Source organism: Dermacentor andersoni, chromosome 1 (assembly GCF_023375885.2).
Source record: "Dermacentor andersoni chromosome 1, qqDerAnde1_hic_scaffold, whole genome shotgun sequence".
Classification (NCBI taxonomy): domain Eukaryota; kingdom Metazoa; phylum Arthropoda; class Arachnida; order Ixodida; family Ixodidae; genus Dermacentor; species Dermacentor andersoni.
The window spans coordinates 375,772,738-375,844,826 of NC_092814.1; the positions used below are offsets into that span (position 1 = coordinate 375,772,738).

The 72,089-nt window shown below is 45.8% G+C and overlaps 1 protein-coding gene across 1 annotated transcript; it reads left to right on the top strand.

The window, feature by feature from the left end:
- Positions 1-1,332: 1,332 nt before the first annotated feature.
- Ttc30 (tetratricopeptide repeat domain 30) lies at positions 1,333-55,064 on the top strand. The gene is made up of 8 exons (XM_072285867.1): positions 1,333-1,542; positions 13,738-13,944; positions 22,395-22,541; positions 24,384-24,545; positions 25,043-25,279; positions 28,481-28,584; positions 47,760-47,958; positions 54,086-55,064. The coding sequence occupies exons 1-8, from the start codon at positions 1,363-1,365 to the stop codon at positions 54,806-54,808; spliced, it is 1,959 nt and encodes a 652-aa protein (XP_072141968.1). The 5' UTR covers positions 1,333-1,362; the 3' UTR covers positions 54,809-55,064.
- The last annotated feature ends 17,025 nt before the right edge of the window (positions 55,065-72,089 follow it).

Genomic DNA, 72,089 nt, shown 5'->3' on the forward strand with positions numbered 1-72,089 from the left:
CTAGTTAGAACACATCGGCGACATTGGTTTGGACGCCACCCAAACATACTACGGAGAAACAGAGCGAACGCTGGCTAGCTGCGACCGCCTTCGCTAACTGCAGAAAAATGAATATATCATAGCTTACATGCGAGATATGTGAAATGGATGCCATCAGAGAAAAATTAACCCTAAAGACAAAGTGTGAGAATGAGCGTCTAAAACTTGTGCGGAACGGGACACATGATATGTACGCATGAGAGCGCGGCGTGCGGTTCGCGGAAAGAAGCTTCACGGGACACGCACACAAAAAAGAAGGAAAAGAAAAAAACTTCAAATGTTTGCCGCCTCTATGATTGTGGCTGATCGCCTCTGTATGCTTAATTGTGCGTTAGAATGTAACACTATAACGCTAGGATAGTGAACACCGAAGGTGACCGTAGCCAGTTGGCTGAACGAGGGAAATGTCATCAAGCCCCCTCATGAGTCAAGTCTCTACATAGATGGCGGCGAGCACTAATCGACTCCATTGCGTCACCTGCTAGACAGAGACCAGCCGGACTCCGCCAGACCAACATCTCTCCTGGCTAGTTCTGGCAGCTCGTGGGTGGCTAGAACCATCCAGCCTGAGAAAAACGAACGTGCGGTGGGCAGAACAACCCGAGAAAAGCTATTGAGCTCTGGCTCGCTCTGGCAGCTCGCGGGCAGCCAGAAGGGAAAAATCGAAAAGGTCTGTAGTCTCTTACGCAGCAGCGGAAGCGCAGCCACTGCAGAGCAACACTGCGCTGCATGCCACAGGCTTCGGTGTGCAAACAGTTCATTACGTTGAATAGTCTCTCATTGGCGCGTTGCTACTTTGACAAGACGACTGCACCATGGTTTGTGGAGGTAACGTGTGGCCTTACAGATGACATGAGGTGGTGTAGACTGCCTCATGAAGTCGTCTCAATATCTGGCATTTGTCGCAATTTTTCGACTTGTTTTGAGCATAATGACTTTGATTCATGAAAATTGTGTGGATATTGGTCCACTTCTCTAATTTCTACCTGTATATATCAATGTGGTTCCTAGATGTGGAGCAATATCTCAGTAAACAGCCAAGTTCGAACGACCCAGATAGAAATACTGCCGCAGCGAGCGTGAACGCAATTCATTACTCAGCACTCAGTCCCGAAACACACGGCCTCTAGGCGCACCTACGAAGGCGATTAGCCAAATTTTTGTCTTCTTCCTGATAAAAATTAGTTGTAGTAACTTCACACTGAGTGCGGTGCTAAGGTCAGCGCGCCCATGTAAAACGGCGAGTAATATTTTCATTGGAAGTACTTAGCTCTGTTTCCCCTCGCCAGATTTCTCACCTACAGGTGGACTTCAGATGCGCACATGGCATCGTGGATGCGTCCCATCCGTGACGGCGAGTACACGAGCGTCATCTACGGCCTCATCCGCGAAGGTCGATTTACCGAAGCTGCCTCGGCGCTGGCGGATTGCAGTCGCCGACAGGGGGCACTGGGCAGCCGAGCTGCGATCTCCCTGCTCGCGTTCTGTCACTACCAAGCGCAAGTATGGAATTTCTTTGTGCGGATTATTAACTTGCAATTCGTAGGGCTGTCAGCGATCAGGTCCTTATACGGAAGTCGTAGTTTGCGTGCAGGGAAAAAGAAAGATAAGAAACTTGTACTTTCTGATTTTCCTATTAAATATGTGGCCGGTAGGCGCTTAGGGGAATGTTGCAGAGCATGGAAAATCATGAGCGTAAGTCTGGGAGATCTTTCTCAAACACTTCACATTCACTGACCAGGAAAAAGCGAACACAGGTTGCGCTGTTCTGAAGGACCTGATATGACAAAGAGGGCGAGACAATTGGGGTTGACATGGAAGAAATACAAGGTCGTGGGCGCAATATTTTGCCATGTGGTTTGTTTAGAATGCACTACCTACTGGATCATCCCACATTTTTAGACGGCCCTATCTCTGGAATTGGCTATATTCATAATAAATTGCAGTTTAAAAAAAAACGTCCGCGGCCTAATAGGTATAGCGTTGGGCTGCTATGCTTGGGAACGTGGGTTCGAAATAAAATAAAGGGAAAAGTAACCATTTTTTAATTGAGCTATAGCTTTTACTCGACAAGACAGACGGCGACGACTTAAACATACGAGCGTGAATGTGGGGAAGTCGGCAAACAATTTTGCAGATCGCATACACTATTGGAACCGGTGTACGCTAAGCTTCCATGAGCCAGCAAGGTAAAATTCCCCATTACGACTAGAGGCGCGCTGCATATTTTAATGACGAAAGAGTCCTCAGCCACCATGACCGGAGCCTTCAGAGCAAGCAAGCGCTTTTTTCTGCATTAAAATGCTGTTGAATCACAAGATACAACGTGCTCGACCTTGTAGAAACGCTCCACGACACCCCAGTGCAATGACAGGCGAGCAGCAAATTTCGTGAACGAATGCGTCCCGTAACTTATAACTATCGTCACCTAGAAGGTGTGCGCGCTTACTTCATATTATGAAATTGTTGCTATGCGATGCGGACAACATGCCAAGTGCCTCGAAGTGCTGGCTTGCACGAGAGAAATTGGTAAGGTTGTTCTATTCCGAGATTTCAGGCGTATGTCTCAGTGGTTGTGCTTCTCTAAGCAATCAGGCTCATTGCGCCCTGCTCGCTTTCCTACAACAAACTTGCTTGCCTTCCTGCTCGTGAGGAACATTGCAAAGAAGAAAATCTTTTTGCTGCTTTTGTTTTTCTTTTTTTTTCATATTCTTTTGTGATTTGGTGATTCTTTTGTGCAACTTGCGTGTTTTTGTTCTGCTTCAGCATGTTTGTTCTGTTCCTGCTGGCACACTCTGTCGTACTCAGTCATCGCTTCGCTTTAGTCTTTGTGGCTTGTCGTCATGTCTCTTTCATCTTGCTTCCCTTCTTCCTAGCTTCAATATATTTTTTCTATCCCCTCCTTCCTGAAGCGTACGCAGGCATTGTGCCCCTCTCGATGGCAAGTGCCAGCCTGTTACCTGCATGTATATATGTGCTTATATATGGAAGAATAATCATGTGTTCGTGGCCTAAAGGGTAGATCACCATGGTCCTGTACTTGCGAAACTGGGTGCGCAAGCGCCCATCAAATATCTCGTATATATATATATATATATATATATATATATATATATATATAAGGGTCCTCCGTTTTCGGGCTTTACAGTTGTTGGAATTTGATGAATAAATCCGGTGGTATTTTGAGGAGGCAACCAGGAGAAAAATCGCGGATTTTGTTATCAGGTCAGGATTGATCAGGATTTTTTCTGTGACGTTTGCAAACGATTCGCAACAAGCAATGGTCTCGTTCTGGACACAAATGTTTAATTTAAACAAGCAAAATCACTTATAGATTCATGTAATGACAAAGAGAGTGCTGTCATATCATGTGCCTAACTAAACTTTGCAAATTCTCGTTGTAAGGCATTATCATTACACTAAAGGAAAATATTAGGTTGAGTTTATGCAATTCTTATCTGTCTAGAAGTCTATCATCATTTTCTGGGCCCCAATATACGACGTTTTCTGCGTGCAATACTACCAGCGAACCTTCTACTCCCGTTAATCATCGCATTTTGATTCAATCGCGCCAAAACTGCGGCCACGGCGTAATCTCCACGTTACCATTTCTGCCACTGTCTGCAAATCAGCCAATCCTCTCTCAACCCGCATAGGCGGCGTTCATTAAGCTGCCCGCCTCCTGCTACCCTGTCTCCCGGTTAGCGGGCGTTGCGAGCCGCCCGGTGTCCTGACGTCACGCGATGCGTCACAGGACAGGTACCATACTCCTCGACAGGGGGCACCACTCTAATTTTTCATTTGCGTCATTTTCTCGTTGCAAATGCCTAATTCATTAGAACAGATTATTGTTTCAATCTAGCTCGACCTAATATTTCCTGTAGTGCCCCTTTAAGGTAGTGCACACGGGCATGCTTCAACGGAGGTGTCGTGCTTTTGCTGATCTCACAAGCACTGTGTTAACATACTGTATGATATGCCTTGGGAGCATTTCTGTGTCTATCCTAAATCTGCTGAGTATTGCGTCCTTGTCTCTTGCCATCCCGTTTCACTGGCTTCCAATACAACGTCTCGCAACAAAAATGAATGGAATAACAACTACACAAATCCACACAAAGTGGCACTTGACATTTCTTGCACTCATAGTTCGTTCCAGTTTCTTTCTTGCTAGTGGAGCACCATCTGCATCTCTTTCTTGATGAGCTTCCCTAGAGGTGATGTTTGGGCCTGGAAACCTCGCTTCATCCGGAACGCCCACGATTTTTTGACCGTTCGATTTTTCTTTTTTTTTCGGAATAGCCTAGCAACCGTTACTTACTTTATTTATTCAGAGCCTACTGATAATACTGCAGCGTCATAAAGGTATTACTGCAAGGGGAAAACATGGGGCATAATATGTTTGACCCCCACAACAACAAGTACACAAAAAATCAGCAACGCAAATCGGAAAAAAATGGAGAGCAGCTAAATGGCAGTGGGGAATACAACCGCCTACCATGCCCTCATAATCACAATCTCGAACAGATTTTGACAAATTGTTTCACGTAGAGATGGCGTGTAGGAAGAAGGAGTATTAAAGCACATTGTTGCGGCACTGTGTCGTATTTTCCCAGCGTGGTCGTGGCGGCGAGACTAAAAATGAGGAAGCAGTACGTATTGGTCTCTGCTACTTAAAGTATATCTTACACATAATAATCAAATTTTCCCACAGTCGCCGTTCTCGTAGAGTGTTGCAGTTTAATACAGTTCTTATAGATGTAACACTTTGACAGGTAGGATAATTTGAAACAAATCTGGCCGCTCTATTTTGTACACATCCCAGCAAAACACACAGATTTGCGAATTGAGAGTCCCAGACCTTGCAGGCGTATTTCACAAGAGACCTAACGTTTGTGTGATCGAACGATTCCTTTACGTTAGGTGGTGCTTTGTTAATGTAACGCTTAATGAGATTAGGCAACCTACTCTCCTTTTTTAGAAGCGTACTTGATATGCCTGTTCTACGTAAGGTCAGCAGAAAGATACACACCCAAACATCTATAATAACACCTTTCCAAGCAGCACTCCATGTAAACTAAAAGGAGCCAAAAATATGCTACGCCTGCGCCTGGGTGATTTGTATTGACACTTCGAGGAATTCAAACACACGCTCCAATTTTCGCACTGAAAATAAATGTGGTTCCAGTCGACCTGCAGGTGGTGTGCGTCACAATGGGTATTTATTCGGCGGTCGGTCACACATTTGTCAGCATAAAAACGTATTTTCCTTCTTATACAGGGTGACCATTTTTAAGATTTGTTGAAATTTTTTAACATTCCCCTGCGGCAGACAGCACAATTCTTCTCCTTGAGCCGGATTATTTATTGAGGCGGACAATACTAGCACGAGAAATCGAAATACATATTGAACTAATCAACAAACTGCATCTGGTGTCTGCCCAATGCTCCGTTACGTCGAAAGCAGTCCTTGTATCGTCGGAGAAGAGTTCTGAGCGGTTGCTCCTTACTCAAGGGGAGACTCGGATTACGTCGAAGGCTGGTTCGGGAACTACGACCGTTGAGAGAGATGCGGCAGACTACGAGAGGACAAAAGCATTCCTTGTTTCCTCTATTTCCCCGATGTATGGGATCGTCGCGCCTTTGCTGATGTGTTTGAACTCGTGGCTGAAGTTTGTCAACACCACTTCCGTTTTTCCTACGTGCAGTCGTGCCGTCCCTCTTGCGACGTAAATATCACGGTTGAGCAGTAGACGTCGGTCGTTTCAGTGCCGATGAAAATGACGATCCTGGAACGAGGTGGGATGCCGACTTGGTCCTCAAGTACACTCAAGGCACACTTACTGGAACCCTTTTTTGGTAGTATCGCTTGGTCTGTGGACAGCGTTATCAACTTCGACCTCAGGTCGATTATTGCGCCGTGTTGACTGAGGAAGTCCCAGCCGAGAATTACGTCTCGAGGGCACTGCTTCAAAGCAAAGAAAGTCGCGGGGTAGGTCCTGTCATGAACTGTAATTATTGTGGTGCAGATTCCAGTCGGCGTTGTCAGGTTTCCTCCCGCTGTCCGCATTTGAGGGTAGTCCCTGCAATGTTGACTTTTTTCAACTTGGCGGCGAATAATCCACTGATGACGGAGTAATCGGCTCCAGTGTCTACAAGCGCAGCGACTTTGTGGCCGTCAAGAAGCACGCCGAGCACGGCTGTTCTTTGGCTTGCATTACAGTTTGGTCTTGGAGTCGGATCACGGCTGCGTCGCGTTGACTTGTCGGTAGTACGTCGCGTTGTCAGGTCTTCTTTGATCGGCATGTTCTTTTCTTCCAGGCTTGGTTTCCGGCGCGTCGTTGCTGCGTCGTCGAGATAGATCTTGAAGCGGTGTCGTTGGCGGTGGAGGATCTTCGGTATTTCGATGTACAGCAACCGTACCTCCTTGAGTCGCTGCTTCTGGTTTTCCTGATATGGGCTGACGGACCGGCCCGGCGCTGGGCCAGTGTATGGTTGGGGCTGCGGCGACAGGTAGCGTCCTGGTGACGGCGAACGCGAAAGCCGTCGGGGCCTACACTGCGTTGCGGGTATGTAGTCAACGATGTCACGTGGCCGCTCGCCAAGCTGTGGACGTGGCGCGTTCACAGCGAACTCTCGTAGGCCCATATCGCGGCATGGGCGTCGGCGGTAGACGTGGCCCGCGTCTCCAGGCGGCCGATGCCTAGGGGCGTGGCCGCTCAATTCGCCACGGTCCGCGCTTGTTTTTTTCGCACGAAACGCGGTTGAGAGCTCTGCAATACAATAGCGCATTAGCGCAGTAAAGTGGTTCATATTACTAGGGCTTTCTTTGAAAGGCCGGAAAAAATCACCACGAAGCATGTACATTGCTACAAAAAATTGGATGGATCGTTTTCCAATGCCGTCTACAACCTAACGAAGCACACTTGGCCCTGAAGTGAACATTAAAAAATACCATAATTGATCTTAGTTAATTAACTAATTAAGCGCAATATAGAAGATATTAATAAGGAGCGACACATATGTCCTTTCTTTTATTCAGTTGTGGTTAACTACTTTTTTTATTCCTTGCTTGAAATTACGTGAAACATCCTTGACAAGGTGCCCCATACAGTGGACTTCTGTTAGGGCGATCTCGAGGGACCGTGAAAATTTGTTCGTTCACCAGAAGTGATTAACGATTTTGGGAAATTCTCAAACAGTAGCTATTATTGTAGCCAGATGTCTACAACGTGAAATAATACATAAATTGGCATTAAAACCAAAACGCAGGTTCAAGAACACATTTATGGAATTTTAATTAAACAAATTATTACTAATTATGTACTCTTGTTTAAGCTGTCAAGGAATTCTTGCTTGCTCGCGCTGTGTGAACATGCGTGCTGCCGCAAAAGTCGATATTCCACCTAGCTTGATGAAAAATTCTATAGTGCTCTGATGTAAAAAAAGACGCACCAAATATTCAAGGCACTATGGGCTGCATCGTGGGTGAATATTGCTGGTTTCTCTAGCTGCTGTGTATTGCCATCAACATATTTAAGAACCGTCTCCACGACGTCCTAAAAGTAATGCTTCCATTGTGACAGCGCTACAGGTATCCACGTCATTGTAGATGCTTGCATAACTGTTAAGTCCACAGAAGTAGTGCAGGTATAGCAGCAACGCCTTCTTCATATCTGGCTCTCTCGCTGAGCCTGGGAATAGGCGTCAATGGCGGCTGTAGAATTTCTGCTGAAACTAATTACCTGTTCAGGATAATAGGATTGAGTTTGTATTGTGTGAATGGGAAACGAACGAAACGCTCATACAGTGTTCCTCATATCCGTATGTTTGGCTATACCGGGTTCGTCTTTACGGGAGCCTACAGTGTGTCTATTGCTGCTCACACCTTACACAAATTCGATAGAAAAACGAACAGAAGGAAGTACCTTAAACTTTGATTTAGTTTACATCCATAACATTCAGCTATGCCTCCGCTACATTAAACATAGAGTACGTTGCGGCTGCAATATTAAGAGGTGATAGGACAATTTGGAAAGAAGAAACGGTCCCAGCGTTAACATTTGCAAACCCCGTACTATGCTTGATGAATCTTGTGAGGATTGAAAGTTCACCAAAAATGGTGGGCCGATTGGCGGTGGGTGCCAAAGGTATAACCACGAATAAGGGAGAACAAAATTACACTGGTTGGATGTCTTTTCATTTAATGAAGCATGGAGCACAATATGTTTTTTTTAGGAATGGCTCGGTGACATGGATGATAAGCGTGCCCAAATATTTGTACCTCTAAAGAGTGAACAAAGTATGAAATAAGACGCCAGAAAGCTCACGACCAAGTGCAAGATGGTTGGAAATACAAGTGGGGCAAGTGTGACAAATTATGTTGGGAAATAGAAACGGCAAAGTGGCTGCAAAAGATGGCAACAAAACAAGCGTGTAGGCATAGGTGGAAAGTTTTCATGTTCCCGGGGGGGGGGGGGGGGGGGTGGAGCTGGGGCCTGACTAACATTCCGAATGCCATACATACATATATATATATATAGTCATATCATAAGAAGCCAACAAACATTGACACCAAGGACAACATAGGGGAAGTTACTTGTGCTTAATAAATGAAATGAAGAAATGATAAATTAATGGAAATTAAAGTGGACGAAAAAAAGTTTCATCCACTTTAATTTCCATTAATTTATCGTTTCTTCATTTGATTTGTTAAGCACAAGTAAATTCCCCTATGTTGTCCTTGGTGTCGATGTTTGTTGGCTTCTTATGATATGACTAATAAAAATCGGGCCCCTCGGTTAACCCCCTTTCATCTCGTTATATATATATATGTATATATATATGTATATATATATATATATATATATATATATATATATATATATATATATATATATATATATATATATATATATCTTTGTCACCTTTCGCACAGTATGAGAATTTACGAGACCTCATAGTAGGCGACAGTTCAGTTTCAGAGGCTGAGTCTTCTCGCACCACCAAGAATCTGGCACCTCTTGGTGTTGTAATCATCCTTCGTGTAATTGTCGCACACATATCCTTGGCTATCACTAACACTGTTTCGACTTTGCGGCCAAACTGCAGCCTCTATCTGTCCTTTTTTTTTTTCTGTGAGTCCGAGTACAGGTGCTGCTACGCATGACTGCTGTTGATTCTGATTACGAGTGAATCCAGCTTGGCCTCTTTTCAGTTACTGAGTGAATTATACAGGGTGCTCCAACTATGACGCACCAAGATTGAAAAAAAGACCAGCAGCGTTACTCCAACCGCCAGTAATTTTTTGTTACTGAGACTTATTTCGGTAATTTCAATTAACTATCTAACTTGAGCAGTACCGTTAGAATTATGAAAGTGCCAATGGGACATTAATAGGCAACCCCAAATGAATTCTAACTGCGGAGTTTTCAGCAACGCATGAATTGTGTAAATTTATTTTCCGACTGGCAAAGAAACCTCACGAAATATGAAAAAATACCACGTTACTGGGCTCCGGCTCGCATCATAAAGCAGCGCCTTCAGATAAGCTGGCTGAAAGCAACTGCATTGCCTGTCGCAAGCCCGAAGAGACAGCGCATCACCTTGATAATGGTACGGAAGGAGCACCAACAGCAGGTTTCGCGTTTCGCAGATGTTCCTTCCTCTCATTTCTACAGCACACTTACTATCCGTCTCTCAAGGCCGACTGATCACGTTGATAACAAGAGTCCCTCGATAGCGCGACCCAAGCGCCGCTCTGACTACGCACAAAACACAAAAAGCAATGGAATAGGCATGGGATGTTTCGAAATCCTGGCTCTGTTCGCACGGCATGAAAAGAGTGAGCGCGATATTTCGCGCCAGATACTTGCTTCGGACTGAAGCCAAATTAAAGTGACAGTATTATTTTTCGTGAAAGTGTTTGCGTGCTGCAAAAACAGGTTCATGGCAAAAAATAAAAGCGAAAAAAAAAAGAAACAGACCGAGGAGCGACCTACGTGTAGAGAAAGGGCAAAACCGATGCATTCAAGAAAGAAAATATACCACTTCTAGATGAACCGAATTGGCAATCGGGATACCTGCAAAAAAACAAAACAAAAAAAACATAAGTTTTCAGTGTGGCCTTATTCGTAAGCCCCGTTTAACACCACCTGCTGCCTAGAGGGCGTGTTTGAATAGGTCTCCTTCTGCAGTGACGCATTACTGCATGAGTCAGCTTTATTACACCTTCAGTGGCTTTCTTGATGACCAACGCATGAATTCTACGGCAGGCATCTGTTATCCTTGCATTGAGCTTATGTGAAGTCCGTCTTGATCATCTAAGTACAATCTTACACATAACTCTAAAGAAAGAAATCGAGTGGATAGAGGTTAGGTGGCCTAGCCGGCCCGTTTACAGGCCCGTGCCTTCCAAACTGTTGCACATGAAAAGTCGCATCCAGCCCCTTTCGTGCTCCGCTGCTGCTGTGTGCTGGTGGAATACGTGACAGCGGGACTTCGCTTAGAAACCCATCCACTACTCCTTCAAGGGTTTCGTCCACGTAACGCTGTCCAGTCAGTGTGTGATTGATGAAGATGGGACCGATTATAGCACCGGCGTAAATTCCGAACCACACATTGAGCGACCACTGGTACTGGTGCTGATTGCGCTTTACCCAGTGTGGATTAGAGTCACTTGAATAGTGCGCATAATGGAAATTTACCTGGGCGTTTCTGCGAAAATTGGCTTCATCTGTGCACATGATGCTGCTCAAAATGTCCGGTGACGCATGGGCTTTTGTGAGGACCCAATTCGAGAAATCTAGGTGATTCTACAGGTCCCTATCTTCCAAGCATTGGTGCTGGTTAAGGTGGTACGCCTGAAAGGTCGTCATTTAGAATCCACCAAACTGATGACTTCGAAATTGGTACCTGGACGGCAACGTCCCTCACGCTAGCATGAGCGTTTGAGGCCATAAATGGTAAAACATCCGTACGTTGGCTAGGACTCAAAGATGGATTCATACGCCACTGTTTCTTGAAGGTACTGGTTTGTCTCAAGTTTTCATAATTTCTCATGATAGCCGATGGGTTTGGTACACCACCACACTTCCATGACCGATATATATTTGCGGCCTTCCTCTTGTCGCCATTTGCATCTCCCAAGGCAAGGATCATGTTTACCTTCTGCTCATTAGAGAAAGTAATGGCGACTGGTACGAAACAAAACGTACCTTTGTACAGTTGCACTAACATTGTCAATTAGCTTTCGTGGTGATAGGTCTTGTGGCAAAAAGAAAAACAAACCATCCGTGCACTTTATTAACACTAAGACAAATGCTATCACCGCCTTGTTTCCAATACCAAACGCCACGTGTTGCTTCGGCAGGGGTGCGGCAAATAAGGTATGTCGATGTTTTTCTTTATTTCGTTTATTTGGTCCTGGCTAACTCAGAGGAAGCATGTTCGAGGGCGTTGCTTTATAATGCAGGTCGCGTGATATTCCCCATATTTCGCAGGGTTTATTTATCAATCGTAAAAAATTACTACGCAATTAGTACGACACTGAAAATACCGCAGATAGAGGTCTCTTAGCTGTGCCTACAAATGCCTCTATAAAAGATTGACAGTTAGGATAGTACGTCTGGAGTTAGATAATTAATTACAATAACCTAGTTAAGTCTCAGTAACAAAAAGATTACTGGCAGCTACTCCACTGTACTGGAAACAATATACTCTATATTTTTTGCGGGTGACGCAATGCTCTTTTTTTATATCTTGGTGAATGATAGTTCCTTGGAACACCCTGCCTATATTTATGATCTCTCCGTGAAGTGACGATGTTTCCCCATCTCTAATAAATGTTATAAATTATGATAAATAATCTTTCAGGACTCGTTAGCGTTGTTTACTGGAAAGAGAAGCAATACTTTGGCACATATTATTCACGGGCATTTGACATCCGTTGATAAAAGACTCGGCCGAAGGAATCACTCAAGTCTAGATTTTTTTCAGCGTCAGAAAAGCACGCAAAGAAATTTCAACCGATGTGAACATACTGCAAAATATTCATTCTCTAGGCATAGCCTATTAGTACCTTTAGAAATAATTCTTAATTGGCTACCTCCTTCTCTTGCAAAAATATAATATTTCTCCTGTGTACATATTTAAATATATTGCGTATGTGCCCAGTGTTTACAGTGTAAATTTAAAACAAGGTTGAAGTGAGAAAATACAGATATGACAGCGGGTGCTGGTGCTTCTAATGCGCTTGTCCTCCTACTGTCAGGATTAGCAGAAATAAAGCGAAAGTATGAATTACAACCCGTGCACGTCCGCGTCAACAATGATGTATTAAGCTATTAGCCACAATAAAATTTTAAGTGAGGAGGTCGAGGCAACTCAAAAGAAACTTCAAATGATGTAGGTGACAAAACTCTGGCCATAACCCTCCCCCCCCCCCCCGGCAAACTCAGGAGGGGTTCGGACCCCGGAGCCCCTTCGTAGTTGGCGCCTATGTATGTAAGCTTTCAAAGGATGGCAAATGTAAAATTGCGAGAGATAATTTGTACGACCTCATAATGGCGGGCGGGGGAGGGGCAATAGTGCCGAGCTTTCTAAAGCCCGTGCTTGATGACATGTAAGACAGACATAGAGCAGCAAACAATCGTGACAGGGGTAGATATGTGCTTGCTTTAAAATTTAGAGGGGACTCAGCACGTTCTAGTGTAAGGTGAACAGTATCCAGCCGGTTAGGAGCAGAAAGAATGGCTGGGGCTGGCTTCTCTCTGTGTTTCGGTTCAAAACTGTTGAGAGCATGAAGAGGAAGGTTTAGCTGGGGAGCCTATATCTAAATCAATGGGAACGTAGAAATGGTTTTTGTGCGCAACATCTGCACCGATCTTGGTGAAAAGTGCTGCATTTAATAGAAAAATGTTAAAATCTGTTAAATGTAGGAAGTCGACTTTGGGTTTGTCAAATGTTTCCTAAAAATGTTAATATAAAAAATCATGCATCAATCTGCAACGCCACGCCTCAGCAATAAAGAAAACGTTATTACATTTCTCTAAAATGCACCTAATATTACACCTAAAGCTGACAAAATTGGTGTATCATACAACCATCTGAAGTACTATGCCACTAATTGGTGAGTACAACTCTCAAGAATCTCGTAAAAATTGCAAAAATTTTGCCGGAACTATGTGTAGATATATAACATTTATCCACTATAAAGATTCTCTGACAGATGCAGTTGAACTAATTCGATATCTGTTTCTAGGGCAGAGCTATAGGTTTGGAAACTTTGTTGTTCTATATTTTTATACGTGGTGCTTTTCAGTAATGTTTTATAGAAAAGTCGAGTTCTTTATACAAAAACTTCGCCACATAGAGTCCCTAGAATTTAACTTTTTCCCTCAAATATAGTAAGTTTCCTTACACTCATGCTAGCGGTTTTTTGGGTATGGACATTTATTTGACCAAGGAAATCGGAGTTAGCCCAGAGCTAAAGTTTTCTCTTAGCTGGTCGGCGGCGTAAATTTACAAGAACCGATTGCGATCTTGGCGGGGATAAAGTTGGGAAGAAATAGGGACAAGATCGCAGGCAGAGGTAACCTTGCGAAATTCAGGTTGCACCCGAACACTATGTCACGTCACGTGTTGAGCACAAGATTTACGGGTACGTCTATAGCGTGCTCTATGCTTTGTGTTACATCGCAGGAGTTCGAGCAGGCTGCGTCCTGCTACGAGCAACTATGCACCCTCTGTCCAGATGAGCCTCGTTACGCCTTAAGCCGCGCCCAAGCACTATACCAGAGCGGCAGCGCCTACGACGAGGCCCTCCAGGTTGCCGCGGCTTTGGCCGAAGACAAGCCCGAGATGGCACCGGCTGCGAGACAGCTGCAAGCGGCCATCCGCTACGCCCAGGTAGGCAGTTCCTTCTCCGGAGGCGTCATAACAGCGACAGCTGCTATATGGAAGGTCCCTCCGCATGCTGTGCTGGTGTGTCGGAGCCTTGCAAGTTAGCAGGTGAGTCGCCACTAAAGAACCACATTACTATGCCGAGCATGTCTAGAACACCCTGGACGCCTGACATCATTTGAAAACACGTGGAATCGTACGAGAGGAACGACATACCACGTTGCGTCACTCACCATAAAAAATAGCGGCGGCGTTTTGAATGCTCATAAGTGCTGGATGTCGAACCCGTGCACTTCTGTGACGTTCATTGTAGTGACAGTCGATAACATGCCGTTAGACTGGCGAAACAAGAAATGTGAAAAACAGCGAGGGCGGCACGATTAGGAAATGAGCTTCGTCGACAACTAGTTGTTCCGAGTGGCATTGGCTGCAATGACCTGTGCATATCAATCAATTCGTTCATTCTGCACACGCACTCATTCCGTAAAGCACATCTTAATTTTCTTATTCGGATTATCAAAATTCGGTTTTCTGTAAATATAACAATTATGTATAGTGTATGAGATGGTCTACTCTTCGAAGCGGAAATTATTCACCAAACACACAGTGTATATATCAAAATTAAAAAAAAAACCTTAATCCCTATATTTTAACTAATCTATTTAAGTCCAACCATGCAATTCATTACTAAAAGCCGGACAGTTCACAAGACAAGTCCACTAGAAAGAAATTTTGAAGCTAGAACCAATTTCCAGATAAGCGGCCTCACACTTGGAGCATCAAGCACTGTTGTTCCACCTAGAATGTGCTTCTTTATTGATTTTTATTTATTTAACAGGAACAGCAAAGTATATTTCGTGGCCCGTTCAAGAACGGACATTTCCAAACTGGTGGAAGCTCCAATCTTCCTTCTAGTTTCATATCCTTAACGAACCCTCAGGTTCCCTATGATAAATTTAGTGTGTTTCCTAAATAACTTATTTGAAAGTGAATGAGTGCGGAAGGACATTCAGTTGTGATTTGAGACATGACGATCTGCTTTTGTGCTGACAATGTGCACTGTGGTAATGCTGTTTCCAATGTTACTGCGCAGGAACTGCAGCTGGGGCGCCATAACGTAACAATATTCCAAACTTTTCTATTCCAATTCTGCAATCCGCCCACCGAGATTGGTCAAAAACTTTTTGGACACCCCCACTTCACCTGTCGGTCCCGCGACGTCGCGAAAACCGCCATAGCTCCCCATCTGATATGACGTGTACACTGATTATGCACAATTTGACCGAATAAAACAAGAATAGTTATTTCTGATTCGACGCCTTTTGCCATTAGCCCCGCGACTATTGGTCAAAAGTTTTCGGGCTGCACCCTATTCACTTGCCTGTCACGCGACGTCACAAAAACACAAAAACTCACCGCGTCAAAGTGACGTGTACGCGTTAAAGATGCATTAATATGCCGAACAAAACTGAATTTTCTTCTGAATAGCCGCAGGCTGCCCCGCTCCGAAAGGAATAAAAGATGGCTGCCGCCGATTGCTCCGACACTCGCTACTCGCCCCTGCCGGAGAGCATGGGTTTATTTGCGTGTAATAAAAGATTTTGCTTGGCCGTTTAGCGTTTTCGAGAAATTTTGGCACGTTTACGACCTCGTTCTGCCAACTCTTCTTTGCTGAGGATCCCTTTAAGCGTCATTCTTAAGCTTCCGTTGCATGCCGCCGCGATTGTCGACGAGCCACCGCAAGCTAAGTAAGAGAAAGCGGACCAATCGCAGACGGCCGCACCACCCTCTTCATCCGGTTATTGATATTTAGTGAAGTGGCTCGGCCCCATCAAATCCTTCTCCACTTGAGCATGCTCCTCGCCTCTTGTGAGCCAATTAGATCAGACAAGCCGCTCAGTGCAGGCAAAGTTATTCGTTTTTCAAGCAAACAAAAGTGACCTCCTATGAACGAGGGAAGCATTTGATTGGTTTGTTCAGACAACCCTGCGGGTGACCCCCCGATGCTTGCGTCGGCGGTTACGCAAATTTGACGTCAGCAGATTGGAATAAAAACAAATTGGAATAGTTTTACGTTATACGGCCCGTGTATAGTATTTTTTTCTGCAGTAAAGCTCAGTTCAAGTATGGGCGATAACTCTGTGCATTCTTTCTGTGTCTCAGCCTCAAAACGCGCCGTTATAACCTGGTTACATCAAGCCAGCGACCAACTAGCGCATCTAAGCCTCTTATCCTAAATGACCTATTTTCGGTCTTCTACGTGGCAGATGAAGCCAACCTAAAAATTATAATTTGCTGGGTGCTTGGCCATCAAGGCATACAAGGTATTATAGAGGCGGACAGGAATGCGCTAGTGCCTGCTCTTGAATGTTTTAGAACAGTTCCCTCCCCTTCCATATGTTGAGCTCAACGCATACATGCGTAGAAACTGAGGGAAATGTAGGAGCGGGACTGGGACAAGGAGACCGAGAATAAACTGCACACTGTACAGCCGCAATAAAAAAAACATACTGCATGAAAAGCGAATGAGGTGGCTTGAGGTTGGATTGTGCAGATGGCGACTCGGTCACACATATGGCACTCACTCATACTTGCTCGTGGGTGGTGAACCGCCAACATGTACAGGGTGTAACGAAACACTTAATTTCATGCATGCCTTTTCGGAATGTACAGAAGCAGAATGTATAAGGTGCGAACACTTTTCTCCGTCAGATCAAAGAAATCCTCCTCTATGTCCCGCACTCTTCCTTAGTACAGAACCGCTGTTTAGCACTAAGGCACGTTTTACATCTTTAAAAAATGCAGGTATACCTGTTATCTGTCCAAGAAAATAAGTCGTAGTACTGCTTCATTGAAGGTGTAGCTGCAATAGCTAAACTAAACTGCACGGGCATCCAATCTCTTTTCCGCAAAGGAAGTGTGGAGACTGCGGTGCTCCTGAAAGTTATTTTACAATGTCACCAAATGAAAACGCAACTTACGCACCTTTTCGCCTTCATGTTACTTATCACCGACACATCACTGCATAAAACTTGTCACAGGGAACTCCACACCTTTATATGAATATAGCTTTTAGGCATTTTTGCAGTCAATGAATTTCAGGCCCTTTAAAACCATGTCACATATTCGCACTTGAAAAATCTATATATGTCCATCGTCCAATTAGTAATCTTTTCGTTTTATGAAACATCTTCGCGCTCTCTGACCATACCAGGCATCATCATCATCATCATCAGCCTGGTTACGCCCACTGCAGGGCAAAGGCCTCTCCCATACTTCCCCAACAACCACGGTCATGTACTAATTGTGGCCATGTCATCCCTGCAAAATTCTTAATCTCATCAGCCCACCTAACTTTCTGCCGCCCCCTGCAACGCTTCCCTTCCCTTGGAATCCAGTCCGTAACCCTTAATGACCATCGGTTATCTTCCCTCCTCATTACATGTCCTGCCCATGCCCATTTCGTTTTCTTGATTTCAACTAAGATGTCATTAAGTCGCGTTTGTTCCCTCACCCAATCTGTTCTTTTCTTATCCCTTAACGTTACACCCATCATTCTTCTTTCCATAGCTCACTGCGTCGTCCTCAATTTATGTAGAACCCTTTTCGTAAGCCTCCAGGTTTGTGCCCCGTAGGTGAGTGCTGGTAAGACACAGCTATTATACACTTTTCTCTTGAGGGATAATGGCAACCTGCTGTTCATGATCTGAGAATACCTGCCAAACGCACCCCAGCCCATTCTTATTCTTCTGATTATTTCCGTCTCATGATCCGGATCCGCCGACACTTCCTGCCCTAAGTAGATGTATTCCCTTACCACTTCCAGTGCCTCGCTACCTATTGTAAATTGCTGTTCTCTTCCGAGACTCTTAAACATTACTTTAGTTTTCTGCAGATTAATTTTTAGACCTACTCTTCTGCTTTGCCTCTCCAGGTCAGTGAGCATGCATTGCAATTGGTCCCCTGAGTTACTAAGCAAGGCAATATCATCAGCGAATCGCAAGTTACTAAGGTATTCTCCATTAACTTTTATCCCCAATTCTTCCCAATCCAGGTCTCTGAATACCTCCTGTAAACACGCTGTGAATAGCATTGGAGAGATCGTATCTCCCTGCCTGACGCCTTTCTTTACTGGGATTTTGTGGCTTTCTTTATGGAGGACTACGGTGGCTGCGGAGCCGCTGTAGATATCTATCAGTATTTTTACATACGGCTCGTCTACAGCCTGATTCCGTAATGCCTCCATGACTGCTGAGGTTTCGACTGATCATACCAGGCCAATGCGCCATAAATATATACACATCATCATCATCATCATCATCATCATCATCATCATCGTCATTCCCTATTGACGTGCTGTCGTGTATGTCACTGTGGTAAAGGATCTGTCGCCCATGTCGGTGCTTTCAACTATTCTGACATCGCTCAAGGGTTCATAATCGTCTCTACGTGCCCTCCGTGGAGAGTTTGTCTCGCGGTCAGCATCCGTTGTCGCACACGGGTTGAAATGGTCACTATCGACTGAGTGGCTGCTCAGTGGGCGTCTGTTGTTCTCCGGAAGCGTTCATCTCTCCACCTGCATCAGGCAAGCGCGGGAAGGAACGACATTCCTTCTTTGCCAACTCCTTCGGTTGCGGTGTGAGCCGTTGGTACAGTTTCGAGGCCAAAAAGTGCTCCGGCCTGGTGAAACAGGAAGCCATCAGCCGAATTTCGTCTCCTGAGTGCCGAGGTCAAGCGCATAAATTCACAAATTAAGACGGAAAAGCGGATCCCTTGGGAGTTCCCATTCATTGCTGGTACACGGCGTATTCCTCTTCCTTCGTCTTTATGTTTTCCATCTACAATTATCGTGCATGTTGTCCTTCCCTTCAAATAATTCATCTCAATGAACTGAATAGTGTTATCTGCCGAAGGAGATTGTAGAATCACTTTGCGGCAAAAAAAAACCTTGTGCTATAATCGTGTGTGGTGCGCCGGCATAAACTAATTTATATTTGCGAACCAGTCGAACTATATTTGCGAATTTTATATGCTGCCAGTCATGTCTCTTAATATTGTATTCAACTCTCTAGCTGTAAATATCTCCTTTGAGAAACGCAGATAAGATCAACAACACGCTTTTCCAGGTGATTGTATAGGGGAGGTCGATATAATCGAGCGGCCGCCATTACCAGCTACGAGAGAGCATGGGTCACCTTCAAAAATTTGGCTTGCTAGATGAACGGCGATGAACAAAGTTTTGGCGAAAACTGACTAAAAGGGGAAGAAAATAAAAGCTATTCCTGCCATGCCTATAAGTGTGGCATAAACTTATGGTCATGGCCATAAGTTTGGTGGTATACAAAATTGTGAAGAATGTGTCATACATAATATTACTCGCAGACTGCCTGACAATGTTTATGTCGCTAGAAAGCGCAAATAATTTACTACTGCACCGGCGCCTAAGCTTTTCATTCCACCTCACGTTGAAAAAATTCGTTTTTGTGGAATCAGAATTTTTTTATTGTTAGAAGTTGGGTCACATTACAAGTATTTAGTATGCAGAAGGAGGTTCCATAGTCAAAGACTGTATCGGGACCTCCTGTACAAGAACAGTTATTGTAGTTAACATCTAAAAGCAACAACAACATATAATAAGGAATTATACAAGCAACAAGAAAAGAACGGTTACATAACAAAATAAAAGATTGACTACAAGAAAAAACAAGTGTTAGCATATCTCATGGTAGCAGCAAAATTGTGCGGGAACAAAATACCAACAGTTTATTTACAACAACAAAGGGAAAAAAAGAGAGAAAAGAGAAAAAAAGCGAGCAAAGACCGACTGCAGTAATTCTTGTCGTTAATCTGTCAATAAAAATGCATTTTTAGTTCTGTTTTAAAATGTGATAAAGGTCTTGCGTTTTTCATTGTGAAAGGAAGGGTGTTCCATATTGATATGGAAGTGAATTTTACAGTCTGTTTACCATAGTTAGTGCGGATTCTTGGTAAAAGAAAATTGTTATTCAACGCAAATCTGGTGGTACTATGGTTAGAAGGGGAAATGGGATCGATGGTAGCTCATTATTCACAAATCTGTAGAAAAAAATACCTAGGTTGTCTTTAGTAAGTCCAGATATGGTAAGGATGTTATTCTCGTGTAGTAGGGAAGTGGCATTAGAAAAGCGTGGGCTGTAAGTAATTATTCTTATGGCTCGGTTCTGAACTGTCTGGAGAGAAGCAGTATGAGTATTATAGGTGTTACCCCAACATATTATGCCATAAGTAATGTGAGAGTGGACAAAAGAGTGGTAAAGTGAGAGTAATGTGTCACGTGTGAAGTAAGGGCGTGTTTTGATTAAGATGCGTATACCATAAGCTATTTTCTTTTTTATGTGAGCAATATGATTGTGATATTTCAAATTACAATCAAGTAGAATACCAAGGAAAGATAAACATGAACTTGGAGGAAGGCGGTGAGAACCGATAGTGACAGGTGGAATGGATGGTATGTTTCGCTGATGAGAAGAGAATACGACAAATTTAGTCTTAGTTGCATTAATTGATAACATGTAAACATTACACCACCTTAGAATATTTTCTAAGTCAGCATTTACCTTATTAACGAGAGATGAGATATCTTTATGAAAGGTGAATATAGTGGTGTCATCTGCGTACAGAATGGAAGAAAGACAGTTAGGGAAATCATTAATATAAACCAAAAACAGAAGTGGCCCCAGGATAGATCCCTGAGGCACACCAACGTTAGTAATTCGCTGTCAAGAATAAGCGTTCGATAGGGAAACAACTTGAACTCTGTTATATAAGTAGCTTTTTAGTAGTGAGAGAGCAGGCCCACAAATGCCAATTGCTTCGAGCTTCGAAAAAAGGATATTATCATTTATGCTATCAAATGCTTCCGTTAGATCGATAAAAACTGAGGCGGCGAGAAATTCTTCGTCGATTAATTTTTTTAGTTAATCAGTAAGATGAAATAATACCTGGACATTGTGGTCTAGCACTTAATGATATTGCAGACAGCTTGGCAAAGGCAGCGCTTGGTGGGGAACTAGGTTTCTTTATACCCAACCTTAGCCTGCTTGCGGTGACAAGATTCCGAAGGCGACAAGTTCTAGGTAGAAAAAGTGAGCCCCTCCTTGCTGCACCAGATTACGGAAATTTAGCGTTCCTCTAGAATGTCCGGTCATGTCCCTCTCGACACCGTATTGTGATTTCGAATAGCGCAATTAAATCTGTACATGAGCAGCTGTGCTTTCGCACCATAGAACCTTTGTGTGATGTGAGAATATAGAATCATTGGAGTATTTCCTCCTCTACTGCCGTAAATATAATTCCCTATTGCGTATGAGCGTTCCACTTTTGGCGATTAATATCTTATCGTTTGGTGCAAGTACCTTGGTCAAGCCCAAAAGGAAGTGTGTCAATTGTGCACTAGGACGTCATTGCTACAGAGAGACTCATGAAAAACACATTTTGCTCATTAATAACACTAGATCGCATTATTTTAATAACGTGACGTAGCGTTCGAGTCTTGAACATGGAGGAGAAAATGGAAATGGGGGTATTGTACCCGTGCAGTATATTCATTTGAAGAAGGTGACTGAAGAAAATGACCGGCGAATTCAATCGTCAAGCTTCGCGTGTAAATATGGTTTGGGGAAAATTGTAACGAATATGCGAGTATTTGTATAATCGATGGTGTGCACACGGTATAATCAAATAGAATATATTTATGCGAGCTTGGTGTGATATAGTTGCACAGAAGCACTTAGGCGAAGTTTGTTTCGAAAGAGCATCATTTTTGCCTTTTACCTAGATTATTTTACTACTGACGCGCCTCGAAAGCAGTTGTATGTACCTTAAAGATGTGTTTTGGTGCAATAGGTGCTCCGCAGCTCTGGAAACCCATGGAAGGTCAATTAGCTGTCGGGGAAAGCCATCATTGCTCGAGGATTCCGCAAGTATTCATAGAGCAGCAATGTTTAAATTTACTAGTGCTTATAGTACGCTAACAACTGCACGATCACAATTTCGTGGAGAACTATCGCATTGCTATACAAGGCACGGAGAAAATTAAGAAAAATACCTCAAAAAATCGATACAAGTAGCCTCGTAAAGCCCAAATCTGCGTACAACACCTAGTAAACAAAAGTTTGAGAGGGATGTCTGTATAAATTAAGTGGTGTGACTGCATAGTCTGCATAGGCTGCATAGTCGATATTTTCTATACGCTCTAGTAAGGCACATACCATGCAATCTTCCAGAGGGACCCCTTCTGCGAAACTGAAAACGTAGGAAGACGCTGCGTACTGTGCTGGAGGATTTGATGTATATAAGAGTCAAGACGGTTCGGATGGGGCGGAGCAGTGAAATATAAGCACACTCCATTACATGAGCGCTTTGTTAGACGAAAGGATGCCAGGGAAAGTTTTGAAATATTCGTAACAACTGCGCAGGATGACCTCGCAGGCGCCCGCGCGCTGCTCTTGCAAGGTGGCCCGTCTGAGGACGACAGCGCAGATACGCAAGTCAATCTTGGCTGTCTCGCCTACAAGGAAGGAAGACCCGACGAGGCCCTGGCGCTGTTCAACAAGGCTCTCCAGGTAAGAGTTACGGGGCAGCGATTTAACCTTATATATATCCACGCAAAACAACCTGGGAACGTGCTAGAACTAACCACTTTTATCAGCCAAAAAACAGTTTGAAAAGAAGTTCTGTAGCAAGGCAGACCAGAGTATACTGACGAGCGGCTGTCCTCCAACAAGCGCTGCAGAGGGCCAATTCTGTGAGAGATTTATTAAAAACAGACGCCACCCGATTTTAGAGATGCCTGATTTTTCAAAGCTGCAACATTGATAGGACATTCCCGTGACACCGCCTCTTGCCCACGTAACAAAAGTATGGCGGCAACACACATTTCTGACGCTCCCCGGTTTTCCACTAAATTTTTCGACGTGACTCTCATGCGTGATGATGTCCACGTGGCGCGCGTGAACAAAGCTGCCTGGGCGTTGACGTGGCATGAAAGCACCAACTTTGGTTGTGGAATCCAGACGAAGCTGTGGGGGTTTGGTCTTGCGGTTTAGGTACTACACGGCTGGGGATAATTAAAAATTTCAGATGTAGCCATCCGCGCAACTGAAACATAAAAAAAAGATAGCAGAGTTGTGTAACAGAGTTTTCGCATCTATCGGAAGTCCTGTACGGGTCGGGCCTGCCACTGCCCGAAATCTGTAGACCCAAGATTGAGCAAACGCTGCATTGCGATGCAATTCCTTCGCTAGGCCCGAACTTTTCCAAACGCTTAGTATTTTTTATGGTCTCCTGCCGTCAAATTTCCCTGTATTCTGCGTTGATTCTACACATGTCCGCGGTCGGCTGCAGATTCTCCCCGACGCTGCGGTCATATCTACAACCGCTTCGGGGTTTCGACGCAAGCAGCGTCGTCATGTTGTTCCCCTGCAGATATTCCATACAGGATAGGCCACTGCTGTTCAATGAGCATATGTGCCGTAAACTTTACCATCGACTGGCGGAGTGGCGGGTGACAAGCCGCCGCTTTAAGCTCTCCGTCAATATATTCGTACCAGTACAGATGTCATCGGCTATTCAGCCTGAGACCTCACGTTCGAGCTAGACTAACGACTGTAATGCCAGAGTTCGGGTTCGCGTTCCATCGGGAGCGCACTCAGCAACAGCAATGTGAAATGGTGCCTTCTGCACGTGCGCGCGCATTTTGGTGAGCGGTTGTGTGCTTGGTTCTAGCGCAACATGGACGCCAACGTACTACCTATGCAGTGGGATCACGCCAACTGCGCGGGTGCGTTTCAGCGAAGGTGCGGAGTGCGTGTAAGTAACCTAATGTTGTGTTTGTGTCACGTCTCGACACGGCAAGTCGCCGAGGGGACAAGAAAATCCGCAAGAGACCCTTTGCCGGGCCATCGGAGGCATCATAATCGCCCTTCATACGCAGTATCAGTAATTGGTACTTTATTTTAGGCATAATGAGCGACAAACATTAAGGAAATTACTCTCGACTGCACGCTACCTGTCTGCCTACATCTGCTGACACCTGATGGGTGGTCAGCCATGGGGTTCGGGTTCAGGAGGTCTGGAGAAAGCGACAGGAAGCGAGGTTAGAGTTGGAAAACAGGAACTATTTATACATATTGTGAAATGATGTAAAAAAATAATACGTCATTATGTTGTCACTTCGGTGAAGTGATTGCAATCCCGGCTTCACACACAGGCAGTTTGTTTCTTTCGCAGAGACCTCACAGCTTACTTTTTTTCGCCGTTGTCAGCTTATGCCTATAATGGGTACTCGATATAAAGCAGATATCTCCGTGCCGAATTCGGCTTCGGTATAAAGTGGTTCGGTGAGAATTTTTTTGTGTTTTCATGGCGAGGGAGCTTCAGTCCATCTTCCCGCGGCGCATACGCAGTCGCAAGCGGACGCACCTCCTCAGCTGTGGTACGCTGTGGCGCTGTGCCATTACGCCCGGAGGGACTACGCGCCGGCTCTGCAGCAGCTGGCACACATCATCGAGCGGGGCATTCGGGACCGGCCAGAACTGAGCGTCGGGATGGCCACTGAAGGACTCGAGGTGCCACAGTCGGTTTCATTTTTGTTTCGTTTGTTTTTCTATGACTGCATGCGGGACGGAGCTCCGTCTTCATTGCTACCTAATAGCTAGATATCTCTATGACCGCAATATCTGACAATAGCGCAAGTTCCATGGCAAAGGTTGCTTCCAGATTAAGCAGAAGCGAATCACTGATAATGCCAAAAATGAAACTTCGTGATTGCAAATATTGCATAGCTAGAAACTTTAGCAGGATATCCATAATGCAAATGTCTTGTTTCGTCTATAGCTACTGAAGTTTGTGTTGACGTCAATATCGTAGCACGAGAGTTACATCGCAACATGTTGGCTAAATGTCACGTTGGCGGCTGAATTTCGCAGCACGTACGTTTGCTATACCATTCGGCGTGCTGGTGCGGAAACACCGCTCCGTGACCTTCGTTTCGGGATGCACGTATCGAGCCTTGCTCGTCGCAATACTCGCACCACCGTAAGATGACAAACGAAGGCGCGCGCAGGTCCGCAGCGTGGGCAACACGGCCGCGCTGCACGCGTCTGCACTGGTGGAAGCGTTCAACCTGAAGGCGGCCATCGAGCTGCGGCTGGCCAACCCGGCGGCGGCGCGCGAAGCCCTCACGGACATGCCTCCTCGCGCCGAGCACGAACTGGACGCCGTGACGCTGCACAACCAGGCGCTCCTGGAGGCCGACCAGCAGCCGGCTGCTGCACTGGCCAAGCTGCAGTTCCTGCTGCAGGTACTGTCGCCGCAGTGATTCCTTCGCGCTAAGCTGACAACATTTACCGCATATATCGTTGCGCCAAACCCTTGCGCATGTCTTGGATTCAAAAGCCTACAATATATGTTTGCTTATATATTGTATATTAACAAAAAATATATATCGCTGACGAAACATGGCGAGCGCACAATACGAGCGTTTCCACCATACAGGCGGGTGATATACGTTGTTATTGCAATCTGAACACCCGCTAGTTCAACGTATGCTCTATGCTATGAGACGATGGCAGCCATCTGCGCCGAAAGGGAATTGCGCACGCCTCTCTATGGCAAGCTCAGCAAAGACAACTGCGACCCGGAGGTGCAGGGCTCGTTTTTTAGCGAAATCGATTCGCAGCTGCAAATGCCCGCCCCTCACGTTTCTGAACGATGCACAGGAAAACGCAAGCCCCGCTCTTCAGGGTGGGGCTTTATTGCTGCCTGTAGGAACTAACTAACGTTCTCGTCCTATAGGAATTATTTTCAAATGTATTACGCCTTCTGTCCCATTGTGAGTATAGACTGGTTCCTTTCATGCGAACTTCACAGCGCACGGAAAGTTTGTGAATATAAGACCAAACTGTTACTCTACAGTGCATTAGGTCGTAACAGTCAAACTAACGACTTATAAAGACATCATCAAGGCGCACACATGCAGGAATCCGAAGTGAAAATTTAAATAACACAAAAGAATGGCGTACAAAAAATCCGTGACATTCAGAACCATATACAGCATCAGACACACACACACACACACGCACGCATGCACGCACGCACGCACGCACACACACACACACACAGACACACGCACGCACGCACACACACACACACACACACACACACACACAGATACACGCACGCAGGCACACACAAACACACACACACACAGACGCACGCACACACATGCACTGAATGACAATCACCGTCCAAGGGAAGATACTACTCGGGGCTGGCGGCGTAATAACATTTTCATTTCGTCTTTATTACCAATGCAAGCTCAATACCTCTGTAATAAATTCATCATCACGAAAAAATAGACAAGGTTTCTTGATCCCAATTTAAATGAACTGAAATGAACAATGGATGAGGTGGACTGTAGAATAATAAATGATTGGCATCACGTTAATCAAGAAGCAAGTTCACAAGCGCTTCAAGTAGCTAGGAAATAATTGCACATTTTCTTAGGTGACGTTTTCCAAAATTTCTGGAATACACCTCTTCCATCGGTTTTATCTCCCCGTCGTAGAGACCGCATATAGGCAGTTTCCTCGTGCGCTCACGTTCACCGTCAGGCGGTACACTATTATTTAATAATTATGGCTTTTACCTGCCCCAACCACGTAGTGATTATGAAGCACGACGTAGTGGGGCACTCTGGGTTAATTTGGACCACCTGGGGTTTTTAAAGTGCACATAAGCCTAAGTAGACGGGTACTTTTGCATTTCGGCCCTAACGAATTGCGGCCGCCGTTGCCGGGATTTGATCCCGCGACCTCGTGCTTAGCAGCGCCGTATGCTAGCTTTAAGAAATCTTATGTTGTCAAGTTGACCTTTCGTGATAGGGACTCATGCTGAGGATATATGCGTGTACTAGTAGAGCGTTGACGTCGAGTCGAGGTTTGTCGAACCTGAAATTTAACGGCGCGCTACATTCTTTCCAAATGTTGTTCGCAATGTCCGATCGCTAAACATTTGTTATCTTTCCGTGTTTCGCAACAATCTTTACAAGTCCTCATTTAGCCACTAATAAATTTGTCCTTGCCTCGTCGATTCAATCTGCTTGCTTACAAGTGACTCTGCGTACCAGGCCGCCTCTGAATATTTTCGCATGCTTTTCATATCCTACATGCTAGACTACACGCGTATCGAGTGACATTATTGTTGTGTTTTCACTGCACATAGACTTGAAAACCATTTGGTAGTACGCTGTCGGCCTCCTTATGGTGTGTCCTACAGATGTGTAGATAGTAACTACGAATGTTGCGCAATTTCAGTCTTTTTATCGGAGTCATAAGAGTAACCAGCACGCGTTGAGGAATTGGGGCCGAAACCAACGTTTTAGAAAAGTTTGTAAAAGGAATAAAGCTTAACAGCCCTTGAACATAATCAGTAGCAACGGCATCACCAATACGTCAATTCGGAAATCAATCAATCAATAAATTTTTATTATCTCTCATGAAAAAATTACTAGATTCACATATTCATGTACATATAAAGGGCAAATGTAGTAATACTTTTTTTGAAGTGAATCTTTCCCTGCCTATCAACAGCCCTGGTTTCCTGTCTGTCCGTCGATGTCTTGCCAGGTAAGGGGGACCGGCCCCGGAGACAGCGTAACAGTAAACTAAGCTGATACTGGAGGTGCTGTACTCAAGATTGGGCCAATACACGAATGTGTTACAATCCAAACTGGTGACCCGGTGGGTCGATTCTAGCACCAGTGCACGACATGTGCTCTCGCAATGCTAGCTCTCGCGCTGCGAGGGAAAGCGCGAACAAGATTTGAAGGAGAAAGGACATTTACTAAAAATAAAGGAATTCTCGCCCAGTAGAGTCGGCGATTAGTCTCTGCGGTCACCTGGTAGGCGTTACTTATTGGTCGTGCGTTCGTCAGCGGTGTTGAAGGGTGGAAATGCATCGCTCTATTTCACACTTCTTTTTTACCTACACTTCTACTCGCAATGCTTCCTTCAGCACTCGGAAAACGTAGCATTAGTCTGCAAGATAATCGCTGCGCCTGCGTCTTATAGAACGACGCCATGTGAACTCGTACCTAGACTAAAGCATTATGATTTATACAGAATGTTGGTTGGAACTAGAGCGCTATTGCACGCTTCATGTGCCTCTTTACGCGTCATTTAACTGAAACTATTCGAGAAAGCAACGCTTAACGTAGATGGCGATATGTTCGTTGGATCTGCCGAAATTCGCGCAAGAGTTCTAAGAATATTTTTGTCTGGATATGCCGTAACCTAGAACATGTCCCCTCTCCCTTGTCTCACCCTTGTTTCCCCTTTATTCTTTCGCTGGTGTGGGGTAGAGATCCAGAAGCATCCCTCCCTTCCTTTTTCCTCTCAATTTTTTCTTTCTCAGAAGGGCACGGTCTGACAAGCCTGTTTAACGAGCGATGTTCTCCTGCGCGTCTCATGTCGTCGCGTCTTCTCTATTGTGCGCACGACAGGAGCCACCTGAGGCATTTGGCAACCTGCTGCTCTTGTGCTGCCGCCTGGAGCAACATTCCCTCGCCGCCGACCTGCTGGCTGAGCACGCCGCGCTCACTTACAGGTACGCGGTGACTCTCCCGAATAGTGGCTCACGCAAAATGATGTACGCGGCCTCAAATACCCTTTTGCGATACCGATATTTTGATATACCTAAATAGACCAGCCATCATGCTTTCGTGAGGAGCAGTTGAACAAAATTAAACACCAAATGTGGTGCCCATTAATAATCAAGCGCCTAATATTTGCGCCTAATTTCGTATACAAGATAAACAGATGACCTGCCATGATTGCCTAGTAGCTATGACGTTCTACTGCAGATCGCAAGATTCGCAGTAGTCATATTTGCCGTGCCTAGGAGGAGATGCCGGGCAACGGTGGCGGCGGCAACCTGAAACGGCAATATGGTCGAGTGCTCTAAAACTTGCGAGGCCGCACTGCGGCCATACCAAGGTAGATGTACTGGTAGCGAAGGCTCCATAGACGCCCATTGGTCCAAAAAATGGCGGCTCGTGGGCACTCCAGCGCCCCCAGGATTTTGGGGGGCAAACTACGCAAATGTGACGTAGAATGACGTCACTCATACGTATGCATTTGGCGCGAATTATAAAGCGGTCTTTCTGTAGAATCCGCGTTTTCGAGCCCGTACCTCTCGAAGGTTGCTGCCTTTCAGCGTGCCCCAACCTTTGCCAGTCAAATGTGCTCGAGTTCCTGCTAGTTATGGCCTTGTTAATGTGCAATTGGGAACGCAATGAAAGTGACTGGTAAAGGAGGGGCAGCATAGAAAGGCAGCAACACTTCCAGACACTGGCGAAGCATGCATGATTCGTAGTGCAAATACTGGTGCTAGTACTTTTGAGAGCTTTTGAGTACAGCAAGGTATGATGCACAAAGCACTGGCTCAAGTGCACAGTTCGCAATAGAGTGTACGGCAAGTGTGGTTTTCATAGTTTCATATTCATTGTTTATTGCAGCAACCAAACAAATACAGTCACAAAGCACACCCTTGGCACACAAACAAAAAATACATGTCACAGGCAGCACAAGCAGTATTGTTTAAGTTGGCTAATCATCTCAATAGTCACAGTGCAGATAGGAAAAAGCCCTGAAGTGCCACGAACGTTGTCAGTTAGGAAATTGAAAAGTATAGAAAACAATGCTACGACAGCTTCAATTGAAGCAAACATAACATGACATAAGTAGGCGCATCAACACAGACCATAGAGCACACTGGGATTATTCTTCACATTTAATTTCTTCAGCTGAAAGAATATAGCAGGTGCGTTTACATCTGCAAGGCAATGTTAAAGCCAGCTTTAGCACCCTCAAACGTGCTCAACTTAGGAGCAAATACCATACATTGAGCCGGCGTACCATCTCCAGAGTACTTCTAGTCGTTAGCCGGATCAATTTGAAGTAATTTTACGTCAACAAAAGTACACATGAAGTACAGCGTACAGTGAAGTGCAAGGACATTCGCGGGGCAGTAAAGCATGTAATCAGTGTACTGTACGCTACAATATAGCCAGATAAAAGTCCAGCGGGAATCGGTGTAGCGTGACACCAATGGTACTATCCACGCTGTCGCAGTGTACCACGGAGCATCGTTTCTTCACATGCCGCAAGCTCATCTTGAAATGAAGCGCTAAGCGCTTCAAAAGAAGAGCGCGAAGCGTGCAAAGACGGAAAAAGACTTCGCACTGGCCGCACGCCGAAGGAAACGACAAAACCGAGAAAACTGCCGCAGCGGTGCAGCGGGCTGCAAATCTTACCGAACGGTGACAAAGAAGCGACGTGCAAGGACGACGAAAACTTCGCAAAAGGAGCATTTTGAGACCGGCGAGCTAAATTTATACGCTTTACCAGGTGCGCCATCGCAGACAGCTGGCGATAAGAAATCGCTTCGTAAGCTCCCGCCACTGTGGCCGGGTTAGCCGGGTATCGAAACAAGGCCTGCAAAGACGCGCTGTAATGCACCGCACACTCATGAATAGGGGGCAGGTCAACAGTGTTGCAAAAATACGAAATTTGCCAGGTTTTAATAAAATGACTTACCTCTTTCATAAAACAAGGTGCTAATATATTTTTTCTTTTCTATTGGCAGATTACATTCCAATTTTGTAGCTTTATCATTTCTTTATATGAGTGTTTTGCCCCCCATCCTCTGGTTGTGCTGCAGTCGCGCTAAACCACTTTTCGGCCCAGCCTTCGCCACCACTTTAAATCCGCCTTGGCCATACTACATCACCCCGCAGAATCGCCACACCAGTATACGTAAGCAAGGTATTGTTTTTTATAGCAAACAATCCCTACAGTAATAGTCATCCCGCATATGCACAAGTGTCCGTGTGCCGTGGCTGGGCACAGTTAACTCTGTATAGAATCATTTCGTGGGCTCTAAAGCAAATCTCAAATCTATAAAAAGAAAAGCGGAAATGAAAAGAAAGAGTGCTCAGCGTGTAACGAAAACAAGGTCAGAACCAATAATACAAAAACTAATACATGAAAACAGAGTACAAATATTCATTAAACATTCTCGGAATAAACAGAGAGAAATCTTCGCAGACCCACAATACTAAAAGGAGGAAAAAAGGTTCGACATATCTATGGATCGATTAACAGTTGTCCTATACCCAAGATGCTAAATATTTCTTAATCTTATTAGAATATAACATACGGTATGGTTCCAGCTGCATAAAACTAAATTAAGTGAAAACGCACGAATTCTTTTATTGTATTCCGTACAAACACGAAAGATAACACATTGTTATGCCTGGAGTGCCAATATTTGACATTAGGCACTTTAAAGTGATGAGAACAAAATATGTCGCGTGTCGAGTATTTCAAGTACTCCTTTTTCCCTGCCAGCACAGAAGTGTGGAACAAAGTGGTCGTGTACCATTCACACTTCTGTTTAAGCTATCCAAGCTGTTCGCAGAATAAGGTTGTGCAACACATTGTAGGCTACTTTTCTTTTGCTTAAATTGCTGTTTGCACTCGTTGACGTACTGCCCTGAATTGTTCTTGTAGTAAATGTTCCTTGTATAATACAAATACGTAGTTTGTGACCTTGGCTTTTGTCTTTGTTATTGTTTGCTTATACCCACTCCGGTTTTGTAGCTTTTCTGAGACTGGATATTCTGTAAATAAATAAATCAAAAAGCACGTTCATCCAAGACGTGAAATATTGTTACGTGGCAAGTCGCAGATGAGAAGCTACATCCAGTTACATTTACTAAATGAACACGCTGCACTTGGTCAAAGGGCAACAGCCCACGCTAGCCTACAATCGTCGTCGTCGTCTTCACACTACGGGCCTCTTCGTCGTCGTAAATACTGGTCCGTAGCACTACCCCCGGCGGCAAAAGCACCGTCCCGGGGCAACTAAAAGCCGGGCTCGGAAGCAGCGTAGTTAGCCTTGAGCCTACAGACGTGCACGACATCAGTGTATGCCAGAGCAAAGGGTGAGGTTGAACTGGCAGGAGCGATTTCGTAGGTCAGTGGCGTCACCTGGCGCAGCACGTGTTAGGGCCCCGTGTATCGGGAAACGAGCTTCTCTGAAAGTCCGACATGACGAGAGGTAGACCACAGGAGCACGAGCACACCAGGCGAAAACTGTGCGTCACGGTGGTGGGCGTTGTAGAGACGTTTCTCAGTCGTTTGCAAGGCCGTCCATTGAGTACGGGCCAGCTGGCGTGCATGGTCCGTCCTGGCGATGGACCATGCCCGTGTGACGGCGTATCGCATGGCGTAATCAGTTGTAACGGCTACCCATTTGTTCCCAGAGGATAACGTGAGAAAGGGGCCGATGAGGTCTAATCCAACACGAAAGAACAGTTGTACAGGGATGATGATTGGCTGGAGATGACCGCAAGGTAACATGTGAGGCATTTTCCGATGCTGGCAGGAATCACAGGTAGCAACAGCATCGGATGGAGCGAGCGAGACCGAACAATAGAAGCGGCGGCGGACGCGGTCGTACGTGCGAGAACACCAAGGTGACCTGCAGTGGGTGCTTCAAGTAGCTCAAAAAAACACAGTCACTTGTACATGTTTGGGCACAACAAGAAGAACATCAGATTAACCAAGGAGGAACTTCCTTCGGTACAGAATGCCGCCCTGGAGGACATATCGGCGAATAGAGGCGTCGGAAGACGAAGAGAGCAGACGCTCGATGAGTTCTTGCAGCCATAGGTCCCGGTACTGCTCTAAAGTTCTCTCAAAGTTTTCGTTACTTCTCCACAACTTTCTACGCAGCTTTTGCTGACATGAGGCAGGCTTGATTTGCCATTTCCTCTCCTCCCGTCCCTCCTCCTTTTTGTTTCAAGTGCAAACACTGCTTTATATGCAGCTTCGAAGCGAATAAGACCAGTTGATATGGTTTACGCCCTTTCCGTCTACGTCGTTTTTGCCAGTGTTCATCATTTTATACCCACAACTCTTCCTAACATAGTCATGTACCAACTCGCCCAACAGAAAGTTCTTCTAAAGTACCGGTACTGCTCACCGGCGATGTTAGCGAAGGCAGACACAAAGCAAATGATGTTGGCGGTACTACTGTCGGCGTCGTCAGGCTCGTCGACCGAGTAGCGAGATAGGCAATCAGCCTCCTTGTGGAGACAGCCAGATTTGTAGATGAGAAAATACGAATACGTTTCTAGGCGTAACGCCCAGCCACCAAGTCTTCCTGTAGGATCTTTCAGTGAGCACAAGCAACAATGCGCCTGATGGTCTTTGACGACTGAAAAGGGTCGGCCATATAAGTATAGGCGGAACTGCGCAACTGCCCAAACTAGGGCCAGAGACTCAAGCTCAGTGATGGTACAACTAGTTCCGTTCAGTGCTGGCGTAAGCGAGAACACGGTAGTTGCCGCGCTGGCGTTGTGCTAGCACTGCGCCGATTCCGTGGCCGCTGGCATCAGTATAGACTTCGGTAGGCGCAGAAGGATCAAAATGGGCCCGAACGGGTGGCGTTGTGAGAAGGTTGATTCTATGCGAGAGCACGGAAGCCTCGTTAACGCCCCACTCGAAAGGGGCGCCTTTCTTCAAAACTGGTCTCCGTAAGGTCCACAACAGGTGCTTGACTACCTCTGCACCAGATATATCTCCAGGGGACAAGTCAGTCCACACAGCAATTACATCGGTAGCCCCAACCCTACACTAGACGCCGATTTCAGCGTATCTGAAATACATGCCGCTCTACGCAAGCTTAACCGTCGTTCTGCTCCAGGGCCAGACGGGGTGACTAACAAAAGCCTTCGCAATCTCGATGACGAGTCCGTGTCCCATCTGACTGACTACATCAACGATTGCTGGCGCAGTGGTGCCCTTCCAGCCGCCTGGAAGACTGCCAACGTTATCCTGATCCCAAAGCCTGGCAAACCATCTAGCCTCAATAACTTAAGGCCCATCTCCCTCACTTCATGTGTAGGCAAGGTGATGGAACACGCCTTCTTAGCACGCATCAACAGTCACCTCGAGGACAACTCTCTCTATCCCCACACCATCATTGGATTTCGCCCTCACCTTTCTACTCAAGACGCTATGTTGCAGCTCAAACATCAAGTGCTAAACGATCGTTCCCGTAACATGAAAGCTATTCTCGGACTCGACCTCACTCAAGCCTTTGATAACATTTCCCATGCAGCTATCCTTGACCAGGTCTCCAACCTCCACCTGGGAGAGCGAGCCTACAATTACATCCGTGACTTTCTCTCCAATCGCACGGCTACCCTCTCGGCCGGGGATTTACGATCAGACCAGCTTCCCCTTGGCAGCAAAGGCACCCCGCAAGGTTCAGTTATCTCTCCCATGCTCTTTAACTTAGTCATGATTGGCCTTGCCAAGCAACTACAGCAAGTCGACAATATCAACCATACCATCTACGCCGACGACATCACCATCTGGTCGTACCGAGGCAGTGATGGTCAAGTGGAATCAGCCCTCCAAACGGCGATTGACACGGTTGAAGTCTATCTCCAAGGGACCGGACTGAGCTGTTCGCCCGCTAAATCGGAGCTTCTGCTATACAAGCCCATTCAGCGGGGTCGCCCTCCCAAACACCAATCTGATCACCGACCCTGTGACGCCATCACCCTACGCCTTCAAGATGGCAGTCCTATCCCACACGTCCCTAGTATCCGGGTTCTCGGTCTCACCATCTCTACCAACGGCTCCAACGCCTTGGCTCTCAACAAGATCTGTGCCCAATCTCAAAACACCCTACGACTTCTTAAACGTATATCTAACCGACGCGGAGGACTCAAAGAAGAAAGCCTTCTCCGACTCATCCAATCCTTTGTCATATGCCACATTACCTATGTTGCTGCGTACCTCAACTGGTACCGGGCTGAGCAAAACAAGATCGACACCCTCATACGAGGGATCTACAAGCAAGCACTTGGTCTCCCACATTGCACCAGCACTGAACTCTTCAACCAACTGGGAGTTCACAATCACCTTTCCGAACTCATTGAAGCCCAACAACGCTCTCAGCTTGAACGGCTCACCCTTACTGAAACGGGGCGCTTTATTCTGTCCACGCTTGGCTTCACCTACCATCAGCAACAGGGCCCCAAACAACCGATCCCGAACGACATCCGTAGCTGGATCTACATAGACCCTATCCCTAGAAATATGCACCCTGAATATAACAGGGCCCGGCGCCAAGCTCGGGCCGGAGCTATCATAAAAGCCCTTGCCCACGTACCTGGCGTCACATTTGTTGATGCAGCCCAATACTCCCATTGCACAAGATTTGTGGCCGTCGCCACACGCGATGGAGTCCTACACCACGCCTGCAGCGTCACTACCCCCACTGCGGAGACGGCTGAAGAGGTGGCCATCGCCCTAGCCGCTTTAGATCCCACCTGTCACACCATAGTGTGTGACTCTCGCTCAGCCGTTACTAACTTCAGCAAAGGCCGTATTTCTCCCCAAGCTCTTCGCATCCTCTGCCAGGCACCACACTCTAAAGACAGCATAATCTCCCTAACATGGATCCCGGCCCATGCCGGCCCTGTCCACCCACACCTCCCCAATCTCAACGAGGTCACCCACTCCATTGCGCGAGGCCTAGTCAACCGCGCCGGAGTCACTGGAGATGAGTTGGGCACCAGGGACAGTATGACAACTTATAACGATCTCGTGAAGGCATTTTACCTCAGTCGCCGAATCTTCCCCCCGCCTCACCCAAAGTTCAGCCGGGCGCAGGCTACCACCCTGCGTCTATTACAAACAAACACGTACCCTTCACCCGCCCGCCTCAACCTTATATTTCCGGACGTCTACACTACCCCCAACTGCCGGTGCTGTGGAACTCACCCGGCTACACTTGCGCATATGCTATGGGAGTGCCCAGCACAGTACACCCAGACTAACACCACGACTCTCTCGTCGAGGTTGCATGAGGCTCTGCGGAGCTCCGCCCTCGACGACCAAACCTGGGCGACCCAGCACGCCCGCGAAGCGGCGGCGAGGCAAGCCCTCGACGTCCCTTCGTGGGAGGCTTAGGCCCGGCCATCATAAAGTGCTGGTTCTACAATAAAAGTTTATTCCTCCTCCTCCTCCCTTCAAAACTGGTCGTGCTACGGCCGCGAAATTTTTCACGAAGCAGTGGAAGTACGAGAAAAGTCTGATGAAGCTGCGCACATCGTTGACACACTTCGGAACAGGGAATTGCTTAACAGCATGGATTTTGCCCGGGTCCGATTCCACTCCGTTCGTATCAACGAGATGTCCAAGCACGGTAACCTGGCGACGGCTAAAGTGGCACTTTGATGCTTTGAGTTGCAGATCGCCTTGACAAAAAATGTTCAGGACTGCTGAAAGGCGCTCGAGGTGCGACTAGAATGCTGGGGGAGAATACTATAGCGTCGTGCAAGTAGCAGAGGCATGTTGACCATCTGAAACCATGAAGAAGGCAGTCCATCATGCGCTCAAAAGTGGCCGGAGCGTTGCCTAGACCAAATTCCATTACTTTGTAATGATAAAGACCGTCGGGTGCTACAAAGGTAGTCTTCTCGTGGTCTAGATCGTCCACGGCAATCCGCCAGTAGCCGGAGCGAACGTCGAAGATGAGAAATGGCGAGCACGGTGTAAGGCAGCGAAGGGCGTCATCTATGCGAGGTAGGGGATACACGTACTTTTTTGTAACCCAGTTAAGGTGCCAATATTCCACGCAAAATTTCCATGAGCCATACTTTCTTTTTCTCGAAGACAACAGGTGATGCCCAAGGACTACACGACGGTTCAGTAATGCTCTTGGCTAGCATTTTGCGAACTTATTTGTGAATAACTTGACGCCCAGCCGGCGACACTCGATACAGGTCGCGAAGAATAGGAGGGGCACCACCGGTATTTATGCGATGTTTAACAGCTATAGTTTGGGCCTAAGGGCGATCGTTAAAGTCAAGATATCGTAGCAGCAAAACGGAACGCGGTAGAGCTCATGAACGTGCGCGGACGGCAAGTCGGGGCAATCATTTTCTGTAAGTAGACGATGCTACAAGTTGCCGAATGCGATTGTAGAGTTTGGTCGGTTGAATTGTCTCCTGCAATAGATGCTACCGAGTGATCCTCGAAAGAGCAAAGCTGGCCAGAGACACCCCGTATGTATGCACTTGGGTGGTCAATTGAAAATTGACCACGGCACGCGCAATTCGCCGCAAAAGACAAAACTGCATAAGGTACTGTGATACCGTGTGTAAGGAGGACGTCTTGCATGGGAGCCGCAATGTAGTGGACCTTCCAGCACTGGCGAGGATGGCACAAAGCCAGTGTAAGTCAGTAGCGAAGTTGGCAAGCGAACGAAGTCTACGAAACTGAGGCTACTAAGGGTGGTTCAGCGGGATCCAGGAAAGGCCGATCAAGGCGGAGAGTAGTGGCTGAACAGTCCATGAGAGCAGAATGCGCGGAGTGGAAGTCCAGACTAAGAATGATGTCGTTGGGAAAGTGGGCGATGAGAGGGGAGAGAACGATAGTGTAGTGATCAGCGAAGGAGACTCGGGTGGCGCACGTAACAATTACAGGGGCTGTTCCGCTATCAGCGACACGGACAACAGGCCTCGCGGCGGGTGTTATTTTCTCCAGGAGGTTCCGAATGTCAGCGCTCATGACAGATAAATGCGCCCCAGTATCTATAAGAGCAGAAAGAGGAACGCCGTCGCCTTGCACTTCAAGAAGGTTCATATGAGTGGGCAGCGTCAGTGCAGCATGTGGCGGTATAGGCATAAATGCTGCGTCGCATCGATGCGCTCCATCGTCTAGGTTACCTGCTGGGAGCGTCAATAGCGAGTCGAGGAATATCAGCGACAGAGCTGGGGCGAGCAAGATTGTCGGCGTTGGGGCGTAAGCGACCGTGAATAGAGGCGGTTCGGTGCAGGAGATTCACTGGCGGCATTATCGGATCGTGCTGCATAGGGACGAGAAAAAGAGTTTGGACGAGAGTAGCCAGTATAAGTGGTCTCGGCCGCGGAACTCCAACGACTGCGACCGTGGCAAGAAATGTGCCCAATTCGACGGCAGCGAACACAAATGGGCTTGTCGTCAGTAGTTCGGATGGGTTGCGCAAACCTGCTATGTAATAAGAAATAGGATGGGGCGGAATTGAAGAATCCGGGCGGGCGTCAGGGTGATGGGCGCCGCAGATAGAGTGAAGACCCATGTTGGCGAACTCTAGGTGGACAACTGCCTGAATCAGGCAAACGACAACTGCTGATGACTTGGAGGTGCTGCAGGCGAGAGCAACAGGATATGTGGCCTCAATCTCTCGCCAGATGGTCCTGGTAACATCGCCAGTGTTGTTAGGACGAGGTGCATCGGCACAGGAAGATGTCGCCGCTGTGTTTGGTAGACGGACAAACTACTGGTCGATACGTCAGATTTTTTTGATAGTTCCTCGCGGCGGCACTCTTTGATAACTGCATTCGCCGTCGCCACGTTGTTAAAGACGAACAAGTTGAAGGCGTCATCGGCGACACCTTTGAGAAATTGGGAAGCCTTGTCTGGCTCAGCAATGTGTGCGTCATGTCTGCGGCATAGAGCCATGTCGTTTTGAATTTACGTGACGTCGGGCTCTGTTGACATCTGCACGCGACTGGCTAACTCCTTCTTCGTGGCAAGTTGGTGACCGTAAGGGCTGCCGAACAAGACTCGCAGTTTTTGTTTAAGTGTATCCCAACTATTGAGCTCATCTTCGTGCGTCCGAAACCAAGCTCGAGGTGTGCCACCCAGGTAAAAGGCTACGTTGGCGAGCAGGTTAGAAAGGTCCCACTAGTTATTAGTGCTGCCGTGCTTGCACAGGCCGATCCAATCCTGAACGTCTTTCCCATCTTTTCCCTAGAACACGCCAGGATCGCGGGAAGCGAAGAGTGTGATCAGCTGTCGCAGCCGGTAGAGTCGAGCTGTTGTCTCCGAGAGCCATGGTGGAAGGCCGTCCACTGCGAAGTTCCGTGACGAGGACAGAGAACGTCCACTTCCACCAAAATGTTACCTGGGAAGACGCACACGAGAAGTTGTATACCATTGTACAGGGTGTCCCAGCTGACGTTAGCTAGAGTGTAAAAATAAGCGGCAGCCATGCAGCAGGACACAACCAAGGTAATGTTGTTTGTCGTAGCTTGGAGATACTCAAAGTATATTTATTACGTATAATTAGATAACTGTCTTGCTTAATTAGTTAACTTCTCAGATAATATAATTACATGAAAAGTATCAATGAGAAAATAGCAGAGCGACATGAAAAACTCGCCGATACAGTTTGCTACTGCTCAATACGTGCTACATAAAGGTGTTTTTCCAACGTGAAAGAAGCCCCCGAATACACGCAAAGTGCCTCGAGTGGTCAGTTGCGCGGCAATCGGAAATTAGATCGGAAATATGCACGAGATGATCAGTACAACTGCCCATTTAGTTTAGCTGAACCCTAAGCTTCCCTCACTTGCTGCGACAACTCGACGCCAGCTGGCGATCATATCATGCATGAACCGATCAAATACATTCATCCTGAAACACTGAAAACTGTCTTAATTGTCTCTTTTTAATGCCATCTGGGCGGCTGGGTATATTCCGTCCTCGTGGAAATAAGTTATAGTCATCACGATACTTAAACAAGACAAAGGCCCGTCCTTAGCCCCCAGCTACAGGCTATTAGTGCTTACAAGCTGTCTGTGCAAACTATCTGAAAAAAAAGGTAAACCGGCGCCCCATCTGTTTGCTAGAAACTAACAAAATACTAGATCCCTCCTAATGTGGTTTCTGACAAGGTGGGTCAACATTAGATCACATTGTTCGCATCGAGGCAAACACCAGAGATGCGTTCCTGCATAAGCAGTTGTTACTTTCAGTATTACTAGATCTAGTGAAAGCGTACGACACGACATGGCGCTTCAGGATTCTGCGAGATCTTTGCGCTATGAGTTTTTGTGGTAATATGTTAAACATAGTCCAAATCTAGTTGTCTAACTGCACGTTTCCCGTAAGAGTGGCCAATGGTTTATCTGACTCATTCACCCAGAAAACGGGTGTGCTGAAAGGGGGCGTGCATAGTCGCACATTCTTTGTACTTTCGGTAAAAATACTGTCAGCAATGGAAAAGAAACCTGGGGCCGTATTCTGTAACGGTTCGCTTTCGAATCGGTTCGCTCTCACGAACGCCATTGGCCGGCGCTTCGTTGTCGTCATCCCTGGTGGGCGTAACTCCGTCCATCCATCCTTCCATGCATCCATCCATGCATACATACATACATACATACATACATACATACATACATACATACATACATACATACATACATACATACATACATACATACATACATACATCTTTGTTATACATGTGAATTCATGTTATACATGTGAAACATGTTATACATGTGAAAAAAAAAATTTTGGCAAACCATATCTCCGACAAGAGATACTAACACCATAACTTTGCACGGAACAGAAAACATACCTATTTCTAGCGCCGATTGCCCCACCGTATTCAACACGTTTTTTTCATCTGTTTTCACTCAGGAGGACTTTTCCAATGTTCCAACTTTTCCGGAACTTGATGCCGCATACATGGAACCAATCGATATCACTGTTGAAGGCGTTAAATTACTCATTAGTAACCTCAAAATATCTACTTCCGCCGGCATTGACAACATTAATTCTAAGATTTTAAAAAACACCATCACTGCCTCAAGCAAGATCTTATGCCATATTTTTCAACAATCCCTAGCATCTGGAAAGTTACCCACCGATTGGTTAATAGGAAAAATAATACCAATTCACAAATCTGGAGATGTTCATACACCTGACAACTATCGTCCCATATCTTTAACCTGCATATGTTGCAAAATGCTCGAGCACATAATCACTTCCCACGTGTACAGCCACCTAGAAGCTCACAATTTCTTTTTTTCTAATCAGCATGGTTTTAGGAAGGGATTTTCTTGTAACACGCAATTGTTTGAACTAACGACTGACTTGCACTTTAACATGGACTGCAACCTTCAAACTGACTGTATCTTTCTTGACTTTTCTAAAGCTTTTGACCGCGTGCCCCACTGTCGCCTAACTTCTAAATTATCTGCCCTACGACTTGACTCTTTAACATTATCCTGGATTCGTAATTTTCTTTCTTTTCGAAAACAGTTTACTGTTGTTAACAATTTATCTTCCCCGTCTTCTTCTGTTAGCTCTGGTGTGCCACAAGGCAGCGTCCTTGGCCTCTTACTCTTCTTAATCTACATTAACGACTTACCCACCCAGATTACTTCCTGCATGCGCCTTTTTGCCGATGACTGCATAATCTACCGTCCTATTCACACGACTGACGATCACTTAAAACTTCAAGCAGATCTTAACCTTATCGCTAACTGGTGTAACAAATGGCTCATGACACTAAACTTTACAAAGTGCGAGGTGATGTGCTTCAGCCGAAAATGTGTAAATTCTAAATATTCGTATCACCTTAATAACACTATGCTTACCCACACTTCATCATATAAGTACCTTGGTGTTGTTCTTACAGATAATCTTTCATGGGCCCCACACATCACTTCTACATGCGCGAAAGCATCACGTTCTCTTGGCTATCTACGACGCAACTTGCCAAATTCCCCGCCAAACATTCAAAAACTCGCTTTCCAAACATTCATTTTGCCACAGTTAGAATTCGCCTCCCCAATTTGGTCTCCTCATCAAAATTATCTAATAAATATGACGGAAATGATACAAAACAGAGTAGCCCGGTTCATATCCCGTAACTACAGCATAAACTCAAGCATTACACAAATTAAACTAGACCTACTGTTGCCGCCTTTAGATATCCGCCGCAACATCGCTCTTCTCTGCTTATTCCACAAATATATTTACACTAATAAACGAAGCCGGTTACAACTACAAACACCCCTCTTTTTCACGCAGATTACATAATAAGTTCAGTTTCATGCGCATATACGGTAAAACAAATGCATTTAATTCATCTGCACTACCACGTGCCATTCGTCTCTGGAATGACCTCCCCGATAACATAGCCTCCATATCTAATCCCGACACGTTCCGCTCTCAGTTACTCATGCTTTTCCCATTTAATACCGTTCACGAGTGACCAATCTAGTGTATGTTATCGTGCATTTTTGCCATATTGTAAATCATTTTCATAAACGGTATTCCTTTGCTCTGTTAACAGTAACAAGTGTTCGTGTGCCTTCAGATATTGCTTTGTATTCCTAGTGCCTTCAATATTGTGTAACACAGTAATCTTTTTATAGCACTGATCCTGTCGGAAATTTGTACTTTATACCTTTACTGTTTAATATGCCCCCCTTACTTTATGCCCTGCCATAGGGCCTGTAAGGTTCTTTTGAATAAATAAATAAATAAATTCCCTGCATACCGTGATTCCCCGCACTATGTTTTGTTGCGTATGTATGGATGATGAGCAGAGGGGTTTCAAATCATAAACATTGCTATCAGCGAACGACAGGTTCAGCTTGGATTAAACAAATGGGCAGATGTAAATGGGTGTAAAATAAACACACCGAAAAGTGCGTGCATATTCTTCTCAAACAAATGATGTGTAACCAGTCTTACAATCAATCGAGATGAACTATCTGTGAGCAGTGAAAGCAAATTCCTTGTAAGACTCTGAGGTTGCCTTCCTCCCCATTTAAATATCTGAAGGTAGAATGTCTGAAGTCGATGAACCCTTTAAAACTTCTGCCGCGGGCAACATGGGGTTGTGATCGGAGGTACCCTTTGAACTTGTACAAGAGTGTGGTCCACTCATGCCTTGATTACGGTGATATATTTTATAATTATGCAACACAAAGTGCGCAAACATATTATTGTAGAACCTATATATCGTTGTCATTTTTTGTTGCATATCTATTTTACGCACTCTACAGCGAAATTTTTAGGCCACTATAGAGCTGTGTCGCATATAGCTTTGACATTGACCATAGCATCGACATCATATCATTTCTTGACATTGTTTGGTCATCCCTGGCACTTACGCCATAAAACTTGATTAATCATCGTTTAATGTTGCCTTGCGTGCGCACAGGGCTCTTGGCGTCACGGAAGAGGTATCTACTGCTAACAATAATCTTCATAGTTGAGTCGCATTCAAATTTTCATTGTTGGAAAGGTTTGTCGTTAGTACACTAACAGTATAAGACCCCGTGACGTGCTGCGTGTAGTCACTGCAAGGAAGAGTTAGTGACATTTTGCCTACAAAGTTCCTAGTGAAACGCTACGCAGGCGGCGGTGACATTCGGAGCACTGTAAATTCCCGCAACGGACGTTTCGCCTTGTGCTGCAGACGTTCGCTCCTTCTGTTGCGATAGGGTTAGTACTCGGTAGTACGTATAACATGGCACTCCGACTCGAACTATCGTTAAGAACCCTGTAGTATAACCACAGCGAGCAGATAGTTTTTTAAACAACGATTTGATTTGCGAATTACCCCCACTTTTCCGTATCAGGTATGTTTATAGACTTTTGTGGGCCGATCCTGGTGGTAGTGCAGTCGAAAAATGTGCGCTGATCTCAAAGGCAGATCTAGTACCGTTACTCCTCGTGGTATCGCAATGGGCGGCACAACCGTCCTCTACTCCCATGTGGTACCAGTGCAACCGTTTGGGAACGCTGGTACCTGGAGTAAGGGAAGCGTTCCCTCATTCTTCTCGTGACAGCTAGCGTTTTAAGGCGCGGTCATTGAGGCTCTGCAACTCTGGTCGAAGAAGCAGACGCTGCCATTTGAGGCGCCGTGGCCTCTAAAATAAGGTTTATGGTGGAAACACACCGTTCTTACGCCCATCTGGCTCAGTAAGACTGTCGTTCATCAATGGCAACTATAGGTTGAATCGTCTTCCAGTACCTTTCTAACTTCAGTACCTTTCTAACTTTTTTCGAATGGTTCCCTGTGGGAAGAGGGCCATTATAATAGATATGGCAAGAGAGCCGCTATAATTGAGCTTAACTCGACTAGACTTTTTACTGCGTTTTGAGGCCTGCAAATACAAAAGAAAATAAACTAATTTGGTTTTCTTGGTATAGCAATCATCAATTTCGAGCATGACCACAGTCACAATCACACTCGGGATAGATAACCACTTGTTACTGATAGCCATCTAATATATGTTCTATTCGAAATATCACTAGCTAACTGATGCACAGTTATCGACAATACTATAAAAACGAATGCTTTTTACCTATATATATATATATATATATATATATATATATATATATATATATATATATATATATATATATATATATATATATATATATATATATATATATATATATATGTTGTGAAGCTTAATAAGAGGTACAAATAGAAGGTCGTGCAAGTCTACGCCCCTACATCCAGTCATGATGACCAGGAAGTCGAAAGCTTCTGTGAAGACGTGGAATGGGAGATGGGTAAAGTCAAAACAAACTACACTATACCGATGGACGACTTCAATGCGAAGGTAGGCAAGAAGCAGGCTGGAGAAAAGTCAGTGGGGGAATATGGCATAGACTTTATACGCTGCGCTAACCCTGGCATCATACAAGATGTGGACGTGCTCGGCAAGGTGCGCTGCAGTGATCATAGGATGGTAAGAACTCGAATTAGCCTAGACTTGAGGAGGGAATGGAAGAAACTGGCACATAAGAAGCCGATCAATGAGTTAGCGGTAAGAGGGAAAATAGAGGAATTCTGGATCAAGCAGAACAAATATTTGGTTTTAACTCAGGAAGAGGATCTTAGTGTTGAAGATATGAACGGCAATCTTATGGGCATCATTAAGGAGTGTGCAATAGAACTCGGTGGTTACTCCGTTAGACAGCATGCCAGCAAGCGATCGCAGGAGACGCAAGATCTGATCAAGAAACGCCAATGTATGAAAGCCTCTAACCCTACAGCTAGAATAGAACTGGCAGAACTTTCCAAGTTAATCAACAAGCGTAAGACAGCTGACATAAGGAAGTATAATATGGATAGAATTGAACATGCTATCAGGAACGGAGGAAGCCTAAAAGCAGTGAAAAAGAAACTAGGAATTGGTAAGAATGAGATGTATGCGTTAAGAGACAAAGCCGGCAATATCATTAGTAATATGGATGAGATAGTGCAAGTGGCTGAGGAGTTCTATAATGATTTTTACAGTACCAGTGGCGCCCACGACAATAATGGAAGAAGAGAGAATAGTCTAGAGGAATTCCAAATCCCACAAGTAACGCCGGAAGAAGTAAAGAAAGCCTTGGGAGCTATGCAAAGGGGGAAGGCAGCTGGGGAGGATCAGGTAACAGCACATTTGTTGAAGGATGGTGAGCAGATTGTTCTAGAAAAACTGGCCACCCTGTACACGCAATTCCTCATGACTTCGAGCGTACCGGAATCTTGGAAGAACGCTAACATAATCCTAAGCCATAAGAAAGGGGACGCCAAGGACTTGACCAATTATAGACCGATCAGTTTAGTGTCCGTTGCCTACAAGGTATTTACTAAGGTAATCGCAAATAGAATCAGGAACACCTTAGACTTCTGTCTACCAAATGGCCAGGCAGGATTCCTTAAACGCTACTCAACAATAGACCATATTCACACTATCAATCAGGTGATAAAGAAATGTGTGGAATATAACCAACCCTTATATATAGCTTACATTGATTACGAGAAAGCGTTTGATTCAATCGAAACCTCAGCAGTCATGGAGGCATAACGGAATCAGGGTGTAGACGAGCCGTATGTAAAAATACTGAAAGATATCTATAGCGGCTCCACAGCCACCGTAGTCCTCCATAAAGAAAGCAACAAAATCCATATAAAGAAAGGCGTCAGGCAGGGAGACACAATCTCTCCAATGCTATTCAGAGCTTTCAGAGACCTGGATTGGGGTGAATTGGGGATAAGAGTTAATGGAGAATACCTTAGTAACTTGCGATTCACTGATGATATTGCCTTGCTTAGTAACTCAGGGGACAAACTGCAATGCATGCTCACTGACCTGGAGAGGCAAAGCCGAAGGGTGGGTCTAAAAATTAATCTGCAGAAAACTAAAGTAATGTTTAACAGTCTCGGAAGAGAACAGCAGTTTATGATAGGTAGCGAGGCACTGGAAGTGGTATGGGAATACATCTACTTAGGACAGGTAGTGACCACGGATCCCGATCATGAGAATAAGAGTGGGCTGGGCTGCGTTTGGCAAGCATTCTGAGATCATGAACAGCAGGTTGCCATTATCCCTCAAGAGAAAAGTTTACGACAGCTGTGTCTTACCAGTACTCACGTATGGGGCAGAAACCTGGAGGATTACGAAAAGAGTTCTACTTAAATTGAGGACGACGCAACGAGCTACAGAAAGAACAATGATGAGTGTAACGTTAAGGGATAAGAAACGAGCAGATTTGGTCATGGAACAAACGCGAGTTAATGACATCTTAGTTGAAATCAAGAAAAAGAAATGGGGCATGGGCAGGACATGTAATGAGGAGGGAAGATAACCGATGGTCATTAAGGGTTACGGACTGGATTCCAAGGGAAGGGAAGCGTAGCAGGGGGCGGGAGAAAGTAGGTGGGCGGATGAGATTAAGAAGTTTGCAGGGACAACATGGCGACAATTAGTACATGACCGGGGTAGTTGGAGAAGTATGGGAGAGGCCTTTGCCCTGCAGTGGGCGAAACCAGGCTGATGATTAAAATACGCACACACACACACACACACACACACACACACACACACACACACACACACACACACACACACACACACACACACACACACACATATATATATATATATATATATATATATATATATATATATATAGTAATATTACCTACCTGCCGTGGTTGCTCAGTGGCTATGGTGTTGGGCTGTTGAGGACGAGGTCGCGGGATCAAATCCCGGCCATGGCGGCCGCATGTGGATGGGGGTGAAATGCGAAAACACCCGTGTACTTAGATTTAGGTGCACGTTAAAAAACCCCACGTGGTCGAAATTTCCGGACTCCGCCACTACGGCGTGCCTCATAATGAGAAAGCGGTTTTAGCACGCGAAACCTCATAATTTACTAGAAATATTACCGAGAAAGCTATCGATACTGTTGAACAATTCTCACTTTACCAATAGTTCTGGATGCAAGAAGCACTTGAAAATATCTCATGCATGATAGAGCACTATCTTGATAAGTGGTTCCATAGGCAATAGTAGCGGCGATTCTTCTGATGATCCACTCAATTGGTTTGAGTGGATCACCTAAGCCTAAGCGTTCCTACACCAGTTTACGTATGAAGAAGCTCGAAGTGAATTGAAATGAATAGAAAATTGCACTGACCACCTTTAAACAATGTGCTATATGTTCTAAATGAGCATTGAAATATAGCGTATTATCAATGTTAATTCCTAAATACTTAACAGTCTGTGACAGAGTTATCGCAGAACAGAGACAGCTGTGACAAGTACTCATAAGAGGTAAATTGGACGAGACGGCTTAATGAATTTATGAGGGCTATGTAAACACACGAGAGTATTGCAGATTTTGTTTACCACATACCATTCAAGCAAGTGGTGTATACCTGATTGGATTTCTAGCAGCCTCACTATAGGTCGAATCACATACATAAAGCGCACCGTACATAAAGCGCATGTGTAGTTGCCATTGGCCATTTCACAGCCTACGAGGTATTCTACATCAGTGTAGGATATGAAAGAGGAATCTTGTCACTCCATAGCCTGGCACATCGTCTCGCAGGCTGCTCCCGCCTTTTCTGTACGAGTTCTTGGAGGCCCTCCTCGCCCAGCAGACGGCGCCCGAGGAAGCGTACGCCAAGCTCGAGGCCCTGGCCGCCAGGCAGGCCGACCGCCTCCGACAGATGCGGCAGCAAGGTGCACCACAGGCCCAGTGCGAGGCCGTGCTACGGGAGAGGTTTCTGCCAGCACTCATGGCTCAGGTGAGCGAGTGCCGGCACTCTTGGTACGTCCAATTACGTCTCACCTGCCGAGAAGTGTGGTAAGCTACCCCGATCGGTGATTATGGCTGAACCACGAAATGCACGAAAACCGTAGACTGGTGGCAACGCCACGTGCCGTTAGTCCACCAGCATAGCCTGACCTCATTGATTTGGTCAGTTTCTCTTCCTGGACGTTTTTGCATAAAGGAAGATTACATTGGTTCCTAAATGAACCAAGCACACAACAAAAGCTGGAGCTTTTTCTGAGCCGGCGCTGCTACAACAAGAATAGTTGTAAATCTGTAAGGTTGCAACAACGTACCAACACCGCAATTTGGGCACCAAATTTGCCAAGGAATATATTGGCTTCATTTCTGGCATGACCACTCTTGAGCCGAACGAATAAAAATATATAGTGTTGGTCCAATGCCTAACTAGACAACATTTATTTAGATTTGGTGTTAATTCTCTTTTCGACGTTGGGTGCATTATTTTTTATTTGCTCACTTCTCTATTCACGCCGTTTTCTCACTCTCTCTCTCTCTTCTTCTATGGTGGAGTTGGCTGTCTTGTGCTTTACTACATGCATCTCTTTTTTTTTTCCTCATTTTCGACTATGTAACTGGCAACACGTATCACTGTGCTATTTCGCCACAAGTTTTATCATTTCATGCTTCATCGAACATGTCCAAATTTATTTTTTTATTACTTCGCCATCAAATAAAATCTAACTGGAATAACTTTAAAGGAGACCTCTCTTGCCCGTCTTCCACAAAAGCAGGCAAACACAATAATATCCAGTGTGTCAATCCGCGTTCCTAATACATCAAAGTCGTGCTTATAGATCGGTAAACAACAGAAGAAGGGGAACCGAGCGGCTCGATTTTGTTAATCATGACCACAGAAAGTCAAGAGACAACGAAACAGAGGAAAGCATCGGGGAAATTAACTGTCATTGAAATTGGAATCTAGAAAATGATGAATCAAGGGGAAATGGAAGTGGACGAAAATATAACTTGTTGCCGATGGTGGCCGAACCCACAACCTCCGCCCGCCTTAGGCGTGTGTTCCACTGCAAATTGTGCGAAGGCGACGGCTATAAACTTGTCCACTAACTTTGGTATTCATGTGTTAGGAGTTTTAGCTAGCGCTGCTTAGAGCCATAGTGTTGAACATACTTTTTGTGGGTTCAGCTCGCACCGGCGATAAGTTATCTTTTCCTCGACTTTCAATTATTTTCTACATTGAATTTTAATCACAGCTATCTTCCCAGATTCTTTCCTTGGCTTCATTGTCTGTTGGTTTTATGTGGTTATTGGAAATGTGTACACAGATGTGAATGATGCGAATAAACACTTTAAGAAGCAAGTATTCGCCGCAAGTTTTCAATGTGTCATTTGCCGTCAATCAACACCGACTTGCTCTCTGTCTTATGGGGCGTCCTTGTTGAATATATTGTATACAGTACATTCGATTGCACCAGATTAAATGCATTGGAGTTGTCAACTTTAGCATTGCAAATTCTCTTCTCTACGCACCTATTTATTGCGCTTCCATCACCTGCATATCTACCGCTAAGACCAAGCAAATAATTCCACGGAAATACTCAAGGTGGTCGAAGCATTATGGAAAGCTTCGCGCTTCATCCTCATCGAGGGGATCGAATACCACCTGCGAATTTTAGGACCGCTCGTTCAAACTGAGCTGACGAGGAGGCTTACCAAGTGCACTGAATTTTAATTTTTCTCTCGCTTGTGTAACTGTGTGATAATAATTTCAGCTTTAACAGACGAACCTTTACAGGACATACTATTTGGACTTTGTGGTTACACTTGCTGTCTGCAGTTCACGTCCACAGTGGACGTACTGATAGTTCGTTAAATTCTACAAGCAGTCTTGTCGTTTCTGTAGCAACCGGGCAAGAAGGCAGCTGCTACAAACTTAATGGGGAAGAAGGTCTGATGCGGAAAGCCAGCGTTTCGCTTGGCACTCTAAATAGAGCGCTTGTGGCGCATTTTATGCGACGCTACAACGATTGTCGCTCTTTATTGGCTATGGCACTCCTTCCCCCATTTTGTCTATTAGCCGTATCTCCTTGGCGGACGTTGTATACTCGTCATTCGTCGTTTCAGTGGTAAGGAGGGTTGTCAGCAGTAGTCGAGCCAGCTGTAGACGTATCTTCCGGTTTGGGGTCGTGGACCTCGCTGTGGCTTTCCTTCATCACCTCGGGCGCTGTTTGATAGGTCTGAGCAGTGGTTATCTGAGGCATGTGTGTGTTCTTAGGTAGAGGAAGAGGACATGTATTAGCAACCATTTCGTCTGCATGCATGAATCGTTCCTGGCCTTGCAGAAGGACTACGTATGTTGCCAAACTGGCTCGCCGAACAATCGTTCCTTCTAGCCAAAGTGGGTCGGAATCCTCGTGCATGGACATTGTCACGTGAACTAAACTTCCTTTACGACTTTTTGTTTTCCTGTCCATGGTATCCAGTTGGAATCGGCTCTGGCCACTTGGCCAACTCCGGATGAAAAATGCTGATACGCCATTCGCGGTGCCCAAGACAGAAAGCCCTATGCGGTCGCCTTGCCAGTTTACAATGTAAACAGGAACTCGTCCAACCGATGCTGAACGGTCCGAGTTGTCCCCGTGTGCTGCTCGTCAAGCAGCTGGCGTATGAGGTTCTTCTTTGCAGTCTGGCTGAGCCTCTCTTCTGCTTCATTCGAAGCCGGGTGGTATGGGGGTGTCCTTACCTGTTGCACCGCGTTGGCTCTGAAGAAAGATGCCAACGGGTCAAACTGGGATCCATTGTTTGTTACGATCTGCGCGGGAAGTCCAAACGTTGCAGACAATGTGCGAGGCTTTTATATCATTTTCACTGTGGCGGCATAGTTTATATGAATAACGTCAACCCACATTTCTAGAATGGGCATCCACGAGAACCAAAAACCTGACATGTCTTTAGAATGCGAAGTCTAGGTGCACCCACTGCCACCATCTGGTGGGCTGCCCCCATCACATCAGCTGTATGTGTGGTGCGGCGTGCTGGTCGAGCTGGCAGTTGGACAGTCTTTTATCATCACCTCAATGAGTTACTACAACTTTGGCTATGAGCAAAACGTGAACAAGGATAATGCAGGAGCCAACATTTCGACAAGTGGACTTGTCTTCTTGAAGTCCCTTGAAGAAGACAAGTCCACTTGTCGAAACGTTGGCTCCTGCATTCACCTTGTTCACGTTTTGCTCATCGTCTTGAATCGCCATCTCCCGCATTCCCCGTCTTTTCTCTACAACTTTGGCTGCCACACGTGACTCCTTTATAGCCTTTCATAGGTATACTTTGTGGCGCTAAATACATTTCTTGAAAAGGTAGAGAAGAAAGGAAGACAGTGAAGCGCCAAACTACCAACTGTTTAATAACAGCCTGAAAGTATACCTAGGAAATATAAGCACCAACTTGCCCAAGAAGTCCTTTTGGAATACCTTTATAGCCGTTTCGTGTGCGTGGTACCTGTGTGTCCCTAGTGTAAACTCCATAGCGTCTCTGACTAAATACTCAGGAATGATTACTGTGGTGTCGCACGACATACAGCCTGTATCCAAAGACACCTCATTTCTGCCGTCGAAACATGGCGTCATGTCATCAGTAAGCCTTCAGGCCAGTCATTCAAAACGAAAATTTTAGTTTGGGACATTATGCGGCCTTTGCTTCCGCTCAAATCTTCTCTGCAGAAACTGCTGCTGGTTGTACATCAGAAAAAAACAATACCTAGTCACTCTTGTCTCCTGCGTTTAGAAACGGTAAACGCGACGCGAATCTACTTTCGCAACCTCGGATGGAATGTCATAACAGTTCGGAAAGCGAACGGTTCACTTCGCCGCTTGCGTCACTAAATAAGCCGCTCGCAAGCGGAAGGCGGAAGAAGAGGAGGACGCGTCCAATAGACGAGAGGGTGCACACCCGGAAGTTCGCGTAGTCATATTACGTGCTAGCAAAAGAATTGCGTAGTTTTTGTGCTTGCTCATTAAATATAAAATATAAATTGAATGTTATCTGGCAAGTTTGCAAGTGTAAAGATGCGGTGCCGGGCATTTACGCAATCCTTGAAGTTACTTATAAGTGGCATTATTTTTCATTCTCAGCGGTATCTCAGCATTCTCAGTGGTATCGCAAGCGTAAATGAGCTGGAAGAACGCAGCGCTATGTCGCTTGCTACCGGGATCTTGCACGATGTACGAACGAGGAATCCACTACCAGTACTTCCTAAGTAAGGAGCGCAAAAAAACCGTGAAGTGGTTCTTATAGGGCCGCCTTTACTAACGTACTATATCAATTTTCATTCTTTTTTCGTCCATAGTCATCGGCTCGGACATGGCTCTCTCGCTGCCGCTATCGCAGCGATCTACCTCTCCGCGCGTGCCGTGATAGAAGCAATAGAAATCGAGCATTACGACGTACGGGCACCGCATTGCCTGCGCGCAGTAAAATGGAAGAGCGTGGCGCCGATGGTGCGAGCTGTGCCATGAAATTGAGGATGCGAACTGCCGAACTAGAGTAAAAATGGCAGCCAAATAAGAGATCCCCACAGCCTTCTAGTCTTGAGTCGGCAGTTTTATCAGCCGAACAAGGTGAACGCTGGATATGCCAGTGCTGAACCCTTCTGACTGCTGAATGGCGATCTGCAGGCTATGGACGCTGACGATAGCACAGGAAATTCGATCTCACCATGCAAATACCTCCTTGGCATCGGCTTTGACAGCAGCGGCCACAGAAATGCTGAACCAGCCATTCTAACAGCCAACACAGCAACTGCGAGTGCAAATGTGTGGAGACTGTCGGCAATAGAGATCTAGGCCATCCCGATTAATGCTTCGCTTCGACAGACCTGCAGGTCGCTGTCGATGAGCCGCATCACCCAATTCCTTCCTCCGCGGGGAGTGACCACTGCTACGCTTGCACCTGTGTGTTCGTAGTCTGGCCTGCAAAAGGTTGGCTTAGAAAGCTGCTCCAGACGTGGTGTAAATAATTTTTCGTCATCTCTTGGAAGGCGTATCGCATTTCCAGCCGTGGTCGACACAGAAAGAGCAACGCCAAACAGACGAATAGGGCAAGTGATAGCGTCTCAGGCAACCAACGCACGCGTGCGCGACGCCAGCGTGCCTCCGGAGTCGCGCGGCCAGGGTCGCAAGCCAACAGCCAATCCAAAACAACCGAACCCAAAGCGAACTACCTCTTCGCCGGTTCCGCTCTTAGCCGACCACGGGTTCACTTTGAAGATGATTGGCACATTCGTAACGTGTTCATAATTTGCACTGCCGCCACGCGGTCCTTGACAGCCGGTGATGCAAGCACACATCTGATTAATCACATGAGGCCAAGTGAACCGTTCGCTTTCCGGCGGGTTATATGATTCCGCTCCTTCGTTTTTTTTTTTCCGTAGATCCATTTGCAGCAATAAGCAACCAACAACAGCATCTAACGTCGCGAGTGCGTGGCTTCAACGACATCGGTTTTGTCTGGCCAAGAAGGCCAACTAGCGGAAGGTTATTGCAATAGACGGTGAACTCAATCCTAAAAATTTATTTATGATAGCGTTTTACCCCGAGCTCAACCACCTATGATTGGTTCTTGATGTCCGCATAACCGTTCTCGGTACTGCTCAAGGTGGACGAAGCTATACGCTAGGAGCTTGTGTTCGCTGTGAATAACACAAAATTAAACAGCTCCAACCCCGCACGACGATGCATCGCAAACAAGACCTCGCTTTTCTTCCGGGTCATAGAAAGTTCGTACTACGTCATTTGTCAGGAGTTTCCTGATTTTTTAAAAGGCATTTTCTGTTTCCGCATCCCACAAACACAGTTTAATGCGATAAGCTAACGCCTTGATTTGCAATAAATACATAGGGCTCATGGAACGTGGTGTGTGACCACGTTCCATGATCTAGAACCATTCTGTTACCCAAAACGTGTACCCGAAGTTATTTAAAAAAAATCAAAGCTCACGGCCATTCTCTCAGCGGAAGTTATAGAACTGAAGTCGGTAACATGCTGGGGCCGTCCCATGAAAGATGCATTCAAGTATCCTTTAGTCGTCGCAGTTACAAACGCACTCGCATTTTTCTGCAGGCGCGCATACCATGGGAGGCCCGCGACTACCCTCTGGTTGAGCGTCTCTTCCGGCGCTCAGTGGAACTCTGCAGCGACGAGGACTGCTGGCGACTCAACGTCGGTCACGTCCTCTTCGTCCAGGAAGGCAAATTTCACGAGGCTGTGGCTTTCTACGAGCCCTTGGTCGAGCGGGAGCAGGACCGTGACCTCCTGCGGCTGAGCCCCGCCCTGCTGGCAAACTTGTGCGTCGCTTACATCATGACCGGCCAGAACGAGCAGGCGGAGCAGCTCATGCGGCGCGTCGAGCAGCGCGAGGAGCAGCTCGCCTACGACCAGCCGGGCCAGAAAATGTTTCACCTGTGCATCGTGAACCTCGTGATCGGCACACTCTACTGCGCCAAGGGCAACTATGACTTCGGCATATCGCGAGTCATCAAGAGCTTCGAGCCGCATGCGAGCAAGCTGGGCGCCGACACGTGGTTCTACGCAAAGCGCTGCCTGCTGGCGCTACTCGAGAACCTCGCCAAGCAGGTGGTTCTCGTCAGGGACGCCGTCCTCTACGACCTCCTGAGGTTCCTAGAACAGTGCGAGCAGCACGGTCGCACGTTGCCGTCTGCCACGGACATTAGACCGACTCCAGCGGGGCTCGGTAGTCGCAGTGTGGCTTACGAAGCTCGCCGCATGAGGGCGTTGACGCTCAGGCTCATGGCAGCTGAGCCACACGCTTTCAGGGGTCGCTAGAAGCTGGGAGTCTCTGTCCTGTGCGCAGGAGTCACACTTTACTTGGAAGCTAAGTACAGCGCTGCTCCATCAACTATAACCGTATCATCTGAATCGGCCGTAAATTATATTCCACGCAAATGAGAGATAATTTTGTTCAAATGTGAAATAAATGTTGTTCATTCAGACTAGAAGGAATTGCAAAATTCTCAGCCAAAAGCCTACTGTTTATCAATTAAAGTATTTCTGTATCATGAATTTGAATAGATCAAATATTTCAAAATACTGAGCGAGAATTCATGTTTTCTGTGTCTTAGTAACACGTCTAAGGGACGAACTTGTAATCAGAAAGTCGCGCATATTTTTAACTTGTTGAAGTCGTGAGAAGTTAAGCCCCCATCGTGACCAACAGCAACGGGTTGTGAGTAGGAATCCGTGCCAGCGCTATCACTATCGCCTATTGTATTGGCGGCCCGCACACACACAAAATACACAGATCGGCAACCTCGCTACTGCAAAGATTGCCACATCGCATCTATTCTATGTTTGTTAGTTGCCAATTTTTTGAAAGGTTGAGGGAGAAAATCACTGGCGAGAGGCTGCTTTGGATAACGCGTCACCTTAGCCCAAGATCGATCAGCAATACTATTCTGGACATCGTTAACATTCGCAATATCCTCAGCTCTCATTCAACCAGAGGGCTGCTGTGACTTCTCTGATTAGCTCAAAATGCTGTTGTTACATAATTAGAAAACATGACGCAATTTGTTAATGTCCAACGTAGCACTCCAAGTCGGGAAAGGCACAAGGAAAGCGATCCCGTGCACTGCAGGGGCACGTTAACGATCTCCTTGCGGTCAAACAATTCTGGAGTCCAACACTACGGCATGCCTCATAACCAGATCGTGATTTTGGCACGTGAAACCACAGAATTCAATTTAATTCAAGGAAAGCGATAAAATTCATGGATGTTTCGGGGTTTCGTAACGTTTGACGATTGGGCACCATGAGCAGCATGTACAACTCTCAGATATGAAAGCGATGTGATGTGCCCGCTGCACACTTTACTGACAAACACCGACGTTTTCAGTGGGCTTATACGAGCAACGGGCACGACGGCTCGAGCCGCTGTTTATGTATGCACTCTGAAGAAACGCATCGCTCCATGGTTCATGAATCATGTGTGACAAATGCAGGCGCGCACTCAAAAATCACCGCGCCGTGACCTCTGTCGCCCTGCATCATCACAGCATTTACCGTTAATCTACGATGTACGGCTCTGTGGGAACATACATTTGTTAAATGAGACATCGACACACTACCGCTCGCAACGGTGCCGCTCCCCTGTGTTTTCAGCCACCCCCTTTACAATTGAGGTAGTTAGCTTAATTGACCTCAGTTTGGCGAGCTATTCGAATAGCTGCCACGGTTCGGTCATCAGTAAGTTTTCCAACTAGAGGGTCAACAAATGTTGCTCGTAATAGTTGGAATGCTGGTTTACTTGTTTCTGAAAAAAAAAGTTGCAGAAGGGGAGTACACAACGACCATTTGAGACAGGTATGCCTATGACTACCAGGTCTACCAGGCCGACGTATGAGACAGGTCTACGAAAAGCGTCTGCGCGCCTGCCAAAGCGCCAGAAACGCATCTAAGCACTGCTATTCCCCACGCCATCAGACCCCTGATGAAGGGGCCGGTCGGACTCCGAAACGTCGGCTTCTAAAATAAGTTTTTTAGAGTTTTCCTTCTCTTTAATTCCCCAACTAGGCAGATATTTGCTGAATCTTAACATTTCAGCATTCAGTTTCAATCATTATTCATTACCAACTCGTCACCACGTGCGTGGCCCTCTTTGGCTATATCTGGCCCTTGTGCCACTAAAAAACATCAAACTGCCTTTCCTTCCAGTTACATTTTTCTTTTTTTCATTTGGCTGCGTAAACCAATATGAAAATAAATTCATATTTACTGTCTTTATTAAGGATACGAAGCAGTATTCCGACCAGAAATTCTTGGGGGATGGACGCAGAATTATTCCCCCACATTAAACACAGCTGTATTGAAGGGACATAAGAGGAAACTAAGCCAGGCCATATTGAAAGATTAGGCTTCTGTAATATAAAATTTGTCATTCGTAGTGAGAACATTTTGCAAGCGACAAAATGGAAAATCGCAGTGGCCCCACTTGTTTTGCACTATGGCAGCTGTCTGATTTGTGGTCAGCATCGGCTGATTCACTGAGTGGCAAAGAAGGCGGTCACGTGGTGATTACTCCAACTTGTCTGTTCTGGCGGGGGCGACTCAAACTGAGGAGCAGAAGTGGGACTTTCGGCAGAACTATTCTACGCAACAAAGTCATGTATTGGTTGATAGGAACCAATGATAGGCTTCTAAATAAATTAGCTTTATCTATCTGACTTCGCTAATTGATATTTTCCTTTAACGTTTCTTCAAACAAAGTAGCATTTTCGAGATATCGACGCACTACACTTTTTAGGAATGAGCTAGTCCTTGTCTATGCCATCTCATTTTCATTTCTTTTGCGGAGTATCTTCTCGGAAGCAGTATCAATCAACTAGTATTGCAAAAAGGCTTCTTTGAGGGTTCTAGTATTTCTTAGACGAAGGAACGTAGCGTCTACGTTCATTAGCTTTGAAGCCTTCAGTATTGCTTACCTTCTGCCTGTCATTCTACGTATTGCAGGAATCTCCACTATTATTTACTCAAGATACACTTGCAGCCAAAGGACATCATGCATATTCAAGGGCATATTTCCAAGTATCAGAAGACGATTGCAAGGCTTCGAACACAGCAGGTGTTTCAACGCCAGCACAGCCGCCTTGGATACCGCACATGTCCCCCCCCCCCCTACCCCGCCCCGCCACTTCGATTCTGTTCCCAAAGATCGCAAATGCAACAGGTGTACACGCTGTTTTATTTTCTGCACCAAATAACACAGGGTGTTGCACTGATAACTTGTGATAAGCGCACTTGCATATGTGTTGTCATGCAGACTGTGAGGTTTGGCGGCCAAAATAGGTACGGCATTGCGAACAATACGGCTCACAAGTAAGAAAAATATTATAGCAAAGTTTTAATTGACAATTTTAGAGGCAATATTGCATTCACAACAATCATCGTAGGCACTACGGCGTGCAGTATTTTGGCTGTCGGCCCAAACGAAAATTTAATAGCATGTTAGTGACGCTTACCTCCTCACCCTATTAGGAAACGCCACCTACTTCTCCATTGCGCGGGCACCAATGCTAAACAATTGCGGGTTCTCTTCAATCTGATCCATAAAGCCTTTGTTTTTATTTGCTGCTATTGAGAGAGACAGAGAGAAGGCCGCCATCAAACCCGTGCGAGCGAAAGCTTGCACTACTGTTGGTATGCATTCGCAATGGATAGGATAGAGGGATCGACGTCACTGGTGCACTATATCATATTTCTTTCGGTACTACCATACTGGGCCACCCGCTGTGCCAATGTACTGCAGGCTCTAGCACCCAAGACGATTTTGTTTGTAGAATAAGTCTTTTTTAGTTAATATAACTTTGGGTCCTCAATTCCCTAATTATAAAGATTCCTCTGCAATTCCCAACTAAACAGTTATTCAATTTATGCTATTTTAAGATACCGTGGACTGAACGGAAGAGGTACAAAATAGCCACATCGCTAGACTGTGTGCTTAACGTCGCATGAGCATGAGCGCGTCGCAAGAGTGCACCGCACATGAAACGTTCCGCTAGGGCGAGTAGTTAAGCGACCACTTAGCGAATTAATTTTTTAGCCCACAGATTCGTTCAATTATTACGTAAGATGATTGAGCTGGGTAGCCGACAATTCTGTGGTACTACACGTCTGGTACAACGGGTACATGAGCTCGAGCTGCTGGTTACCGGAGCATTCTTTACCATTTACGCCTAGTCAAGCCGGCGGAAAGAGGGCGGTCTTCAGACATATGTGACAACCCCCCCCCCCCCCCCCCAAACTGGCACCTGGCAACCAGGGCCCACGGCCCCCCAACCACACTGTTACTACGCCACTGTGTCTGCTATTTTCGTGTTCTTGGCTGTGCAGCAAGTTCATTTATATTGAAGGACCATCGCACATTCTTTTTAAGATACGATTAAGTTCTACTTCCACAATAGCTGGCATGATTGTTGCGCTAAGTTACACCTTGAAACAGCAAATATGAATTTAAATAAAACTAACATAAAGACAAACACCTTTGTGTGCTCGTCGTCGCAGCATATCAACAGCGGAACAAGCGCCTGCACGAAATCACTCGATCTATTCAACGTTATTAGTCACACAAAAAATCAAGGCCTCAGATATTCAGCGGCGCGGCGACTATCCCAGAGGCTGGTCCATTTTGCCGATTACGCTAGGTGCACTGAAAGCCAATGTCGGCTCTCAGTATCGGGAAAGGGAGCGTTAGATTTTGTGGTGGATGGACGTGTTTTTCCAGGGTGCCGTGGCGGCCACAAAATCATAAGTTTTGCGCATCCTTTGAGCTTGCTTCTGTTTATGATTTGCTGATGATTTTAGTGGTTAAATAATAATTCGATAGTTTCCTTTGCTTCCGTGTCTTTTTTCGCGCACATTTGGATTTTCAAAATAGTCAGAGCGTACTTTCGCGCCACGTGCTTTAACACGTGCAACCGGGTGGGACGTTAAGTCTTTATAGCCTTCAAATAGTAGCTTGGAAGTGGTAAGACTAATAGATATTAGTGGTGTTAATGGGTGTACTTTGGTATGGGGAATATTGCTTTAGTAGGAAACTGACAGCGTGGCCGCGTGGCTGAACACGTGCGAAAACGTGGCCCTTAAGCCTGTGCGGCATTGATTGCTTTTAAAACATTGGTGAGAATTACTTTATCACATTTTAAAGATTTAGGTACTGTGCGTATTGGTTTTTGCTAGAAGGCACGTGCTCTGCATTATTATAGTATTATAGTATGGGCATTAAAAAAAGCCGTGCTATCACGTCAAGAAAGCCGGGAAAGCCTGCAGCATCCCTCAACGCAGACGAGGTGACGGATGAGAATGGAGAGGGAATCAAGTCAATCGGCCCACACTGGGATGTCGATGATAAGCTCAACAAAATGGAGGCTTTCCAGGAGGAGCTTGTCAAACAGGTCGAAGAGCTGAAAAGTGAGCTAAATATAGAGCGTAATGCACGTAAGCTGGTGGAAAAAAGACTGCAAGCAGCCAAGAAAAGTTGAACAGGGCTGCCATAGTGAATGAGAATGGTCGTGAAAATGGAACGCAGACCCCCCCCCCCCTCGTGAGAGGAGAGGGAGTGCCAGCAAAGTAGGTGGTACGCGTGCAACGCGGTGAGGGATGGATGGATGGATGTTATGAACGTCCTCTTCAGAACGGGGCGGTGGTTTGCGTCACCAAGCTCTTGCTATTATACTACCTACTGTCCTACCTAGGTTAAACAATAAAAAAGAAAAAAAACAGCACTATGAACTACCACACCCACATTTTCTGATCCCCTATCGCGAACTGTGCTTTTGTACGTCTCTGTCTGTTGTCGTTTCCCTACTTTTCTTCCACCAATCCTCCAATCGCCTCTTACTATTGGCTATTGCGGACATGTTTACTTTAACACTGCGCCCACTGAACCCATGGGCTTCAAGGAGGCCAGTGGTGCCTAAATCGACCGCTGGGTAGACGTCTTCACATTCTAATAAAAGATGCTCCATAGTTTCCCTAGCTTTACCGCAGCAAGCACATGCTTCTTCTTCATACTTATATCTCGCTTTACAGGTGCGTGTTCTGAGGCATCCCGATCTCGCTTCGAAAAGTAATGAGCTTCCCTTTGAGTTATCATAAATGGTTTCTTTCCTGATTTCATTTTTCCCCATAAGTAGTTACTCATGGCAGGTTTCTTTTCCATTGCCGCCACCCCTGAGATTATTTCAGCCTCTCTGACTTTCCGCTTGACCTTCTTTGTTGCTGTGTTGCCACCCTACAGGCCACATACCTGCTAGTAAGATTCCTAGTTCTTTTCCTCCACTGTGAATCAATGTTTTTCCTGTACAGATAGCTGAACACTCTCCCAGCCCATTTACTTTCTTCCATATTCCTGAGCCGTTCTTCATACTCAATTTTACTGCGAGCTTCCCTCACTTCAAAACTGGTCTAACCCATATCACCCTGCACAGCTTCATTTGTAGTCTTCTCGTGAGCGCCCAATGCGAAGCGACCCACTGACCTCTGGTTCCCGTTGAGTCCTGATTGTACCCCTGATTTAAAGCAAACAACCGCATTTCCAAAAGTAGGTCCTGGAACCTTTACACCTTTCCACAAACCTCGGAGGACGTCGTACCTATTCTATCCCCATGGCGCTCTGTGCTTCATTGTGGCTGAATTTCTTTTCCCCTTCACTCTTATTGTTTTTTCCTGTGTTTTCATATACCTATTGCCTTCGTTTATCCATATACCAACGTATTTATATTCTGTTACCCGAGGTATTTCCTGGCCCAGAATCTGCACTGTCTGTTGACTGTTTTCATTGAAAACAGGGGGTTAGCTGGAAAGAGCGCCACCTAACTTGAGGCCGCCACGCGAAAGAAGCAGGGGTTCAGAAGTCAATGCCCCTCGTCAAGTCTGAATCACGCGGAGAAGGACAAACGGAAGCAGGGCGGGGAAGGGGAGAGTAAAACGGTGATTATCGGCGGCGACTCAAACCTGGCTAGATACTCAGAAGCATTTATGGACAGGGTGAAAGGCGATAAAAGAGTGGCGATAGGGATATTTCCAGAGCGGACACAGGGTTCTGTCGTGGAGCGAACGAAACAAAAGCTCGCGGAAAATGCCCACATAAGCAAACTTGTCATTGTAGCACGTGGGCTAAATGACGTCCTAAACAGGAAAGGGACGTCCTTTCTGCTGCATTCAGCACTTGGCGAAGTGCAGATCGTGGTGTTCACGGTACCGGAGGTGCCTGTGCGTGACAGTCACGTACAAGAAGCCGTAGTGGTTGCTAATGAGGCGATGTGGAAAATGAGCCAAGAGAAAGGCTTCGAGGTTGTCGATGTAAACAGGGAAGTGAGAAGGTGTGTTGGTTATGAAAGAGACGGAATCCACTTCAATTACAGACTTGGACGAGAAGTGGGCTGGCGACTTGGTGGTCGCGCTGTTGCTTTTAAGGGGCCTACGGGCGCTCAGGAGGCCAGAGTAGGTAGTAGGGAATAAGGACCTCTAGGGGAACCTTAGAATAGCATAGCAGTCAATAACAGAAAAAGGAGGAAAGCAAGAAAGAGAGCTTGCCCTGCAATAGGCTACATAAACATGCAGGGCGGCAGAAGAAAGGAAAAGTGGGCAGAGATTGAGGAGCAGTTAAATAGAGAACAAATAGGGGTGTATGCGGTTACAGAAACGCTTCTTAGAGACTCGAAAGAGTCGCCTGTGATTGAGAATTAGGTTTGGGAATGGTGCAGCAGAACAAGTCGGAAAGAAAGGGAGGGGGAGTCGGAATGCTCATCCATGAGGGAGTCAAATGGAAAAGTGTAAATTCAAACTATCAGGTGCATCTTTGGTTATCAGGTACAATTAGTGGGAAAAAAAAACTTGGCTGGGCGTAACGTACTTGTGGACCGGAAATAATTGCACAGAGAAGAATCAAGAGTTAGCGGAATGCATAGGTGCTGATATTAAGGGTTACGGGAAGGATGCCGAAATTATCCTATTAGGTGACATTAATGCCCACATACAGGATTTAGATGGCTATACCGACAACAACGGGAAATCAGTGCTAGATCTTTGTGTGCAACATAACCGCTTTATCGTGTATACAGGGCCTAAATATGAAGGGAAGACCACGTGGGAAGTGGGAAACCGACAATCGACCATTGATTACTGCCTGATGACAGAAGGAATTCATAAGTTGAGAGAAATGGTCATTGATGAGGAAGGGTATAGCAGCATAGAGAGTGACCATAAACGCATCATTTAAAAATGGGATATGTAGTTGGGAATGAGAGCAAAGAGTGGAAAATGGCCAGTCCGAATTTGAACGCTGAACAAATAACAAATCAAGTCACAAGACTCCAGGAAGAACTTTGCAAATGGCCATGAGTGGGAATATACTGAGCTTTTTTAAGCATAATAACGACAGAAATACGGAAAACAACATGTTCGCTGGAAAGGAAAAAAGAAACCGAGAAGCTGGTGGAAGCGATGGCCGAACGACAGAAAGCATCTCGAGAGCACAGGCAAAGAAGGCGCAGTTGCCGCAGGATGAAGAGGCCAGTAAATGGGAAATATACCGGGAGAACATGTCTATGATTCAAATACTGGTGCAAGCAAAGATAAAAGGTGACACTGAACGTTGCTTTTCAGGAATACGCGAGAAAAAGAAGGCCGCACCTAGAATATTTTGGAACCCCGTAAAATTATTAAGCAGGAAGACAACAACAATACAACAGCATATCCTAGACGAAAATGGAAACAAACTGGAAGGGGAAGCAGAATTAAAATACATTCTGAAAATAACAGCCGAATCTTTCCAAGGCAATGATGAGGTTGTATTTGAAGGAAAAAAGAGCATGAAACAGAACCAGATGGAAAAGGAGCTGATGTTGACAAATTTCAACCGGAACTAAGCCGAAGAGAAAATTTCTAAGCGCACAGCCACAGGGCTACACGTGGTTCCCGTTAGGCTGATTAATGAACTAGGACTAAGAAGTAAGGAAGCTCTGGTGAAAACAGTGGAAAAAATGTAAAAGATAGAAGAATACAAGACAGTTGTCATAATCTATTCAAGCCTTCGAGGAAAGTTCGTCTGGTCAGGCATGGAAATGAAGGGAATCACGGTCACTGACCAAGTCTGATGAATAATCTAACAACCAGACAGTTGGCGACAAAGTAGAATGAAATGAATATGTAAACGTAACGGGGAGAAATATAGAATTTACTCGTATAGACCGTTGACCATTACATCGGTAATATACAGGCTAGCAATGCAGGCAATCAAATTAAAGCTGCAAGCAGGGGCACAGAATAATGGCGATTTGGGAGAACTTCAGAATGACTTCTGAATGGGTAGGCGTTTGTATGACAACGTATTTGTTCTTGCTCAGTGTATTTAAATATCAAAAGTAGAAAGCAGAACGTTGTATGTTGCCTTTTGAGACATTACAGGAGCCTATGAAAACGCAGACCGCAACATTTTGTGGGATATTCTGGAAGGGGAAGGCTTAGGTGACGATTGTCTACAGCTTTTGAGAGAGATTTCCCTAGAAAATACCGTTTGTGTTGAATGGGAAGGGATGAGGAACGAGGAGAAAGTTGATCTCAACAAGGGACTGTGGAATGGGGGCCCTTTATCCCCACAGCTGTTTATGATGTACATAGTCATGATGGAGAGGGCGCTAGAAGGAAGTAACACCGGGTTTAATCTCTCATACAAACAGCCGGGTACAGTAGTAGAGCAGCAGCTTCCAGGTTTATTTTATGTGGATGACACTGTGTAGCTAGCTAACAAGCGAAGTGATTTGCAACGTCGGGCTAATATCTGTGGACAGGAAGTAGTGAATTTAGGTGTGAAATTTAGCGGTAGAAAATCAAGTGTTATGGTATTCAATAAAAACAGGTATTGTTTTTCCTGGCTACCCGAGGCCAGGAAATACCTCGGGTAAAAGAATATAAATACCTTGGCACATGGATAAACGAAGTCAATAGATCAATAGATATATGGAAACACAGGAAAAAACAATAACAGTAAAGGGGAAGCGAAATACAGCCATAATGAAGCACAGAGCGCTATGGGGATACAGTAGGTACGAGGTGCTCCGGGGCATGTGGAATAGGTGTAATGGTTCCGGGACTTACTTTTGGAAATGCGGTTGTTTGCTTGAAATCAGGGGTACAATCAGGACTCGATGGCAACCAATGGTCAGTGGGAAGCCTCTCATTGGGCGCTCACGGGAAGACTGCAAATGAAGTGTGCAAGGTGATACGGGCTGGACAAGTTTTGAAGTGAGAGAAGCTCACAGTAAAATTGATTATGAGGAACGACTGAGGAATATCGAAGAAAGTAAATGGGCTGGGAGAGTGTTGAAGTATTTCTACAGAAAAAAAGATTGATTCAAAGTGGAGGTAAAGAACTAGGAAACTTACCAGCAAGTATGCGGCCTGTATGGTGAGCAACACAGTAACAAAGAACGTCAAGCGTAAAGTCAGGGAGGCGGAAATAATCTATGGGTGGCGGCAGTGGAAAAAGAACCCGCCTTGAGTAACTGCTTAAGAGGAAAAAACGAAATCAGAAAAGAAACAATTGATGATAACTCAAAGGTAAGCGTATTAGTTTTCGAAGCGTGATCAGGATGCCTTAGAACACGCACCTACATTGCAAGATATCAGAACGAAGAAGCACGTGCTTGCTGCGGTAAAGCAAGGGAAACGATGAAGCATGTTTTATTAGAATGTGAAGTTATCTGTCCAGCGGTCGATTTAGGCACAGCTTGACTCCTTGAGACCCTTGGGTTCAGCAAGAGGAGAAGGAAAGGAAAAATGTCCGCAATAGAGATTAGTAATTGGCGATTGGAATATTGGTGGAAGAAAAGTAGGGAAACGGCAATAAACGGAGACGTACAAGAACACAGTTCGCAGTAGGGGCTCACAAAATTTGGTTATGCAAATTTATCGTGCGTTTTTTTTTTTTTTTTTACCTATGTATGACATTAGGCAGTATAACAGCAAGAGCTTGATGGTGCAACCAACCACCCCGTTCCAAAGGCGACGCTCACAACATCCATCCATTCATCCATCCGGCTACTATTCCTGTATTTAGGGCGAGCTCCACCACTGGTGAAGCTGACGCCACCGTCGGCGTGACGTGGCATGAGGGATCACGGGGACACAACGGCCGCGTCGGCTGCTTCGCAAGCGCCGAAGCGAGCTGAAAAAGAAAGTTTTTTTTAAGTCCCACGCGTGCTGGGGTTCTGATTAAGTGGTGAGGCTTTCTCCTATTCGGTGTCTGCTTGACAACATTTGAAAACAGTATAATAGGTAGTGGCTGCCTTCGGAGGCGTGCAGCATGGTATGCCAATACTTGGTTCCACAGTGCCTGACGTACGCAACGGAGCCCGGTGTACGCCGTATTCGCACGTAGCCGGAGGACATGAAGCTGTGTTACGCTTGGCTCGCGAAACTTAGAACCGGCAAACAGCCATCGGTTACAACTCGGGTATGCAGCAAGCACAGACGTGAGGAAGATTTCTGCTACGGCGCCGGGACTGCCATGTTCTATGAGTAGCACAAAACGCGCACTGATACGCTCACCCGCACCCGCTGCCCGGCTAAAGTCATGACGGTTTGGTCTATGAACTTGTTGATGCTAGTCGCTGACAAGTTCAAGGGAATGGAAAGAAAGCGGTTAGAAGCACATTAAAAAAGGACATGGCATATGGTCATGTTTGTTTTATGAATTAACGCACTGAATTACGAAAATAAAGCAGCGGGAAATTGCACGCTGTGAATAGCGATAAACATACAGTGCGACTCAACTTGAGAAATAATATTGAAGCGTCCAAGAATTTAGAACAAAAAGAAAAGATTGAATCGTCGTGACGGCACATCGTAATCGCCGTAGGCGTCGAAGTCTGTATAATTAAATTAATTTTGAACAGCTCTGATAGCGTCCACGCAACAATGGTTGCTTGTACTGTCAAATGCTCATATTCTGTTGCCTAAAGCTCACGGCACGGTGCAAAACGCGCTCGCAGCGACAGGAAAACATTGTGCGCGGACATGCATGCAGACACGCAGTCAGTCGCTGCGAACAGTGCGATTGCTGCATTGAGGCTTCATTCTGTTATGCTTCATTTTGCTATACAGACAGCTCACTGCAAGAACATAAGCAACATAGTTTTCTCTCAGCGTTTGCCTACCTTTCACGCAAGAAACTGGTTCGGGAGACTGCTTCGCGGCGACCGCGCGCAGTGGCGTTCACTGTACATATTCGGTAAAGAGAATGCGTCTGTAAATGATTCTGTGCTTTCAGTTTGCCCAATATTATTACTTCGACAGTAAAAATCTTCTGTTCGTTTTGAGAGAACGTTCACAAATGTCCAGGAGGGCTGCGGCGTGGTGTTTTTATTGAGTGTCGTAAGCCAAACCTATGAGGACCGCGCCGCCTGATCCCTCATACAACGCAAGGGAGCCGCCTCAGACAGATGGCGACTCCGTAAGTTCTAACACCCAATGTGCTCCAACATGGAGCAGAGTTGCGCATAACTTTTCTGGCGCCGCTGGCACCGTTATTCGCCGAGCGCTATCCCGTGGTGCAAAATGACGTCAAATGTTCAATCTTGCTACTGCGAAGCCAACTTTACGGGCGCAGTGCCGACTCATCGTTTCCGTCAGTGCCATCGACATTGCAATCAGCAGACCGTCAAGCGTGCGTTGTATTCATCGGCTCCGGGTTGCAGGTATGGTATCGGACAATATTAAGTCAAGGACCTTGGTGAAGTGATACGAGTACATCATATTGTTGGTACTTGTGTTCCAGCATGAGGCGGTGCAGTGCACCAAACTGCACAAACCGCACGGGCAGTGGCCGAGGTTTTTACGCGGTGCCGTGCGGACGGATAGGTGTGCGCCGGCGACGGGCATGGCTACTGGGTACGGGCCGAGACCGGCCTTCTCCGAAAGGGATCAGGATATGCGAGGTGCGCTCGCCTTGTTTGCACTAAAGCAACATTTATCTCAAGTAACAGCCCTGTTCACTTCTTCGGTTGTACGATTTTTGGCGTATACGTGCAGCGTGACACAGACGCGGGACAAAGAATGAACGACAGGTGTGTGTCGCACTGCACGTATTTGCCAAGAATGTTAACGTACAGGTGCGCCCAATTCGCTGTGTTGTTTTACGACTGTTCTGACCATTGCGGATCTAGATAGTGTGTTCAAAACATAGTAAATACTAGCACACACAATTTGCCCGTTGCGTCCAGATTTTTCTCTCCTCTGTTATTTATTTTGTTTTTTTGTCGGCGTTTTAATTTTCCTGTAACGTTGATTGGTGTGCTAGTGTCCATTTTTTTTAATACGTGAGAACTTCGTGCGCTCCCGCTTATGAGAGAGCTGTGATAGCTTCAGAATTTACTGCCAGCAATATCTTGCTTGTTAGATCGGTCTTAGTCGATATGAGGAATGTAAAAGTCTGCCTGTACGTTTAATAAGCGCTGTGTTATAGTAAACTGACCTGAGCAGTAACAAAGAGATCAAGAAAAATGTGTTTGATATTACAATCTGCACTGTGTGAATAATTACTTTGCAAGTTTGCGATCTTGGTGTGATTAATGCAATAAAAATAATCTGTTGTTGCGCCTAATAGCTTGTTGTCTTTCCAGTTGCTTTGAATTCTGCCCCCCAAGGCGCCAGTGACATAACTGCCGGCACGATAGTTCGCTTGGCGGCGATCAATCACCGGCGGGTTTTGGCAGCCAAATGCGCTCACATAATTGTACACCTTAAGTGTTTGAAGTTTCATTTAAACATGTTTAAAACATTTCTTGCCTTCTCGCCTCGGCGAGAAAACTTCATATGCATGTTGAAAACCATTACAGCGCTTTTTGTTGTAAGACACTGCATGTTTGCACGTGAACTTTTGAGCTGTTTGATCCACGGGCGTAGTCAGGATATTGTTTCGTGGGATCGAGGGAGGCCCTACCCCCTATATACACTTCGTGTATCTGTTTGTATGTGTACATGTATATTAGTACATACAAACTAAAATTTTCGGTGGGTTGGAACCCCACCCCACTCCGGTTAGGTCAATGGTTCGATCGTAGCCTGCATTAAAAAGTGCCATCTTGCTCGGCACTTGCGAACAATTGCCGCATGTAGCTCGCGACCAGCAGACAAAAAAGCAAATGGAACAATGCACGGCAGTTGCCTCCTGCGCCCGCACGAGGATTAGCTTCACTGCATAGCTGGAAGATAATGCCGGGACTGTGCGCCACTCTGCACCCTGCGGGAGCATGTACAAGGACACTAAAGTCGGCCGCAGGTGCCTACGGGAGTGTCTACTCTTTACGTTTACTATATTACTCTATGGTCGGACTTCGCTAAGAAGAGGCCACATGACCTAGCGGGAGAGGAAAAGAAGAGCTCAACGGAGGGAAAGGGATTGGAGTGATCCCTTTCCCCCTGTGAGAATATTATATTATACCCGAATCTCATTCGGTTGTCACACGGTGCATTTTCGGCGATCGAGCCAGATCGGGATCGAATTTATCGACGATTTATTCCACCCTGCTGCGAAAGAAACAAATGTTATGCTGGTGGTTTGCGGCCAACGAACAGTGTCCAGCGTTTGAAACGCAATCCTAGGATTGCGTGGCTGCCAGCAGTTCTTGCCCCAGCATGAAGTGCCGGAAGCCGCGTCAATCGTCCAACCAATCGTCCAAACGATTGCAGCGCCCGCATCTCTATTGGTGGGCTTTGTGCCCAATATACGGAGCTTTTAATAAGTGGTTCCGCACATCCCATCCCAGCTACAACTATGGAAACACCTCGAGTAGTGCGTACTCCTAACGAAGAAGCTGGTTACCGCGAGCGTCAGCGATAGCTGGCTCGTGAACGGGCTCATCATCGTAGGCCATGCCTCACGCACAAGAAAAGAGAAGAAAAAAAAAACACACTGGGAGAACCGAAAAAAGAACGCTCTCCTAAAACATGCTCACCACACGAAACACGCAAAAGCAAAAGCAAAAATGCGGTGAAAGAATGGTGAAACAAAAGATTTACAATATAGACGGCTTGCGAAGTTTGACATGCATGATGTAACATTCGGTGCAACTAACACAGCTTCGCTGTTCGACCATCTTCACGCACTGGAAGGGACGGTGATTATTTTTTTAAATCTCTTTCCATTCAAATAGATCACACGGTATATCTTTCTGAAATGTTTAGCGTATCTCGATAGGCTATGTTCTGCTAATAATTGGTGCGTCAATAAGCTTTATGGTTATCATTGTGATAAACGTTTATGTTGTTTCTTGCATGCATACCGCAGTAGAGGTTAATATGATGAAGAGCAAACAAATGGCAGGCAAGGTAGTCGGGTACAGCGAAATTGAGTCGGGTACAGCATATATGAGCTTAAGAGCATGGGGAAAATTCCATTACAGAAGGAGCCACATTTCAGGAGACGATACTCCTAAAGTTTGGCTCCTTTAGGAGACGATACTAAACTATCGTCTCCTAAAATTTGGCTCCTTCTGTAATGCAATTTTCCCCATGCTCTTTTCTTATGCTCATAAATGCCAATTTCGCTGTGCCCGACTACCTCGCCTGCCATTGGCATATATGAGCGTTAGAAAAGTGCATGGGAAAAATTGCATTACAGAAGGAGCCAAATTTTAGGAGACGACACATTAGTATCCTCTCCTGAAATTTGGCATTATAGAGCTTATAAGCTCCATAATGCGTCAGGCAAGTTTGTAAATATAAGGTCTACGACTATAACGGGAAGTATCCTGGATCACTATTTTGTAGCGCTCTCTTTTCCGATGCTATTCCTTTTCAGGCTTCGGCAATGGTCGGAGTGACGCTCCGCTAGTGTTATCAACGGGATCAGGCGGCCAGATCACAAGAGTGGCAAAAGCGGGAGGCACTGATACAAAATCGCTTCCCTATATGTGTTGCTGCTCTGTATTCCCAGCACAAATTTAACTGTGAATAAATGACGCATCGTCAGTGCAACAAACAACTACCGTAGAGAGTTTCGGCTTAGGACCGCTGAAGCAAATTGGTTAATGCTGTTAAGGAAACCCATTCGTCATATTCGGAATCAGGCATATACATGTTCAATGTATGCGAAACCATTAGAAGTTAATGCCTGTACGAATTTCGTCTACTGCATTCCTTCTATATTTTGTTGTTGATGCTCCTGCGAAACAAGTACTGTCGCCGCATAGTGATGTGGTCGTAATACAACCACCTCACGCAGCAGAGACACGTGACTATCACATTCAATTCTTGCGGCATGTAGTATTTTATTTTGTTGCAATAGCAATCATATAGACACTCCAGCCACTATTTTGGCCCCGCCCTGATATTCCGGGTTCTAGATATACATAAACCTAATTAAAATTGGCCGGCGACGAGGGGCCCCATAACGTAAAACTATTCCAATATGTTTCTTTTTTTTTAAATTGTGGGGTTTTACGTGCCAAAACCACTTTCTGATTATGAGGCACGCCGTAGTGGGGGACTCCGGAAATTTCGACCACCAGGGGTTCTTTAACGTGCACCTAAATCTAAGTACACGGGTGTTTTCGCATTTCGCCCCCATCGAAATGCGGCCGCCGTGGCCGGGATTCGATCCCGCGACCTCGTGCTCAGCAGCCTAACACCATAGCCACTGAGCAACCACGGCGGGTATCCAATATGTTTCTATTCCAATCTCCTGACGTCAAATTTGCGTAACCACCAACGCAAGCACCGGGCGGTAACCCACAGGGTTGTCTGTACGGACCAATCAAACACTCTCCTCGTTCATAGGAGGTCACTTTTGTTTGCTTGAAAAACGAATAACATTGCCTACACTGAGTGGCTTGTCGTATCTAATTGGCTGACAAGAGGCGAGGAGAACGCTCAAGTGGAGAGGGATCCGCTGGGGCAGAGCCAGTGCACTGAAAATCGATGACCGGATGAAGAGGGTGGTGCCGGCGTCTGCGATTGGTCGGCTTTCCCTTACTTAGTTTGTGGTGGCTGGTCGAAAATCGCGGCGACATGCAACGGAAGCTTAAGAATGACGCTAAAACTGACCCTCAGCAAAGAAGAGTTGGCAGAATGAGGTGGTAAACGTGCCGAAAGCGCTCGAAAACGTTACACGGCCACGCAAGAAGTTTTATTATACGCAAATACACCAATGGTCTCCGGCAGGTGCGAGTAGCCAGCTTCTCGGCGATCGGCGGCAGCCATCTTTTATTCCTTCCGGAACGGGGCAGCCTGCGGCTATTCCGAAGTTTCCGGCTATTCAGTTTTGTTCGGCATATTAATGCATCTTCATCGCGTACACGTCAACTTGACGCGGTGAGTTTGTGCGGTTTTGTGACGTCGCGTGACAGGCAGGTGAAGTGGGTGCAGCCCGAAAACTTTTTACCAATAGCCGGGGGCTAATGGCGAAAAGGGTTCGAATCAGAAATAACTGTTTTTCTTTTTTCTTTCAAATCATGCATAATCAGTGTGTACACATCATATCAGATGGGGAGCTATCGCGGTTTTCGTGACGCCGCGTGACAGACAGGTGAAGTGGGGGTGGTCGAAAACG

What these genes read in the sequence shown, in the direction of transcription:
- Ttc30 (XM_072285867.1), top strand. Translation starts at nt 1,363, where the DNA reads ATGGCATCGTGGATGCGTCCCATCCGTGACGGCGAGTACACGAGCGTC. An exon ending in CGGCCATCCGCTACGCCCAG is followed by an intron (nt 13,945 to 22,394) that starts GTAGGCAGTTCC and finishes ACAACTGCGCAG; the next exon opens with GATGACCTCGCAGGCGCCCG. An exon ending in TGTTCAACAAGGCTCTCCAG is followed by an intron (nt 22,542 to 24,383) that starts GTAAGAGTTACG and finishes GCGCATACGCAG; the next exon opens with TCGCAAGCGGACGCACCTCC.